At 41.3% G+C, this 70481-nt stretch overlaps 3 protein-coding genes across 4 annotated transcripts in view; all 3 read right to left on the reverse strand.

The window, feature by feature from the left end:
• Positions 1 to 4895, reverse strand: part of GSTA4 (glutathione S-transferase alpha 4) — a 17989-nt gene extending 13094 nt beyond the window's left edge. The window contains exons 1-2 of the mRNA XM_055263726.2: positions 4786 to 4895; positions 3688 to 3792 (exon numbers count right to left, since the gene is read on the reverse strand). Coding sequence (XP_055119701.1) covers positions 3688 to 3774 — 87 coding nt within the window. The 5' untranslated portion in view covers positions 3775 to 3792; positions 4786 to 4895. The remainder of the gene's footprint in view (positions 1 to 3687; positions 3793 to 4785) is intronic.
• Positions 4896 to 10795: 5900 nt separating this feature from the next.
• Positions 10796 to 51824, reverse strand: CILK1 (ciliogenesis associated kinase 1). Of its 2 annotated transcripts, none has more exons than XM_055263003.2 (13): positions 51692 to 51824; positions 48495 to 48549; positions 42436 to 42557; positions 41091 to 41170; positions 28963 to 29095; positions 28067 to 28238; positions 25820 to 25987; positions 23182 to 23502; positions 21543 to 21733; positions 21275 to 21423; positions 18934 to 19062; positions 15818 to 15940; positions 10796 to 14807 (listed from the first exon to the last, which is right to left on the reverse strand). In XM_055263003.2, the coding sequence occupies exons 1-13, from the start codon at positions 51790 to 51792 to the stop codon at positions 14653 to 14655; spliced, it is 1899 nt and encodes a 632-aa protein (XP_055118978.1). In that variant the 5' UTR covers positions 51793 to 51824; the 3' UTR covers positions 10796 to 14652. The 2 variants fall into 2 exon arrangements, with proteins under 2 accessions (XP_055118978.1, XP_055118977.1); XM_055263002.1 differs by having other exon boundaries at positions 23161 to 23502.
• LOC129472959 (uncharacterized) lies at positions 51822 to 51941 on the reverse strand. The gene has a single exon (XM_055263006.1). It carries the CDS (start codon positions 51939 to 51941, stop codon positions 51822 to 51824), a length of 120 nt encoding a protein of 39 aa, XP_055118981.1.
• Positions 51942 to 70481: the final 18540 nt, after the last annotated feature.

Here is a 70481-nt window from a genome sequence, read left to right on the forward strand (position 1 = left end):
CTAGCTTCCTCCAGTCTGGTCTGAGGAGTGAGCTCATTACTCTACCTGATCAGCCTGTTCCTGTGATTGGACTGGGATAGGTGGTTCAGATGACTTATGTTCTTTTTTTTTTTTAACTTATTTAGGGTTGAGTTTTTATTACTGTAACTAAAAATGTTGACTCATAGGTGAGTAGGAGGGGCAGGGTAGAATGAAGAAAGAGAGAAGATTTGACGAAGGGTTATATTGCATACACATACAAGACATCCATTCAAAACCTATGAAATAAATCAAGAATTACAAACTCAGAAGCCTATGGGGGTTAGAAAAATGACAGACACAAGTGAAGTCGAGCAGGTTCAGGGGACCATGAATGTTTTTCACTTTCCTCTTAACAGTTAGCAAATACACCCTGAGACAAGAGGGCGAGGTGGGGCAGTCCTTATTCAGATCCAACAATCGCTGCCCTGTGAAAACGAGCTCAGGATCAGACATCTTCCAGTTTCTACAGACAAGTCAGAAATCAGAATTTGCATACGAAAATGATGTCAACTCATTTAGAAAACTGTAAAACACCATGTGGCAAGTTGTCATAGGCAAAAAATAAAAACAAAAAACAAACACAAAACCCATAACCCAACAACCCACATTTGCATCTTTGGAGCTTGCTAGGGTAACAACGCATTATTGTGAAAATTTATAATCAAGCGCTTACCTTGCCTTTCCTATATGAAGTATATTTTAAAGTAATTAAATAGTTAATGAGTGACAAGTACTCTCTTAGAAGAGAATCACAGTTCATAAACATAGGTGAAATGATGGAAATTAAAAGAATTGCCATTTTGTAATCCCTAACAATGATGATGATCAATAGCTGCTAAAACCACAAGTTGAAAAGAAAATGGGAGAAACTATAATGTGTGGATTGGGGTTGACATCACAGGAACACACCGATGAAGCTCGGCATCACTGAAAACGAGATAACCCCTGATGTGATACAATAGAAGTGTGTTCACAGTATCTCTTCTGACATAGTCTGGCAGGAAAAAAAAAAAGTTAAAGAGAAAGAAAAAAGGAGCCTGAAGTGATCATGCCTCTGGGTCCAGCTAGTAATTTATGAGAAGTACAGAGAATAGAGGAGCATGTTAAAATAAAGATATCCTCACTTTACCATGTTACCTCAAGGCAACACCTGGAGGGCAAGTAAACTAAATCCAGAATAGGGAAAATTCTACAGGGCAGTTTCTTCCACAAATAAATGGCACTAGAAACAAACGTAGACATCTAGCACCCAGATCTTGGCTATTAATACCTTTTTTTTTTTTTTTTTTGAGATGGAGTCTCGTTCTGTTGTCCAGGCTGGAATGCAGTGGCGCGATCTCAGCTCACTGCGACCCCCGCCTCCCAGTTCAAGCAATTCTCCTGCTTCAGCCTCCTGAGTAGCTGGGATGACAGGCACGTGCCACCACACCCAGCTAATTTTTGTATTTTTGGGAGAGATGGGGTTTCACCATGTTGGTCAGGCTGGTCTCGAACTCCTGACCTCGTGATTTGCCCACCTCGGCCTCCCAAAGTACTGGGATTACAGGTGTGAGCCACCGTGCCGGCCTGTTAATACCATTTTCCTACTGAAGAAAATCCTGATTCTAGGGCGAGGGCAGGGAAAATATTAATACAAGATGAGCACAGAGCATTTTATACTGTCAGAAAGTGCTGAGAATAAAAAAGGGGCCAATCTGAAATAAAAAAAGGTAAACCTCAAAGAGCACCAGTGGCTAAAGCTGAAACAATTTAGGCAATTTAGGTCATCAGACTATAATCTAAAGTATAAAATCAATATACTTAGGTCTATAGTGACACAAAGAATCGAATGACTAAAGAAATGAGTGGAGACAAATCTTCCTTATATAAAAATTCCAAATGTAGATACTCCCTCATCCAGGAGGCAGAGCTTAATTCTCATCATTTTGAATGTGGGCTGGACTTCATGATCTGCTTCAGAAGAATACAAGGAAACACAGTAACTTTACAATGCAGTAACCTGGCAGAGACTACCTTAACCATGTGATCCAGGTTAATATTGCCAGTGACAACTCATGTTGATATGTAACCTCTAATATGATGACGTGAACATACTTCACCTCTGTGGCATTCTTTCCCCAAACCCATAACCTCAGTCTAATCATGAAAAAAACAAGATAAACCCAATTTGTAGAGGATTCTACAAAAATATCTGACCAGTGCTTTTCAAAACCGTCAAGATGGTAAAATGACGGAAAAGACTGGGAAATTGTCATGGATTGTTGGCAACTATGGAAACAGGATGAATAAATATAATGTTGGATCCTGGGATAGTAAAAGGACATTAGCAAAGGGCCGGGCATGGTGGTTCACACCTGTAATCCCAGTACTCTGAGAGGCCGAGGTGGGCGGATCACTTGAGGTCTGGAGTTCGAGATCAGCCTGGCCAACATGGAGAAACCCTGTCTCTACTAAAAAAATACGAAAATTAACTGGTCGTGGTGGTGTGCACCTGTAGACCCAGCTACTAGGTAGGCTGAGGCAGGGGAATTGCTTGATCCTGGGAGGCGGAGGTTGCAGTGAGCTGAGATCGCACCACTGCACTCCAGCCTGGGCTACAGAGCCAGACTCCGTCAAAAAAAAACCCAGAACATTAGTAGAAAAAACAGTGAAATCTGAATAAAGTCTGTAGTTTAGTTAGTCATGCACCAATGTTAATTTCGTAATATGACATGGTGATGTAAGATGTTATCATTAAGAGAGACTGAATGAGGGACTGTATTATTTTACAACTTTTCTATAAATCTGAAAATATTCCCAAATATAAACTTGTAAAAAATGAAGAGGAAACTTACAGATTTTTAAAATACCGAAAGAAACATAACCATTTTAAATGTAATGCGTAGACCAATGTTTAGATCCAAACTAAAACAAACTATAAAAACAAACAAACAAAACACCTGTTTGAGACAATCAGACTGAAGGTTAGATGACAAAAAATTGCTAATTTTGTTGGATGTGATAATAATAATGTTACATTTTAAAATCCTCATCTGTTAGACAAAAATGCTGAGGAACTCCCAGATGAAATGTTATGATGTTTGTATTTCGCTTTAAAATACTCCCACAAAACAAGGGGAGGGAGGTGATAGATGAAACAAGATTAGCATAGAGCTGATGATTGCTGAAGTCGGGTGATGAGTACATTGAATTCACGGCAATGTTCTCTCTACATTTATTTGTATTTGAAAATTTCCATAATAAGAAGCTAAAAGAACAGAATAAAAACAAAAACAGACACACACACATATGTAAGCAAGATACCAAGGCTGCCAGTTTGAAGCCACTGAAGAAAACACGAAATTTACCCTAAGAATGCATAATTAATAAGAGCTCAGAGTAACTGACAATTTTCAGGTAAATTTCCTTTCTTCTTATTAATAAATATTCATTGGTGCTAGATCAGAAGCCAGTAATTAAGTAAAACTCAAAAGGAAAATAGAATTCCATCAACTACATTCTAATTATAAAGAAAAATCCCTTCAGGGATGGAATCTGACTCAGTGAAGCGTGCCTGTGATTTTGGTGGACGAGAACTAGAACTGAACGGTGCTTCAAAACGTATTTTTCTTTCAAAGGTCTCAAAAGCTGTATGACAAATCTGTGAAGAAACAGCATATAAGGTACCTCGACTCCGGCGGCAGCTAAAACCCATCTCACGGACTCCATCCGGCCTCTTCCGTTGGGATAGTGGAGCTTGGGCCTTGCTGCCATGATAGCTTTTCAGGCTTTCTGAAAAACAAATGCAGCAGCTCGTGAGCAGACCAACAGTCCCAAATTTCGCGTCTTCAACCCAGTGCTCAGGGGCGAAATGAATATTCAGGATTTTGGCACGGGAAACTGTTCTTTATTTTTGTTGCTGCATTTTCCCTCACTCAAGAAAAAAGATACCACCACTTTAAAACATGGAGGAAAAAAAAACCTTGGCTTTTATATGATTTCTATTTATGACTTCTTATCCTGGATCTTGGAAAGCTGGGGCCGTTTGTTGTAAAAACATATGTGCTAGCAGTACGGGATTTCACAAATTCAGAATATTATATATTTTGACCTCGAGAATCTCAGTTTTTCCAAATTCAGCTTGGGGATAGGGGGTGGCAAGCGTTGAAGAGGGTCGCGAAGGAAAATCGCACAGCCACTGGAACCTCTTCAAGTATTCATGCTTTTAGATACATCATCATATTTTATTATCACGGCAACTGGAAGGTGAACAGGCCGAGTACTACTATTGTCTGCAAAATGTGCGTCCACCGTCACGCATGCGGTGGCTGCCTCCCCGGGTCCCGCGTGTCCACCACCCCTACTGGGAGATGAGCCCCGGGCCTTGTAAAATGAGCCGGGGGCCAGGGCTTGGCCATCTGAGATCGCACTCTCCCATGCTCGTCTTCCCCGCTCAGCCCACGCAGGGGCGTAGCGGCAGCCCAGCCAGGCCCGGGGACGATCCGAGCCCACCTTCCACCAATGCATTCAGACTCTGCAGAAGGGGTTTAAAAAAAAAAAAAAAAAGCACACTGAGCCAAGAAGGACCCCAGCCCCGGCCAAGGGGCTCACCTCTGCCCAGACAGGAGCAGGAGGGCAAAGGACAAGAGGGAGAAAAGACAAGAGAAGGACTGAATTAGGGGGGTGAGGGAAGAATGCCAGAGTGAGACTCAGAGAGTAGAGACGAGGGAAAAAAAAGAAGAGAGAAAGGGCGGGGAAGGGGGCGACCTCAGGAGGGAGACAGACCTGGAGTCCGCTCGGAGACCTGGAGCCGCACAAAGCGCAACGTCAGCCGTCCCGGCTAGGCGAGACCAGCAGGCGGCTCTAGCGCGCGGGAGCTGGGCGAGGCTCCGGGACGACCTCACCAATGGAGACTGCAGTATTTAGCATGCCCCACCCATCTGCAAGGCATTCTGGGTAGTGTCAAAACAGCCCGAATTCAAGTCCGTTTCGCTCAAACTTTAGCATTTTGGGACAAATGACATTTGCTATGCTGGTTAAATATGATTTTAGTTAAAATTTCCTGCTGAAGCTCTGGTACGAGAAGTAACTTGACCTAAGTGTAAAGTTAGAATTTCCTTGAGGTTTATATAGCTTGCGCGCCAGCCGGAATACTCGGATGTGAGGGCGATCTGGCTGCGACATCTGTCACCCCATTGATCGCCAGGGTTGATTCGGCTGATCTGGCTGGCTAGGCGGGTGTCCCCTTCCTCCCTCACCGCTCCATGTGCGTCCCTCCCGAAGCTGCGCGCTCGGTCGAAGAGGACGACCATCCCCGATAGAGGAGGACCGGTCTTCGGTCAAGGGTATACGAGTAGCTGCGCTCCCCTGCTAGAACCTCCAAACAAGCTCTCAAGGTCCATTTGTAGGAGAACGTAGGGTAGTCAAGCTTCCAAGACTCCAGACACATCCAAATGAGGCGCTGCATGTGGCAGTCTGCCTTTCTTTTGACCCATGACCCATCCAAGTTAGATGCTTTTTTTAATGTTTCTTATAATTTTTTATTCTTTTCATTTTTTATTTTTTTTTTTGAGACGGATCTCGGCTCACTGTAACCTCCACCTCCCGGGTTTAAGCGATTCTCCTAACTCAGCCTCCCGAGTAGCTGGGATTACAGGTGTGCGCCACCATGCCCGGCTAATTTTTGTATTTTTAGTAAAGACAGGGTTTCGCCATATTGACCAGGGTCGTCTTGAACTCCTGACGTCAGGTGATCCTCCTGCCTCGTCCTCCCAAAGTGCTGGGATTGCAGGCGTGAGCCACCACTCCTGGCCCTTAGATGCTTTTTAATCAGCAAGTACGCAATGCTTTCCTGACAGGAATGTCAAGTCCGTCAGGAAATCCACATAAGGGTGTTAAGTAGGCAAAGTACCACATACAGATTAAAATCAAAAGCGCTGTCAACTCTTATTTAATTTATACAGTAGACCCTAGCTTTTCTAATTTTGTGTATACATATATATACGTGTACACATACATACATATTTTCTTCTTTCTTCATCTCAGTGGGACATCTTGAGATTTCTCTTCATTTTGTGCACTTTAGAGACAAGTGCTCTATAGTCATGGTCTCAAGTCAGCACCTGTTTGGAGGGGGGTCTTTGGGGTTGGGAGTGGTGCTAAAAAAAATAATTTGGCTGGCAAGTTAGTTAAAACATTAAAAATCTATTAAAACTATCAGGGCTATATTATGGAACAATAGCAAAATTCACATGGATTTCAAAGTTTGAAATATGTGCCTTCGAAAATAAATCTTGTTTTTAGAGGCAGCGTCTGCTATTTTTCAGGCTATAGATGTTGTTATTTTCTTCACCCACGGGGGCGCTCGAGAGTACCTTGCTTGACAAGCCTGGGTGCTGAGCAATTGCAGCCGCTAACATGATCAGATTTTATTTTCAGTTGGTTTCTCTGGCCAAAGTGAGGCGAATGAATTGGGGTAGTAGGGGTAGAGAAAGAAACCTCTTGTGTCTGTGTAAATTAAAGTAGCACCATGAGTTTGAAGAATATGGGTAAGAAAAGGTGAAATATTAAGGAGGTAGGTGGTGAAGGATTTACTAATCAGATCAAAGGGAAGAGAGGAGGAAGAAAAGTCTAGAATGATGCCCTGTCCAACACACACACACACACACACACACACACACACACACACACACACACTTCTTGTCTTTTTTTTATAACATGTATTGTCATCTAACAAGACATTTTTTATTTATTTGTCTGTAGATTCCTATAACGTAAATTCCACGAGATCAAGGATTTTTGCGCTTTTGGTTTTCCTTTTGTACAGCCTGTTTAGTATAGAGTAGGCATTCAGAGAACACTTGTTGAGTGAATGAATGAGCAATGCTTTGGTTTCTAGCTCCATAAAGAGCGGAGAAGGAAGACAAAGTTTGGGGGAAATGGGTTGACTTGTCTTTTGCTGCTGTGAACCATCCAGCTGGAAATGCCCACTAGACAGTTGAAAAAGCCAATGAGGGCTGGGCGCAGTGGCTCACGGCTGTAATCCCAGCACTTTGAGAGGCTGAGGCGGGCGGATCACCTGAGGTCAGGAGTTCAAGACCAGCGTGGCCAACACGGTGAAACCCTGTTTCTACTAAAAATACAGAATTAGCCGGGCATAGTGGCCTGTTCCTGTAGTCCCAGCTATTCAGGAGGCTGAGGCGGGAGAATCGCTTGAACCTGGAAGGTGGAGGTTGCAGTGAGCCGTGATCACGCCCCTGCAGTACAAGCTGGGTGAGAGAGTAAGACTCCCTATCAAAAAAACAACAACAACAACAACAACAACAAAAACAACCCAGTGAGGACTCAGTAGAGAGAACTGAAATCGATTGAACTGGTGGCAAAAGAATGAGCTCATCCAGAGAAGGTATGCAAGGTAAGAAGAGAGGTAAGTCAGGGACCACTGGGCACCCCAAGAGTCAGAAAAGTCGTTTTCAAAAAAGACTTAACGGTGTATATCCAATCATATTTCTAGTTCTGATTTAACAGCAGTTACTCAGTTTAACATGAGTAGGAAGCCATATTTTCCAGCCTTGCTGAAAGTAGTCATTCTTTTTTTTCTTGCTTTTAGTTTATAATTAAGGAAGGTTTATTGAACATCTGTGCCGAGGTCTACTGGATTTATTGAGACATAAAAAATAAATTATAAAATCCAGTTCTTGCCCTCAAGGAGCTTATTTTTTAATTGACAAATAAAATTGTATATTTTATTGTGTGCAACACGATATTTTAAAGTACAGCCATCCCTCAGTATCTGTGGGGGATTGGTTTCAGAATCCCCTCAGCTACCAAAATCAGATCATGCTCCAGTCCCTTATATAAAACAGTGTAGTATTTGCATATAACTTAACACACATCTTTTGGTTTACTTTAAATCATCTCTAGATTTTTTATGTTAACCTAAATAACAAACAGAAAGAGGCTCTTTAAAAATATTTATTTGGAAATTGAATTTTGCAATAGGAATATGCATGCCATAGTAAATTACGTGTGTATTCAGGGAGGTAAAATAAAACAAAGATTTTTAAAAGACAAAAATGATGATGGCATAATTGTTTTAAAATAAGTATCCTTTGCTACAAAGATGAATAACAAGGGCAATAATACCAGTATTTTTTTGTGTAAGACTGCAATGGCCATTGTGGAAGGTTGTGGTTTTTATAGTCTTTTGTGATAGTTAGCTGTTGTTGTTGTTGTTTGTTTGTCTTTTGGAGACAGGGTCTTGCTCTATTGCCCAGGCTGGAATGCAATGGTGCGATCAGAGCTCACTGCAGCTTCGAGGCTCAAGTGATCCTCCCACCTCAGCCTCCTGAGTAGCTGAGACTACAGGCACATGACACTACACTGGCTAATTTTTAGTTTTTGTAGAGAAGGGATCGAACCATGCTGCCCACGCTGGTCTCAAACTCCTAGGCTCAAGTGATCCTCCCACCTCTGCCTCTTAAAGTGCTGTGATTACAGGCATGTGCCTCTGCACCTGGCTCTTGTGATTGCTTTTATTAGATATTTAAGCCAAGCACTTGTCTCCATTTGCTTAGTTCCAGTTGGTTGAATTATACCAAATTGCTAATATCTTACTGTTTTTAACCTTCAAAAATGGCAGTTTCAAATGTCCAGTCTTATCAAATAGAGGCAACATCATCCTACAGTTAGGGAAACAGGAGTGCAGGAGAGCCAGGGTGACAGCATTTTAAAATCAACTCCATCTTACAATGAGAACACATAGACACAGGGAGGGGAACAACACACGCCAGGGCCAGTCGGGGGGTGGCGGGGTGAGGGGAGGGGGAGCATTAGGACAAATATCCAAATATCCAATACATACCGGGCTTAAAACCTAGATGATGGGTTAATAGGTGCGGCAAACCACCATGGCACACTTATGTAACAAACTACACGTTCTGCACTTGTGTTCTGGAACTTAAAATAAGATTAAAAACAAAAAAATCAACTCCATCTCAAGATGTCTACAGCTGAGGAAATAGCTTAATAATACCTGGAAGGACAAATTCCTATGACAGTAGAATGTCCAGATGTTCCAATATTGCATAATGCTAAACACCTTTAAGGTAATTATAGTCATGCTTTCACGTACTTACGCATGAAAATGCCAAGGATACCTTTCTTTAAATTAACAAAGTACTAATTTTTTTCATTCTGTTAGCCCACTCGCACGTAGACATTGCTTAGCTTACCTTTTACATAGATAAGACCCCTATCGAATAAAAACAAAGAGGAGGCATTCCTCCTCTTGCTTTCTGAGGACGCTCCACTCTGTAACTATCTTTCAATAAACTGTTGCTTCTCATGGCACTCTGGGACTCGCCTTACATTCCTTCCTGTGCGAGATCCAAGAACCCTCTTTTAGGATCTGGATCAGGACACCTTTTTCTGGTAACACTCAGCCTTGTTCACCCGAAAGTGTAACTAAGGTAGCAGCATGACTGTTATTACACAGGCCTGGGGAGAAATGAAAAATCCTGTTATAATAGTCTGGCACTCTATGACAGGTACCCCAAAGACATTTTATTCCTTTGAAGCCCCTGACATCATCAACCTGCTTGTTCTTGAAGACCCTTAGAGTTGCCCTCATCCTGAGACAGTCTTACTCATTTTATCTATCTGTTCTACCTACCTACCTACCCACCTACCTACCCGATACCTTTTCAGAGGCCCTGAGAAGTCTTCTTAGCCTCAACCCTTCAATCATCTGCTCAGTAGTAGGTAAAATTGCTTGCACAAAAGTCAAGAGCTTCAAATCTCAGTTTAAGAGCTTTGCATACTCCCAGAAGAGGGAAACATTTGACTTAAATTCAGCCTTAGCTATAAGCGATTGGTGTAAGACCCTATTCTAACAAGTGGGTTTTCTTATCAGGAAAGATGGTTGAGAGCTTGAAATGGCTTCTTCAGGGTTTCTGAAGGGGCAGCATGGGCCCAAAGTGATGCCAAAAAGACAAATGCCCATGATTACACAGTAGAGTCACTGTGTTCTGATGGCAAGAGGCACACTTAGGGGTTCACCAATGCAAGTTTGATTGGTAGATTATGTTCCTAGAAAATCCTGTCAAGGAGTCAAAGAATGTTTAGAAAATGAATTTCCTGTGACATTCTTTATGTAGTTCATGAAGTTATGAACTTCTTTTGAAGGTTTGTATTATATATGAGAATGTGCTGTGAAAAGCTAAAAGACATACAAGGCAGGTTAAAATGATGAAATCAGGAACAAGAAACTGTTTCCACCTGCTTTTGCTTTTTTGAGACAGGACCTCACTCTGTTGCCCAGGCTGGGGTGCAGGGGGGTGACCTGGGCTCACTGTAACCTCTGTCTCCTGGGCTCAAGCGATTCCCCTGCCTCAGCCCCCCAAGTAACTGGGACCACAGGTACACACCACCACACCCGGCTAAATTTTGTAATTTTGGTAGAGACGGGTCTTGCCATGTTGCCCAGGCTGGTCTCGAACTCCTAGGTTCCAGGCATCCTCATGCCTCCACCTCCCAAAGTGCTGGGATTACAGGTATGAGCCACCACTCCCAGAAGCCTAACTTTCTAAAAGCTGAATTTTAAAAAAACCTCCACATTGCAGGATAACTCTTCATTCTGCTGCTCTAAGTGTATGCATCTAATTTCATAGCAGTAACACGATACTAAGCATTCAGAAGTTAGAAAACATCAAAGTTCCAAATGAACTAACAAAGGACAAAAATTAGAAAATACGAATGGAAGAACATGAAAACAAAAACAGAACACTCAAATCAATTTTTCTTAAACTTCAACTTTATTTGGAGCAGGAAATTTTTCCTTACATAAGGTTGACATTTTTAAACACCTTAGGACAAACTATTTAAAAAGCAACATTTTTTATTTCAGAAGGGTCTTCCTTAAGTGGTTTTCTGAATTCTTCTCATTATTATGAATACGTGCTTTATAAATAAATATATTGTCGGTTACTCCATTGTAATCAAATCAGGTGACTAATTGCTATCTGTACTATCTGAGATCAGAAGACTTGATGCAGGTCATTTAAAATTCACATTAGCACAGTGTTTATGAGAAACTGATAATACAGATTAATGTGATATTTACCTCTAGTTTGTCTTCCTAATGGCTTCCATGAGAAGGTCCTCACAATAAATTATGTAACAGTACAGTACATTTGGTTGGAAATCATAAAAATAATTCTAAAAATTAGCTCCATATATTATGTTGCTACAGTATGGTTTAAATGATATAAAATAATTAGTATGTCAAACTTCTTCTTATAAACATATTGCTTTTTGTTCATACACTGAACTGAAATGTACAGCATAAATTCCTTTTTTCCCTCTCCTGAATGGCACAAAACAATGGCTTGATGGTAGGGAAATGCTACTTCATGAGAAAGCATGGTACCCGTCAACTCCAACAGTACCTGTATTTGCACTTAAAAATAAAATAATTCTTATTTTGTGTTGTCTAGATTGTATACAAGTTTTGATAACTCCAGAAGATGACATAGTGTTACTTTATTAGATGTATATAGTCCTTTAGGCAAGAGATACATTTAAAAAATTATTTGAAAATCAAGTTTCTTCCTACATAAATCCTATCACACATGAGCTGGGTGAGGGCTTGGTAATTAATGGAATTTTTTCGTAAAATGAACAATCATGTCAAGAGTAGTTTTATGCAAATGCAGTTTTCCCTGCTCTGCTGGCACTACCTGGGGCACATCAATACCCCCACAATGCACCTTCATCACTGAACTTCTGTCTCATATCGGCATGAAATGAGAACCAACCCTGTATCATTTCCTGACATCCCAGTAAGCTTTCTGACTGTAAATGAGGTATAGTTCTGATAGGTACAGTTACAGGTATACCATTTCTGTTGGTGTCTTACATTACATTTCATAATTCTATAGTAACAAAAAATAGAGGTAACAAGTAGCATTTTGTTTTCATGTAACAAGAAATGGCTGCACAGATTCTCAGTCAGAACAGAAACAGAGAGACAAAAGAAATGGTTACTATTCCCTTCTAGAGTGCATGGTTTTTTACACAATTTGTCCTTTACCCATTTCAGAGAAGGGGAGGAAGAGTACTTCACAGCATTTGCTAGTTAGAATTTGTTTTTTCAGTCCTTTAGTTTTCTCAACTGCACATCAGCTACTTGATTTTTTTTTATGAATATGTGTTTGGCTTCCCCAGGGAAGTTGTTTGCTGGTAAACAAAGGAAAGCGTAAGAAGAAGAAAGCGAAGTATTTTCTGAAGTTGGGCCCTATAAAGTATTAGAAAAACAATTTTATAATGCGTGATAATCAGGTAACTAGGTTTTTCAATTAAAAAATGTAATGACCTTATATAAGCTAGATTACTGAGACTATGGTATTAAACAATCCATTTGTTCCTCTAAGGAATATTTACAATTTAAAACCTGCTTTCCAGCAAGCTGGGCAAGGTTTCACATTAATTTACTTTTCATATATAATACAGAAAATGAAAATAAATATTAATCTTATAGTAAAGGACTCATCTCTGAAAACACATTTTCTGATGCTTTAGATAACGAGTTGAGAATATAATACAGAAATGAATTCAGCTTCAAGTTGTGCTTGCATATATATTTTCTGAAGCTTTGCTGCCAGCTTGTTAACAGGAAAAGACCACCTATCACATCCACATCCATTATGTGCTTTTCTCATGTCCCTAGGGATCATGGTGCTTGGTCAAGTATATTTTTGAGTCAGATTCTCCAAAGCATAAATTACTCTCTGATTTTAGATAAGGGCCCTTTGGAAGCCATAGTAATTTGTTCAGAATACAACATATTATTAATACACCAAGGCAATAATTTACCAAGTCATTAGGCTGAACCATATGAAAGTGTCCATATTCATTTCACCTATCATTTTAACCTATAAAAATGATCACTTGGCTGGGTGCAGTGGCTCATGCCTGTAATCCCAGTACTTTGGGAGGTGGAGTAGGGTGGATCACGAGGTCAGGAGATCGAGGCTGTCCTGGCTAACACGGTGAAACTCCATCTCTAATAAAAATACAAAAATTAGCTGGGCGTGGTGGCAGGCGCTTGTAGTCCCAGTTACTCAGGAGGCTGCAGCAGGAGAATCGCTTGAACCTGGGAGGCAGAGGTTGCAGAGAGCCAAGATCACGCCACTGCACTCCAGCCTGGGCGACAGAGCAAGACTCCGTCTCAAAAAAAAAAAAAAAAAAGATCACTTACATATGGTTCAATTTGTCATTATCCTGGAACCAATAGAGAGTAGTTTGAGCCCTAGGAGAATATGAATCAATACACTGTTGAGATTGCATTGCGTTCACTGATGGTGACCTTCCCTCTTGCCTTTAAGGCAACCATAAGTGAGGCAAATGTACCATATAGAGATGGATGAGACTGGACCTTTCGTCTTTTTCTGTCTCCAAACTGGCTTTGTCATTTTTGAAATTGCTGTAAACATTCCTCTCAACGGAACAGCCTCTGCCCAACAAATAAAGTTCTCACTCTTGAAAGAAACTACACCAGGGTTAGGAGATCAAATGTGGCATGTGACTGTGACTTCGTAGATGAGTGGAACCTCTGCCATAACTCTTTCTGCTCCCCAAATTGTCCTGAGAATTTGGCTAGGACAGAAGATTAGTCATTGACTGCTCCTAGCCAGATCTGGAGAACTGAGCTAGGCGCAAAATTCCATCTCAGTTACTATAATCAAAAACCTTCTGCTGCTTTGATACTTAGTTTTTTGGCCATACATCTTGGCAGGAATGTAAGTTTGATTGACTGTGTTAACCTTCATGTTGAGAGCCTTTTGAAGCAGAAAGCTCTCCTTTTATTGGTACACATACAACTTGATTTCAAAAATGGAATAAATTAGAATATAATGGCATAGTATAATTAAGCTTGGTTTCATCTGAGATCTGCAACCACATTAAAGGGTGTCAGAAAAATTTTTAAAAATGTATTTACTTAGAGTTCTTTCATCTGGGGAACAAAAGTAAAACAAACTGAATTATATAATAGTCCTTTTAGAACAGCAGGGTGGTATCCAAAAATCAAACCAATGACCTATGAAGAAAAGCAGAGGATCACTTTTCTAACAACAGTCCAAGAAGGCCTGAAGTACCTAGTGAGCCGCACTTGAAATTTAACCACTTCCTAAATGTCTGCACACACTGAGTAAATAACCCTCTATCACATAGCCTTAAATTGCACCCCTGTTGCAATACTGCATTAATATTATTACATTTTTCAAAATCTGTAGAAAATATTATCTGGAACCCCAAAGGAAAATCAATTAATCTTTAAAAAGTTCATTACAAAGTTGACTGTATAAAATGCTAAAACATAATCCATATATACAAAATGCTGTTGTTTAAGAAAATAATAGGACCCAGTTTTAGAATAAAATAATTTTATACAAAAAAGCCTACTGCATTCAAATCAATATTTTTAAAAAAAAAACTTTAAAAAAGAATATTGACATGTCTTAGTTCAGAAGAATAACTATAAAGTGTTGATTTGCTTTCATGCCCTCTGCACATCTTGCAGTAGAACACCAGTCAGCTGAGGGAAAGTGTCCCGCTTCTCCCTATGAAGAGATTCATCACCAAGGCAGATAGTCATCGCCGAGATGCGTACTTGGAAGCCCAGTCTGTCCGGCCATGCACTGGCTGGGCGGCTGGAGGCCGTGGTATCAACCCAGGAGTGCTTCTAGGCTGGGTGTGGAAGAATGGTCGCCCAGGATGAGGTCTCATGGCCTTCAGGGAGGAATAACCTGCAATGAAAGAAAAAGGCCGGCATGACTGATATGAGGCCAATGCAAGCAAAGTACAAATAAATGCATTTTGGTGACAAAAACATGAGAAAATAAGGAGTTCAATAGGAGCATCTTGTCTCCTACTTATAATCTTCTCTACTGCAGTTAAAGACAACGTTTTAAAGTTGTCGGGCCAAAAATAATGGCATCATTCTTCACCCCTCTTTTTTTCATATCCCACATATAATTTGTCAGGATATCCTATTAGTTCTACCTTCCAAATATTTACAGAACCTGGTAACTTTTTACCAACTGAACTACTACCACGCTGGCCCAAGCTAGCATCATTTCTTACCTGGATAATTTCAACATCCTCCTGATTGGATTCCCTGCTTCCTACCTTGCCCCTACTTCAGTCTCATGACAACAGCAGCTTGAAGTAGCCCCTGGAGATGGCTGTCAGATCACCTCACTTACGGACTCAAAGCCCTCCAGGGTCTCCACATCACTCAGAATCCATGACAATGTGCTTACAGGCATCAGATCACCCCTGGCCTTATCTTGCTACTCCCCCTGTCACTCCTGTCACTCCCGCACTCTGGCCTCCTTACTGCTCCTTGAATTTGCCAGGCCAGTTCTGCCTCAAAGCTCAAGCACAGAAGAATCTCCTGTCTGGAAAAGCCTCACTCGTACTGCATGCTTGCTCAGTCACCTCCTCCAGGTCTTTACTCAACAGCTCCTTTGCAGTGAGCTCTTCTTAGCTACTCTATCTAAAATTGTAACCTGTACCCCACACTCCAACCCCCACAATCCCTGCCTCCTGTCTGCTGTATTTTTCTCCCTAGCACTAAGTCGGTAAGCATCTGAATTACTATATGTTATATAGCACTTATTTAGCTTACTTATTGTCTGTAGAGTGCAAGTTTCATTTATTGGTGGATCCCAGGCCTAAAACATGCCTGGCACAAAGCAGTTGTTGAGTAACCATTTGTTAAGTAAATTCATGAATAATTTAAAATACAACTCACCAGGGGAAGGGTCTGGAACAGGTGCTAGGTGTACCCTCTGCATAGCAGAACCAATTTCTTTTTTCAGAAAGGAAGGGACATAGTTTCCAGTCAGTCCACTAGAACTTGCAGAGCTGGAACCAACTGATTTGCAAAAGCAAAAAGCTCATTACTATAAAGACATGTACCCAGGACACCAGCAAGGTTAAATGACAGCACTGCAGAGCAATAACAAACTACGTTTTTACTTTTAGGGAAAAGAGCGAATCGTGATAAAAATGAGTTCGGAGCCAAGCATCCCACCATACTACCCCGTCAGAAAGACTGCAGCGGCCAAAGACAGTGCTGCTCCTGTGAGGCGCAACCAAATAGAGGGTGGATTGGTTGTGAAATTTTTTTAAAAAAGGGAAATGTGACATTTGTTCTTTATTTTCTTTTGTAAAAGTAGATTTAGACTGTTCTAAAATTTGCTTTTTTCACTCCATAATATAGAATAGTTATCCTTCCATGTCAGTGCATATAAATTCTAGAGTATGGCTAAATCATAATCCATTTAACCATTTTCTTATTGATTAACACATAGGTTATATTAAATTATTTAGCTGTGACAAGTAATTACACACTAAATATTCTTATCCACATCAGAAAAATTAACCATTTTTAAGAATGTTAAATACCTTAACTTTTTATGTCATTTCCACTTGGGAGTGTTTTAAGAGCAGGGATTGTATGCTACTCATCTTTGTATTGTGGGGAGGTTAACAGAATGCCTTGCATATAGCAGTTAATCAATTAATATTGGATAGGTGAATGAATATAATTCTTATTATTTAGGCTTAAAGGTACACACGGAATAATGAAGACTATTATTATTGCCTGTTATAGAAATGGAAATTCTAACCATTAAGAAAAGTCAGTAAGTAGTAGAGTTGTTCTGTTTTCACAACACAGAGCCTTTTCAGCAATTGTTTAAGGCAGAGTGGAAACACAGTCTAGAATGCCTGTGTGAGGAGTTGTGTTGGTCAGCTGGGGTGTATTTTGCACTTTGGTGAATGAAGAAATATGAAGAAAAATGGGAAGAGAATTTGAACAGGTAAGTCACAAAAGAGAAAACACTTATAGTCAATAAACACAAGAAAACATGATGAACCTCATTAGTAAACAGGACATGCAAGTTTAAACCACAATAGGATACCATTTCTCACTCATCAGATTAGCACAAATTTTAGTCTTGACAGTACCAAGTGGCATCAAGGATGTAGAGCAACTCCCATATCCCGCTGGAGAGCAAGTAGTTTGGCAATATCTGTGAAGTTGAAGATGAGCACACCCTTTAACCTAAAATGTTGACTCTGGCTGGGCATGGTGGCTCACACTTGTAATCCCAGCAGGATGGGAGACCCAGGCGGGTGGATCACCTGAGGTCAGGAGTTTGAGACCAGCCTGGCCAACATGGTGAAACCCTGTTTCTACTAAAAATACAAAAAAAAAAAAAAAAAAAATTAGCTGGGTGTGGTGGCACACGCCTGTAATCCTAGCTACTCGGGAGGCTGAGGCAGGAGAATTGCTTGAACCAGGGAGGCAGACGTTGCAGTGAGCCGAGATCGTGCCACCGCACTCCAGCCTGGGCAACAGAGCAAGACTTCGTCTTAAAATAAATAAATAAATAAAAATAAATAAATTAAATTAAATTAAATTAAATGTTGACTCCTAGTTCTCGTACCCAGAGGAATCCTCACACATGTGCATAACAATTGGGGTACAATCATCATCTCAGCACTCTTTCTAATAGCAAAAATTGCAATCAACTTATGTATTTATCAAGAAGAGAAGGCATACCTAAATTATGGTCTATATAAATAATAAGTTATGGTGTTGTATAGATATATATTGAATATGTTATATAATATATATCTCTATAATTGCTACACATATATTTATTAAAATGCATGAAGCAGTGATCCAAGATTATCTTCAAATAAATTTTAAAACCTGCAAAACCACACTATGAAGTTTATACAAACCTAAATAAACACTCGATTAGGCTGGCATGGGGGGAGGTAAGGGGAAGCAGGGAGGCGGGAAAGGCATAGACACTGGGCTTCATGTGTATTTGTCAAGTTCAACTTTTTTTTTTTTTTTTTGAGACAGAATCTCACTCTGTCACCCAGGTTGGAGTGCAGTGGCGCAATCTTGGCTCACTGCAGCCTCCGCCTCCCAGGTTCAAGTGATATCCTGCCTCAGCCTCCTGAGTAGCTGGGATTACAGGCCTGCTGCCACCACGCCTGGCTAATCTTTATATTTTAGGTAGAGACAGGGTTTTACCATGTTGGCCAGGCTGGTCTCAAACTCCTGACCTCAAGTGATCTGCCTGCCTCAGCCTCAGCCTCCCAAAGTGCTGAGATTACAGGCATAAGCCACCACACCTGGCCAAAGTTTGACTTCTTAAGCTAGGTGATGGCTACACAGGTGTTGCGATATTATCTTTCTTTTTTTGTATTCCTTAAAATAAACAAACACCTAATGGATGAAGGCAGTGCACTTGGCAGTGCAGAGGGGAAGCAGCACATGCCAGGGGCTGCCTGCATCAGGAAAAGATGACGCAGGAAACGTCTCTACTGTGAACAGGGTTGGTCAACCTTGGGACTCAGGAAATTCATTCATCCATTTAACAAAAAAAGTGGGGAGGGTCTTCCAAACTGTCCACTTTCCAACTAGAAGGGATCTTGATACTCCGGGCCTGCAGCTGGGTCATCAGAAGGCAGGCACAGGCTGGAACAAGGCAGACACAGCCAAGGGAGACTTCCACCTCAGGAGGAGGGTGCCTGCTGCAGCCAGGGCCTTAGCCATCAGGCCTAGTAAGAGTCTGTAACAGTATTTTTGTTTTTCCCTTGAGCCAGGGAAGACTATGCTCTACTCCCTAGCTACCCTTGAAGGCAGACTCCCATGGGAGCTGGCTGAGTCCCAAGGGACTGCTGCCGAGAAAGAGGGGAGGATAGGGCTGGAAAAGAGGCCTGAGCTTTCAGACGACAAAGACCCCTATGCCTCCAAAGCTCGTCCCATGGCTCCTTGTACCCACCTTCCTGCATCCAAGGAATTTGCTTTTTGCCATTTAGGGGTTAATGATCATTACTCACCTGAATTTACTTTGCTGATTACTGACACTGTCCCTGAAGATTTTCCAGACAAGCCAGAACTAGACCATGGATTAGGTGGAATAAAGTCCTTGCCTGGATTCGAGAGTATGCCATTTCTTATATTGATGCCTGATAGAGAAGAAATGATTTTAAAATGCAAACTACACAATGAATCTTACACTAGACTACAAAGATAAAATTAATGCAGAACTCAATTTGTCAAAAACTCTCTATGATGCAATAATCAAAGCAAAAACGGACTGTGATGATGTCATCTGACAGATGTCCGAGGAAAGATATCTCACTGGTTGGTGGTCCAAGAGAGGCCTCTTATCCTTCTAAGATCCAATGGATCTGTCCCACGTCTCTTGACCCTCTGGTGCCATCCTGGGCTTCGCTGCTGCTGGACATGCTGTTCTTCCCCTTCACAGACTACTTCCTTTCAGTCACCTTTTCAGTTTCTTCTCCATCCCCCACCCCCAGCCTCCAACTCTGCAGCCCTCTGCTCTCCTCTTTCTGTCTTGTCCCCGGGGTTCCATCTTCTCACCCAACCTGGACCACTACTCCCATTCCCACAGGCACTGCAGCTTTTTTTCAGAACTGAAAGGTTAAATTCCCCCTTTATCCTTCTCCTTCTTCCCCTACAACCAAAAAGAAATAAAATAGCTCTCTGATTCACTCCCTGCTCCTTTTTGCCTGTGGTCACTGTAATTCAAGGCTTGGCCCCTCATACTGGATCCCTCTATACCTGTCATCTGGATCTCTCTTCTTCCAGATCATCCTAGGGCCTGTCAGGCCAATCTTCTAAGATCAAAATGTCAATCCTGATGAAGTCTAGCAATATTTAGAAGCCACATTCCAAATCAGAGGATGAGGAATTTCATGCATCAAGAGGGCCTGCCATTCTCACCCCATTCCTCCCTTCTGACTGCAGCTCAGCCTGTGCCACCATCCCCTTCACCTGGATTACAGCTATGGCTTGCTGCCCCCCACCCACTCAGCACACAGGTGTTGATACAACCACATCACTCCTTCAGTTAAAACCCTTCAGGGACTTCTCATCGCTCATGAAGCAAAATCCACATTTCTTACAAGGCCCCAAAGATGCCTCATACTACACACTACGTCACCTCCTTTCTCACTATGCTCTGGCCACACTGGCCTCTGCCATTCCTCTCACAGGACAAGCCCTCTCTTGCCTCTAGACCTTTGCACTTGCTGTTTCCTCTCTCCCTGGTGTGCTCTGCCCTCAGCTCTCTGCACATTTGGTTCCTTCTCATTCTTTGGGGCCCAGCCAAGTTGCTTATTCAGAGAGGCCTTACCTGATCATTCTTTTACAATCTGTGATTACTATTTGTCTGTTTGTTAAAGTCTCTCTGCCACCACTAGCAGATAAGCTGTGTGAGGGTGAGGATGTTGTTTGCAAGGCTGCTGTATAAAACTGCTGTATAAAGCCACTGTGTAAACTACAGTGTGAAGGAATTCCCCAGGGTTGTGTGACCCAGTGGCCCTGCCTGGCTGTTGTGTTTACAATAATATTCGTAGTGCTTGGCATGCAGTAGATGCTTGATACATATGTACTGAATGAATGATTCACTAATGCTGTAAGTTTGGAATACAGAAAATCAGGAGAGAGGCTTGGATACCCACCAAACTATAGCATTGACATTTAACCCCCATAGTACTGCCAGGATGGTGTGACTAAGCTCCTACCCCGGTTTCCTTATTGGCCATTTCCCCTAAACCTGGTCTGGTAGAGGGGCCTCAGACATGCCGCCCAGCTTTTGCCAGTTCCTCCCTCCCTGGAGGCTGGACCCAGTTCCCTATACCATATTTCTTATCTTGGGTGACTATAAAAGAAAAATGTGAGGCCTGGCCCCAGGCACGGTGGCTCATGCCTGTAATTCCAGCACTTTGGGAGGCCGAGGCGGGTGGATCATTTGAGATCAGGAGTTCAAGACCAGCCTGGCTAACATGGTGAAACCCTGTCCTACTAAAAAATACAAAAATTAGCCGGGCATGGTGGCGGGCACCTGTAGTCCCAGCTACTCAGAAGGCTGAGTCAGGAGAATTGCTTGAACCCGGGAGGTGGAGGCTACAGTGAGCTGAGATGGCGCCATTGCACTCCAGCCTGGGTGACAGAGAGAGACTCCATCTCAAAAAAAAAAAAAAAAAAAAAAGTGAGGCTTGGGCTTCAGCAAATATTTCTACGATGTTCCCCTCAGTTCTGAAGGGAAGCCCCCTATAATCTGCCTTCTAAAACAGACCCTTTGTGAATATGTGATTCCAAGGACAGGGTTTCTTATTAATAATGAAAGTAAAGCCAAGTCATTTATATTACCAGGCAAGTATCGAGAGTGTTTCAAATAGTGCTGCTTGGCTGCAGATCTCAGGGTGGGCGTGTCTCGCCGCTGATACGACGTCTGGGTGGGGGCGCTGTTTCCTGTGCCCACAGGCTCAGAGGGCTTCAGGTCCAAAACACTCTCAAACCTGAATGAAGAGAGCGTGGCTTGGGTCAGCACGAGAGACAGTATATATCCTCGGGTATGTACCCACAATCTCATAAATCCCAGATTCAGTCTGTTTGCAAACGTGAGCAGCACACTTGCCTGCAGAGAGTGTCATCACTCTGTCTTTTCTTGTTTTTCAGGTCAATCCTGCTGAGGGATGGACTGAAATCCAAGTCATCCAAGTCAGCCCAATCATCTGAATCCTTTGTTGACCTGGAAATAAGACCCCACCTTCTCCTACTCTTTGGCTTTATCTCACCATTTTTGTGCTCCAGGCCAGCTGCAATTTTCTGTGTAAACAAATGGGGGTGGGGGGGAAGCAATACTTGGCATTAACAGAACTCATCAATGAGTAATCTCCATTCTGAACTTCCTCTGCTATGCAAAGGAGGCTCCTGGGGCATAACATTGCTTATCTGAAGGGGCAACTGTAGAAAACACATTCCCAATCTTTCTGTCTCACTCATCCTTCATGGATCATATCAGCTGCCATCCATTGAGGATGTTAAAGTTGTATAAAATAAGGATAAAAAAATTTTTTAAATACATCTCACACACCAGGAAGATGGCTAAATTAATACTCAGTCTCATCCTAGATGAGTTAATATGATCTCTACTGTTATAAATATGGATGTAAGAAATTAAGGCTAAGATGTCAGTTAGCCTGTCCTTTTACAGAAATCAATGCAAATAATGCTTTTTTTGCCTTCTCAGTAGATATGGTTACTATCTCTTAGCTATAAAGAATTAGCTACAACAGGACATTTCCATACACATACCACTTCTAAATTGTGTGCTGCAATAAAGTGACTAGGCCAGAGGTATCACCCTTGCCCCTTGCATCTCACATCGTGGTGGTTGGGAGCCAGCAGTCAGCAAATACTAACTGACACAGAAAGTGCCACTTTTTCATAAAGGATAGACAGTTGGCCTCTTCAGACAGCACTGCAAAGCTAATAAAAAACAGAATCCCTTGTCAGGTTATTATTTTATTAAATCTAACACTCATTGTTTTCTTTTGAAAACCAGCCCAAGAGGAGCAGAAAGATCTGGGCTCAGTTAATAGCCCAGCATTAACGTATTGATTAACAGCAATAACGTGGATAACAATCTACAAATATCAATACGGCGCTTTATGCTTTTCAAAACATCTTAAAAACATCATGGCCTTTGATCCTCATGAACAACCCTGTCTAGTAGGTAAGACATGTACTATAATCTTCCTTTTATAAATGAGGACACTGAATCCGTAGGGATTAATAACAATTACTAACCTTTACAGAGTTGTAACTAGGTGCCAGGTATTATTCTAAATTCTTTTCAAGTATTAACTCATAAGTCCTCAAAGCAATTGTATCACGTAAGTACTATTGTTATCTTTATTTTACAGATGAGGAAAATGAGGAGCAGAGAAGCCAGATAACTTGCACAGGTATCAAGCTACTAAACAGCAGAGCTGAGATTTGAGCCCCTGGTAGTCCGGCTGCAGAGGCCAGCTCCCAACCACTACCCTATAGCTGCCTCCATTAGTGACAACGTTTTTAACATGCACAGCCAGAACTTGAATTTAGACCTTTCACTCCAAAGCCAAGGGTCTTTTCACAATTCCATGCTGTTGCAAACATAAATCTACCATGACTGGACCCTGTATACTGAAAAAGAAAATATTTCACACAATAATGGGGTTGGAAGAGGAATAAACAGACACGAAGCTCACTGGTGAATCTGGGCTGCTCACCGACTGGGGATGCTTGTTGTGGAGGGATGGGAAAAGCAATGGGCTTGGCTTGTCCTCCTGGAGATGGCTTGGGTGATCTGTCCTGGAGACCTCTGCTTTGTAGGGGTACGTGAGATGCAGAGGGGGCTGGCTGGCTTGATGTTGTCGTGAAGAAATTCGTGTGTGTGGCTTGGTTGGCGGCTGGGCAGGTGGGACTGGCTTAATATGAGGAGGTGGGCCTGCCTTTTCCAGGATGCCTTTCTGTGGTTTTTCTGAATCCTGAAGGTTTTGTGTGGTGCTGCCTAGTGGATGTCCAACTTGGAAGTAAGGATATCGAAGTGCCTGGAATGACAAATAAGGCTTTAGAAGAAAAGTCTAGCCAGGAAAGTTACCACTGTCTTGATTACTGGGCTATGTTTCATTGTGACCAGTTTACTACTGTTTCTTAGCCCAACTAGAAAACAGTATCTTGAATTTTTTTTTAATATTATTTTCACAAAAGTGAATATTTATTTAGAATACAATATTACAACAAATTATAAATTTTACAAAGTTGACACATGGCCACAAACATTACAACATCAGGAAAAATAATAGTTCATACTGCCTTTTTATATGATGACAATTTTTTAATTACATCCATACAAAAGATAGAAAGATAATTTAATCTTTCTTCTAGAAGTATCCTGAATTTTTAACACCCCTTGTGATTTTTCTTATCTCAGATACCATAAAATATATGTAATGATTGCAACACAAAGTTATTTATATATAGTAGCCAGTTACACTGCTGTTACCCTGGCTACTTCTAAAAAGTATTCTGGATCAACAGAGATCCTGGTTTTGTAACTTATTTGCTATGTGTCTTAAATAGGGTATTTCATCCTTCCAAGCCTATTTCCTCATTCCACAGAAGAAGAAAAAAATAATACAAAACTGAAAGAGCCAAACATAATGATCCTGGAAGACTCTGAAGAATTGAGTACAAAATAAGCAGGCACATATGCTTTTATCCCAAAAGTGCCAAGAGTGTAATACATGATATAGTTAACCCCTCCCTATCAAGAACAAAACCGTGTCAGTTGTTCTGGATAACTGAGTTTTCTGGATAGCCAAGAGATAACTTAAAGTTTAGGGGGTTACAATTCTTTCTGAAATATTCCCTGTATTCTCTTGTCTTTTTGAATTTAAGTTATTAAGCATAACATAATCTTTCTGAGTAGGCCTGGGACAGTTATAAACATCTGTAATGATTATATGCAAGTGTAGATACAGAGGCAATTAATGGGAATAGCCTGGTAGAGGTCCCAGACTCTAGCAGCTATTATAACTTGAAAGCCTTCTCTGTAGTCAGACATTTTTGCAAGTCTTAACTGATTTGGGGGGTATTTTTAGCTTTTCACACTATTCGTAAAAGCATACATTCCTCTCTTGCTTCCTTGTTACAGAATCTTTTTCTTTTCATTTCTTATATGCATCTGTTAAAAAACTGGGTTCATCGAAAAGCTTCTTTTCTGCCCTACAGCCATTTGTGAATTTCACCACCAGAAGTGCATTCCTGAGAGCTTTCCAACCCTTGAGCCATCCAAAGTCTTACCGCACCAAATTGTAGTTCTTTTTTCCTTGAGCTTTCAGAAAATTGCTTTTCTACACTCCTTAATTATTCCTCCAACTATCATCTCCCCAGCTATCACAAATTCTACCACCACATTGGCACTTTTCTTCAAATATCCTCATCACTCTTCTTCTTCTGAACATCTTCTCTGATTAGAATTGGTCACTTATTTGATCCTCTGAGCAATGTAACTGTCAGTGAGACAAGTTGAGAAGGGGCCAGATGTAACTACCACAAAAGGAGGCTTGCAAGATGCCTGTGAGTGATGAGCCCCCAGCGTTACCACACCTCTTTTGGGTATATTTCATTATTTAAGTCTAAGTGGCCCATGGGAGGATGGATTGGGAAAGGAGCTATGAAATCAGTGGACCTGACTTCATGCTTCAGGTCGGTTGGTTGAATTGTAGTTAGTTGCGCTATTTGAACTAATTAGTGGATGAGTGATTACAACAAATTGCTTAAACTTTCCAAGATTGAGTTTTCTCACTCACAGAATTGAAAACAATAATGCCTGTCTCATGGAGTCTTTATCGGATTAAAAATTATATAAAATATATTCAAGAATTTGCACACTGTAAAGTGCTATGAAATACTAAGCGCAGTTACTATCCTAGCTCTATCTCATCTGTCAATCTCTTTAGGTCATGGGTCAGTTGGACTTTACATAATATGAAGTTGCCTTTCAACAACCAGTACCGGCTTATAAACAAACTACTATATAATTGTAACTCATAGAGAATAGATTTGAAAACATTCTCCAAAGACAGATAAATATATGTTTATTTCCATTTCCATATAAATGGTGATATATCATGTGAATTATATGCCAATTTTCAAAGCAACTATATTGTTTACATCGTAACTACTTTATACCCAGTAAGTTTCAAACTATTTTAAGTTCTCATACCTTATATAGTACACCATTAGTGGTATTCTGCACTATTTCTCACCCATAATACTAAATACTAAATATTTCCTGTGCAATTTATAGAAATTATTCAGAGTTAGATATGAACTTCGTAACAGAAGAAAATGGAAGGAAACCTGACTAGCTGTTGGTCGTTTCTTGGGATCCCACTGAAGCATGTCTCTCAGGAGCTGGATTGCTTCACTGCTAGCATTGGGAACCAAGGTCTTTAAGTTATTGGGTACACACTGTGGCCAACGGAAGTTCATTGCACTTGAAAGTTGATAGCCTTCAGGCCAGTCAGTCTGAAAGAAGGAAAGATAGAAAATCTTGCTCAGCCAATTGCTGTGATATAAGTTTGTATTCTGGCATGTGTGCCCCAAATGGAAAGGCAACCATGTCATTACCCACCCACATTCATTAACCACCCACATTCACTACTGTGGCACTGTATGGAATGAGACATATATTTGGATTAATAGAGAGACCACCAAGACCATGAAATCTGGGGGAATAGTGGAAAAGACACTGGATTTGCCAACTTGTTTAATCATCTTTACATAAGAGAGTCTACCTCTTGAGATTTTGGGATTGAAACAAAATATTTCCCCAACTGTGTTCCATGAGACAGAGGTTTTGGAAACTGCCAATGAGATATTCTTTTGGGGAAAACAAAATAAAACAAAACATTCTGTTCCTGGACAAATAAATGTGTGAAACTCTACCTACGGTATCTTCAACTTGATGATTCAAAGTATACGTGTGGAGAAGACCAGCAGCAAAGAAAGATGTTTCACCCAATCTCAAGCTTTCCACTTTTTCATGCATCATTTCTATGGGACACTAAATGCTGGAGGGAATGATGGAAAATGCTAAAGAAATGGTCTTTAAGGTTCCTTCTAGTTCTAACACTACTATTTTATAACATACAGCCTCAGGTAATTGTTCCTTCACTCCTTTTTAAAGCCAAGTGGCAATACATATAGCTTTTATCATTCATTCACTTGACGGTTCTGGAATGCCTGCTATATGCTTAGTGTTGTTGGAGATCCAAAAATGATCCAATATAAATCCTGCGCTTAAGAGTATTACCGTTCTTAAAAGAGAAGGGAGCATTTATTTAAAAACAGTAATAATGCAGAGTAAAAAGTGACAAAAGCTGCAAGAGATGTACAGGTATAGATATGCAGAGGAGAAAGATTCCAGCATTGGACTCAGGAAACTTTCTTGAAGAGGTGGCATTAATAATTCATTCAAATGATTAAAAAATTTTTTTGAGGATCTAATTTGTACCAGCAATGGTGCTGGGACCTGGGAAAATAAACATACAGCAAATCCTTTTCCTGAGTGAGCTTATGGTCTAGGAAACAACTATGCACACAAATAATTATATTAATAACATAGGACACAGCTGAAGATGTGGAGGAGATTAGAGAAACAGCGAGGAGGGGGATTACTGATGGCCATGTGACAGATATCACTCAGGCAGAGGGGGTGTTATGTGCAGAGCACAGAAGCAGGGAAATTTCAGGGCATGCAGCTGTTAGGTGTACAGGTATGAAGTGAGCGATAGGAATAGGAGTTACGAGGCTGGGCAATGGGGAGTCAACCAATACTTTAATGAAGGGAAGTCAGTACCAGAGCTGTTCTTTAGGAGGTTGAATCTGGCCACAGACTGAACAAGAAGCCAGAGTGAAAATACTTCAAGGCAGAAAGATGGGGAAGACACCATTAGACACAGGTGGGTGACTATGGTCCAGTCTGTAATGGCAGCAGTGGACTTGAAGGAACAAGAGCCACGTGGCAATATTCAACAGGATTTACCCACCAACCGCTTGGATGAAGGGAAAGGGGAGTAAGAGAAAGAGAGAAGGTAAAGCTGAAATTCAGCCTCAAGGTGGGGGCTCTGGGATTATGATCAGACCACAAACGAAAATGGAGAATAAAAGAAGGAAGCTAGTAGGGTGTTAAACAAAAGGCAATGATGAGTTTGAGGTGATGGTGAGGGAGTCAGGAGAAAATCCCATAGAGCTGTAAACATGTGAGTGGAGTAATAATGGAGGGAGGTAGGGGCTAAGGATTACATTCAGACTTCTGAACAGGCATAAGAGTTGTAGCAATGAGAAATGAGAAGTTCTGCAAGGGAGGTGAGATGATACAGAGAGGAAGGCAGAAGGAGTCATGACAGATGTCATACTTAAGAACAGGAGGAGGAAGAGAAGCCGACCGTATCTGAGAAGGTGGGCAGTGGAGAATGACTGAGGTCAAGAGAAAGAGTCTAGAATGGGCAGGTGCTCAATCATGCCAGTGCTGAACAGGGCTGAGCGGAGGAAGCATGGGAAGCTGTTGGCTTTGGCCCACCGGCCTTTGTTCTGTATCATTACCTTTTTTGGTGTCCCCAGCACTTGGCAAATTTTGAATATTGTGTCAATTTCACTGGCTCCAGGGAAGAGCGGCCTGAGGGTGTAAACTTCTGCCATGATGCAGCCCACGGCCCAGACGTCAATGGGGGAGCTGTAGTTGGTAGACCTCAGGAGTACTTCTGGAGCCCTGTACCTGGAGGAACAAAGGTTAACTGCTAGCTATTGCTTCCACTGCTCAGACATTAAATTAAATAACAATCCGTTCTCAGTGAGGGGGTGTATATGTTCCTATTTTCTCTCTAGTTCACTGTGGTGTAATGGAATTGTGAGAACTTGGCAACTGCCGTGGGCTGCTGTTGACAAGTAGTGCTTCTCTAGTTCACAGTATTTTCTATTGAGCATTTCTCTACAGGAGACTTCTCTATGGCATCTTTGAGAAACACAGAGAAAGTAAGAATTAGGAAAAAAGAGAGAAAAGAGAAACCGGAAGGGAAAACTAAGAGAGAAAGGGAGAGGGAGGAAAAAACCTACAACTTGTGTGTAGACTACTTGGTCATGGCAAACTGCTTAAATCAAATTCCCAGTGTCTCAAAGTTTTCACAATAGCAATTAGATGGTTCTCAGACAGGTCTTTGCAGAATATTTTACATAATTCTTTTGTTAAGCTGTCCTCAGGAAGGCCTATATATAAAATTTTATTTACATTATAGAAAAGCATAATAGGTTTTCTTTTAACATGATTTAGAACACAAGATTTTTAACCTTATACATTACCAACATATCTATAAATATGTGTTTCAGACTGCACTATTTCTCTTAGTGAAAAGTTAACGTTTGTGACTTTAATATTATCCTTAGCATAATGATATCTTTTTAAAGAAGTGCAATTAAATAATTTTGAGAAAAATAGTATTCACCATCTGGTAGATACATAATCTGTATATGGAGGTTTTGATCGGATTTCTCGGGCCAAACCAAAGTCTGCGATTTTCACAAGTTCTGGTCCCATGCAGAGGAGGTTCTCAGGCTTTAAGTCTCGATGAAAGAAGCCTGTAGAGACAGTAGAGGAGAAGAAACCCAAATGCAAGTTTGCTTCCGTATTATTCTTTGCGATTGTATTGCTCTCTGCAAAATAGTTACAATTTAAAAAGTAGTCTGGCATGGCACCAAAGGCTTTATGCATTCATCCCACAGATAATGCAGAGTCCTTTGAACTTCTCATAGGATTACATTCATTTCCCTTTGCAAATCGTTCAAAGGTGATCTTGATAATTTTTTTTACGAGAGAAAATTTATTTTAAAATATCAAACTGGATTATAGGCTGAGATAACTTTGCAAAAATAAACTGTCACTCAAGGGAAAAATATCACTGATGGCATCTCATTTTATTGCCTAGGTTGGAGTGCAGTGGCACAATCATAGTTCCCTGCAGTCTGGGCTCAAGTGATCCTCCTGTCTCAGCCTTCCAAGTAGCTGAGACTACCAGCACAAACCATGGTGCCCGGCTAGTTTTTTTTTTTTTTTTTTTTTGTCAAGATAGGGTCTTGCTCTGTTGCCCAGGCTTGTCTTGAACTCTTGGCTTCAAGCTATCCTCCTGCCTCAGCCTCCCAAAGTACTGGGATCATAAGTGTGAGCCACCATGCCCGTCCCAGATAACTGTCTGATGGGAGTTGAGAGTTTATACCACAGCAGAAACACAATTATAATTTTTGTTTAAGGAAGAATTTATGAATATGACCTACTCATATCTGAGATTGTGGTGTATGTTGCAACATATGTTTAAATGTTAAGTACTTATTACTTTGCCTAGTGAGGAAGTACAATGGTACATTTGCAGCTCACATGAAAGGCAAAGATAACTCATCACGTGGGAAGCCTGTCTCAACTGTAGCAGAGCTCTGGAGGTAGAGGCAGGAGATAGTCAACATGGCAATCTTCCAAGCTCACTCAAACGCCCAGTGAATTGCAATATATGTCTCTGAAAATCCCAAACCTCCCACTTCCTGAGAGTATCACCAACCTAGACATCATTTAATGTGGCTCCAAATCTCAATGGGACACCAACACTGGAAACACAACTCAGCTGCTGCTGATGCTATTATTTGTTACACGTTATCATTGCTATCATTACAGGCTGAGTATTCCCTACTCTGAAAATCCAAAATCTGAGATGCTCCAAAACCTGAAACTTTTTGAGCACCAACTTGACACATAAAGAAATTGCTTACTGCAGCATTTTGGATTTCGGATTTTTGGGTTAGGGATGTTCAATTGGTAAAATACAATGTAAATATTCCAAAATCTGAAAAAATCCAAATTCAGAAACACTTCTGGACCCAAGCATTTCAAATAAGAGCTACTCAATCTGCATCAATGTTGTGAAAGCTGGATTCTAACTAGCACATTATGGGAGAAATTAATAGGCATCACTGAAGATCTACACGATTCCTTGACAACCTGTATGTTGACAATGCTCAAGTCTACATTTCTAATGTGCCTTCTCTACCCTTCTGAAGACCTAAATCTCTATTTGGATAGCAACTGGATGTCACTATCATCCCTATGTTAACTTATCCAAAACCACTTTTGTCCTCTCCCAAATCATCTCCTCTTCCTAAACTTTGGATAAGATTTCTAGGTACCTTGTAGTTATGTTGGATCCATCCTTACCCAGTTATGAGATTGTGTCGTATTTTGTATTAAAACATCTCATATCAGCTAGGCGCGGTGGCTCACGCCTGTAATCCCAACACTTTGGGAGGCCGAGGCGGGCGGATCACTTAAAGGTCAGGAGTTTGAGACCAGCCTGGCCAATAAGGTGAAACAGCATCTCTACTAAAAATATTTTAAAAATTAGCCGGGCATGGTGGCACATGCCTGTAATTCCAGCTACTTGGGAGGCTGAGGTGGGAGAATTGCTTGAACCTGCGAGGTGGAGGTTGCAGTGAGCTGAGATCACACCACTGCACTCCAGCCTGGGCAACAAAGCAAGACTTTGTTTTGGAGCGGCGCGGGGGGGTGGGGGTGGGGGTGAATCTCATATCTGTCTCTTTCTACTTTCTCACTGCCTATGCCTGCATTGCCACTTTCTTGCAGACCTTCCTTGCTCCAGCTTCTCTCCTATAATCCTGACCACTTAAACACTATCTCTCCCTTGTCATTCTCTCATTCACCCACAAAAACCATCCATGACTCCTTTTTCTATTTAAGAGGGCTGAACTCCTTTCACTCTACCTAAAGAGGGAAACTTATTTTCCAACACTTATCAATACATGTAAAGTGTGCTCCAATCAGGTACAACTCCTTGTTCTTTGTAAGTTCACTGTACAGTCATGCACTGCATAACGAAGTTTCAGTTAATGATGGGCTGCATATATGATGGTGATCTTATAATATTATAATGAAGCTGAAAAATCCTTATCTAGTATTTACTATACTACACTTTTAATAATTATTTTAGAATTGTACTCCTTCTACTTACTAAAAAAAAAAAAAAAGTTAACTGTAAAACGGCCTGAGGCAGGACCTTCAGGAGGTACCTAGAAGGCTTTGTTATCATGGGAGATGACAGCTCCCTGTGTATTATTGCACCTCAAAACCTTCCAGTGAGACAAGATGTGGAGGTGGAAGGCAATGATACTCATGACCCTAACCCTGTGTAGGCCTAGGCTAATGTGTGTATTTGCGTCTTAGTTTTTAGCAAAAAAGTTAAAAAAGTAATAATAATTTAAGAACAGAAAAAGCTTATAGAATAAGGATATAAATACTTTTGTATAGCCGGATAATGTGTTAAGCCAAATGTTATTACAAAAGAGTCAAAAAGTTAAAAAAAGTATAAGTTCATGAAATAAAAAGTTTCAGCAAGCTAAGATTAATTATTGAAGAAAGAAATTTAAAAAATTCAGTGTAACCTCGGTGTACAGTGTTTATAAAGTGTCCTAGGCCTTCATACTCACTCTCTGATTCACCCAGAGCCATTTCCTGTAAGCTCCATTCACGGTAAGTGCCCTATACAGGTGTACCATTTTTTAAAAAATCTTTTATACTATATTTTTACTGTACCTTTTCTATGTTTAGATACACAAATACTTACCATGGTGTTACAATTGCCTATTGTATTCAGTACAGTAACATGCTGTAGAGGCTTACAGTCTAGGAACAATAGGCTATACCATATAGTCTAGCTATGTAGTAGCCTATACCATCTAGGTGTGTCTAAGTAAGTGTACTCTATGATGTTTGCACAACAACAAAATTGTCTACCAACACATTTCTCAGAACATATCCAGTCATCAAGTGATGCATAACTGTACTTATTTCCATTAATAATGTGCCCTTTGCTCCTTTCTGTCTACATCATCCCAACTCTTGACATCCTCCAACACCTGTTTTGAGTTTTGCTTCTTCCATTATGCCATTCTAATATGCTAGCCTTCATTCATTCATTCTACCAACACATTTTCACTGAGCATCTACTCCATGCCAGGCAACAGATTAGGTTCTAAGGATTCAGAAACAATGCAATGGACGTGACTCTTGCCCTCATGGACATAATAGGCCCTCCCCTCTAACTCCAGTTGAGCTCTATCAACTTCAGATATGTTAACCATTTTTTTTTTTTTTTGAGACGGAGTCTTGCTCTGTCACCCAGGCTAGAGTGCAGTGGCACAATCTCAGTTCACTGCCAGCTCCGCCTCCCGGGTTCACGCCATTCTCCTGCCTTAGCCTTCTGAGTAGCTAGGACTGCAGGCGCCTGCCACCACATCCGGCTAATTTTTTGTATTTTTTTTTTTTTGAGACGGAGTCTTTCTCTGTCCCCCAGGCTGGAGTGCAGTGGCGCGATCTCGGCTCACTGGAAGCTCCGCCTCCCGGGTTCATGCCATTCTCCTGCCTCAGCCTCCCGAGTAGCTGGGACTACAGGCGCCCGCCAACACGCCCGGCTAATTTTTTGTATTTTTAGTAGAGACGGGGTTTCACCGTGTTAGCCAGGATGGTCTCGATCTCCTGACCTCGTGATCCGCCCGCCTCGGCCTCCCAAAGTGCTGGGATTACAGGCTTGAGCCACTGCACCCGGCTAATTTTTTGTATTTTTAGTAGAAATGGGGTTTCACCATGTTAGCCAGGGTGGTCTCGATCTCCTGACCTCATGATCCACCCGCCTCAGCCTCCCAAAGTGCTGGGATTACAGGCGTAAGCCACTGCACCTGGCTAACCATTTTTTATGAATTAGATGGAAGCACTTTAAGGGCAGAGGCCACATTTATATTTCTTGTGAATTCCTGGCACAGTGGCAGGAGCACCGTGGTCTCATAATATATTCTTGTTGATTGAACAAAGGACTTTCGTCTGTAGGGAACATTAAACAGCTTAATGTTAACACATCTACCTGAGCCAAGCACCAGGGTCAACTAGAGAGCAAACCAGAGCTGTGAGGAGGATAGGAGGGAGGAAACCCATGAGACAGCACTGAGAACTGAGAGAGAACAATGACCCAGTAGTGCAGGGGACAATGAGGGCTCAGAGCTGGTTGTCCTTGTGACAGAGGGAGTTGTATTAGTTGAATGAATGAATGAAGGCAGGAACTCTAGTAGGACTAAATCTATTGGTCAAGGTTGTTTTCCAAAGACTGTCTCTACCCTAGAGCAAAGGGAGGGTGATTGTGATGTGGTTATATATGAAAATACACTAACTGCCATTATCATGGAAAGGAACAATATTTTAGTGAAAGGACAATCCTCTCTGTTCATCATTCTAAAGACAACAGTACTTAATACTGGGTCAAGTTCCAAATGGATAGTATTATACTATGGCATAATGGCGGATCTGTAAGAGAAGTAGCTGGCATAGATGGACAAAGTGAATGTAATTACAGAACCTAGAACCCAGTAAATACGGAAGAGGTGAAGGTATAGAAGTGATCAGATACATTCAAGATGGCATAAGTGAGAGGAGGAAGTACTTCCTTCCCATCACGGGGTTGCTTTTATTTTCCACAATCCAAGGCATTGACGAGATCAAAAAAGTTTGACATAGGTTAAACCAGAGACAGGCACAGCAAGTTTGCTATTTTATAGCACATGCATACATGGGTTTGTATGTATATTGTGAAATATTTATGAATATATATTCCACTGCTCATTCTTTATCCTGCCATTGTACTGGTACATACCTAATACAATTCCTTGAAATATCCTAGTGAACTTAATAGTAAAATAAATCAAAATTATACATAAGAACCAAACTTGAGGTTGTCAACTCAACAAATGCAAAGAGCATTCAGTACCAGTCAAGAATGGCCTTTAAAACGAAAGAAAAGATTTCTGATATGGACACATTTGGATGCTTATGATCAGCCTAATTAAATAAAGATTTATTCATGCCCACCACAGTGGGTGACATCTCTAAGACTTAGTATAACTGAGTCATTGTGTTTGGACCCTCTGTTCTTCAGAGTACCCTCCAGCTTGCAGAAGGCCTGATTGTGTGTTTCAATTTTGGAATTGGCTTAAGAATGTGTAAGGATACAAGCAGTGATTACAGTGATCTTTTGTCAATGCACCTGCGACCCCTGAAAATAGATGAATTGTGAGACCATGGTTTGTCTTCCTAAAAATTCAGAGCGTTCAAAACATTCCAGTGAAAAAAAGGAATGGCAGGCATCATTTTCTTACTGAACAGATGGGAAAACTGAGTCATGATGGCAGGGGGCGGTAGATGAATTACTCCCAATTCCACCAAGAAATGTGTCATAGCTATTATAGTGTCCAGCTCTACTCTCCCTTTCAATCCATATAGCTAAATCTTTTTTTTTTTGTAAGACAGAGTCTTGCTGGTCACCCAGGCTGGACTGAAGTAGTGCCATCTCAGCTCAATGCAACCTCCACCTCCCGGGTTCAAGCAATTCTCATGCCTCAGGCTCCCAAGTAGTCGGGATTACAGGCCTGCACCACCATGCCCGGCTAATTTTTGTATTTTTAGTAGAGACAGGATTTTGCCATGTTGGTCAGGCTGGTCTCCAACTCCTGGCCTCAAGTGATCCACTCGCCTCGGCCTCCCAAAGTGCTTGGATTACAGGCATGAGCCACTGTGCCCGGCCCATATAGCTAAACCTTGATTTGTTGTTTTGATCCTCTCAAGTTTAGATTAATGCTGTTTCCCCTCATAGACTCCCTTTTTCTCATTAGTTGGGGTAATTATTCTTTCCAAACTTATGTGGCAGTTCCCCTACAATGAGTCCTCTGTTCTGCAGCTCCTACCCACTATGGCAACTCCCTCTGGCATCATCTAGAACACCCACCACAACAAACTTGTGTCTTCTCTCTGCTCGGTTCTTCTTATCACCAATTCATACTCAGATGCAAGTATTGTGCTCACACTCCAGACCTCGTTCTTTGTTTCCACCACAGTCATGCTCCTGTAAACACTGGCCACTCCTCCCATCAGCCAAGCTTTATCCTCTCCCTCACTGCTAACTCCTCTTTAATCATACTTCCACAGAGGACATGCACACTAATGAAATGAGGGGAAGGAAGATTCCGATTGCCCACATATCCCTTTAAGCAGCTTCTCTTTTTATGGGCCCTACTTCGGGCTCAAAACAAGCAAGGGAAAATGGCTGGGAAAGAAAATTAGTTGCTAACAGACTATAAAAATGACTGATGAAAAACTGTATCTGTCAGTTGACATATGCTGTATTTGTTATACTGACTTCAAGTAGAAGCCTTTATAACAAATTTGTGAATATATCTGTAGACTAGCCCTCTGTTAAGTACTGAATAATACAGCAATGGGCTATTATTAGCCTTATACACATGAGATCTGTTCCTGGTAATTAAAAGTATAAGACCCTTATGTCATATACAGGTACTTTTCATGTCTATTTTAACATGACATTACTATTTCCTTATGAGCGGCAATGTCGCATAGTGGGTAGGTGTGCAGACCAGCCAAGTTGCCTGATTTCAAATCATAATTCTGTTACTCACTGGCTGAAAAGTACTTATCCTTCCTGTGCCTTAGTTTTCTTATCTGTAAAATGGGGAAATAATAGCATCTACCTAATAGGGTTGTTCTGCAGGATTAAATGTGTTATATTTATAAAGCTCTTTTTTGTTTGTTTGTTTTTGTTTTTTGTTGTTGTTGTTTTGAGACAGTCTCGCTCTGTCACCCAGGCTGGAGTACAGTGGTGCCTTCTCGGCTCACTGCAAACTTTGCCTCCTGGGTTCAAACTATTATCCTGCCTCAGCCTCCCAAGTAGCTGGGATTATGACCAGTTAATTTTTGTATTTTTAGTAGAGATGGGGTTTCGCCATGTTGGTCAGGCTGGTCTCGAACTCCTGACCTCAGATGATCCGTCCACCTGGGCTTCCCAAAGTGCTGGGATTACAGGCATGAGCCACTGCGCTCAGCCTATAAAGCTTTTTGAGCAGTGCTTGCACATTAATACCTTGCAAGAGCTAGTCATTAACAGCACTACTATTAACACATTCTCTCATTTTACTCTCCCACAACCTGTTAAAGTAGGGAGGCAGACATGGCTCCATTTTTCGCTAATAAGAATTACATCTGACATGCTCCATTGGTGAGGAGGTGGTACTAAAACTCTGATTCGTAGCAGGGTTCCAGTTCTGCTGATGTGTGCAATGTGACCTATAACAATAAGCCTACTTCTTCCTTTGGGCTTCTGATTCACAATGGAAACCCTTTTAGTTGGGGTTATTCAGAGATCACGCAACAGCAAAGTGCTATTATGATAAGAACCTTCCTGTTCAAAACTGTTTGACTTCCAGAAGACAGGAACAGACCTTCAATTTAATTTCACTCCTATATGCCAGCTGAATAACAGAGGGATTTTCTTTCATCCTGGCAGAAAATGTGTGTGCTTACTTTTTCATTAATAACCCTTGGGCAAGGAAAACATCAAGCCACAAAGAAGGCTTTCTCCCCTCTACCACATTTTGTTATTGATGAATTGGATATGAATCTATGGAAATAACCAGACAATCTTCAAACACTATGAATTTATACAGGACACTTTCCTGCTGTGGAAACTTTAATTTCCCAGATATTATTAAATTCAAACCTACAATGTTTTTATCAAGAAGGCTACAAGGACAGCAATGCATAGAAAGGCAATGGACTGTCTCAAGGTCATGCACAGCAAGACGGTGAGGAAACACAGAGGCAGAGAACCATCTCTTGGTGCAAAACATTGTCCTTCAGACTGCCCAGTGCATTTCTATTTCTGGCACGGATAAGTGTGACCTGGATATCTGTAAGGTCAAGTCAGAGTTGAAACAGACCATTTGCATTAATTATTTAATTCCTGCAAAGGACATATGCTTTGGCATTCCTCAATCAGCACCAAGTAGAGCTGTGTTTTCATTCCCTGTAGGAAGGAAATACTCAGTGACACGAAGTATGGCCATAGCAACTACCGACCGCGCTGTTCTCCCCTCTCAGAGGAGTCTACTCCCCAGGGGCAGAATGCACCTCCTCACAGTGAGAATGGGCTACCAGAGAAAAGCCCGAAATTCACATGACTAATCTTTGAAGTGCTTTAAGTGCTTTTTCTCCATTGCTGAAGGAAAGGAATATAGAGGTACACGTGCACTTAACCAAAGTCGATACCATACAAAAACCATTAGACAGTTTCTAAAAATCATTTATCAGTGAAAATGGGATAGGGGCTGGGTGCAGTGGCTCACTCCTGTAATCCTGGCACTTTGGGAGGCCAAGATGGGTGGATCACTTGACAGCAGGAGTTTGAGACCAGGCTGGCCAACATGGTGAAAACCCCATCTCTACCAAAAACACAAAAATTAGCCAGGCGCCAGGCGCAGTGGCTCACGCCTGTAATCTCAGCACTTCGGGAGGCCGAGGCGGGTGGATCACGAGGTCAGGAGATCGAGACCATCCTGGCTAACATGATGAAACCCTGTCTCTACTAAAAAGTACAAAAAATTAGCCGGGTGTGGTGGCACGCGCCTGTGGTCCCAGCTACTCAGGAGGCTGAGGTGGGAGAATGGCGTGAACCCAGGAGGTGCAACTTGCAGTAAGCCGAGATCGCGCCACTGCACTCCAGCCTGGGTGACAGAGCAAGACTCCGTCTCAAAAAAAAAAAAAAAAAAAAAAAAATTAGCTGGCCATGGTGGCATGCACCTGTAGTCCCAGCTACTCAGGTGGCTGAGGCATGAGAATCGCTAGAACCTGGGAGGCGGAGGTTGCAGTGAGCGGAGATTGCATGACTGCACTTCAGCCTGGGTGACAGAGCAAAACTGAAATTAGTCTCTATACCACTTACAATGATTATTATTTTCTTCACCTCTTATTCTCTTGTGCTCGCTGAGCACAGACAGGTTTTTCTAATTAAGCATGGCAAACAGGCATGGGCTATCTGAACTAATCTCCACTCAAGCACTTTATTGCAATGAGACCTTTCACAGGTTTTTGAACCTCTCTGAACCTTAGTTTCCTCTTTTTTGTAAAGACTAGACAACACCTATTCGTTCTACCTGATAAATTGGCAAGGAAATAAGGTAACAGATAAAATGTTAAGCTCAAACTGGAACTGGGCACTTAATTGCTGAGGAAAAGTGTCAACAAGAATCTCTGGTAATGGCAATGGTGTTGAGGTTATAAAAGCCGAAGTCCGACCTGCTCCATAAACTGAGCCTTCCCTGGTACCTTGTGGTCAGTGTGTCTAGTGCATGGAGGGAAACACAGTGCAGAGTTCCAACAGACTGTTTTGACACAGTAATATACGGATGCTAAATTATGTACTACAGATGAGTGTGTGTGTGTGTGTAAGATGAATGTGTATGTAGGTATATATGCATGTGGGTATGTGTACATGTAGATGTTTGCATGTGTATGCATGTGTCTTGGGGTGCTTATGTGTGGTCTATGTGTTGTGTGTGTGTGTGTGTGTGTGTGTGTATGTGTATGTATATATGCATACATTTGATTAGGTAGAGGCCTGGACAGAAGGCTACTTTCTGGCAACAAGTATCTGGGTCTAAAGAATAGCAACAAAAATGAGAAAGAAGAGAAAACCAAAGAACATTAACTTTTGTTTAAGTCTACCACTCAGTTCCCAGTACTGAGAAAATAGCCTGAATAACTGAGACACTATGACTGGTCTCTGTCTGAAAATGTGTTATCTCTTTTGAGAATCCCACTGAATTCTCGTAATTTTTTTTCCCTGAGCTCTTAATCTAATAAGTGACCTTTCTCCTATTTGTCCCTAAGATACCATGCCAGAAGTTTTTAATGTTTTGCAAATTCACACTATCTCTTGTGAATTCTTGTGAATAAAGGCCCAAGTGCTAGTTCTACAAATGTCAGTGGAATCAGAAAAAACTTGTACTAGAAACTTTTGACTAGAACTGGCTCACAATTTGACTCAGTCTTGCATGGTACATGCTGATTACTCAGTATGTGCCTGAGGCAGACTAGGATTTGCAGATAGCCTAGGTTTGTCTATGTTTCATTTAGTCTCTAATTGTAAGGGGCTACCTCGGAAGTAAAGGACAGGCTGGTAATGATCCCAGATGCACTATGCCACCTTCTTTAGCACAAGGTCTTTTCTACTCACTGTTAATTTACATCAAATCTAAACTAGCTACTCAGGAGGCTGAGGCAGGAGGATTGCTAGAGCCCAGGAGTCCAAGGCCAGCCTGGGCAGCATACTGAGACCTTCTCTTAAAAAAAGTTTAAAAATCTGAACTGACTACATTATCAAAGGGCTTCCACCCAGTCTCCTTATTGAGTAATAAAACTTATTTGTTGGTGCAATATTTACAATGGCAACAACATCCTTGGACTGAGAGTAAATGGATTTCTACCTATGCAAAATCAGCTTGGCCCATCTGTCTGTATACTACAATGACCTCAAATGACCTCCTGAGAAGACTTCTGGCCCCACCTGTGGATACGTCCATGTGGTGGCTCTGTGCTCACAAGAAGTATTGATCCAACCCCAGCTGGGTCTGTGTCTAGTTAGTAACAACAAGCAGCAATACTCCAGGTAATTGCTGGAAAACAGAACCTCAAACTCATTGCTGTTTAATACCTTTCAAAAGCTCAGCTAAGAACAGTGATGGGGGATTTCCAGAATGGTATGTGGTCATTGTTCCTTTGGATATTCTAAATTTCTCCCCAGCCTAACCAGACCATCTGTAGAACAACTCAGACTGGCCCCCGTAGAAATGTTTTCTCTGATTAGGTGATGTAATTGGCCTCCATTGAGGGATATGACAAAAAACTGCTCTCTAAAACCCATCACTGTGTTTATGATAAAGTCAAGTTACATACCATCCTCTCTAAAGGGTCCACGAAAAAAGCTTCTCTCTGGTCTTGGTATCAAGAATAGTTCTGCTTTTCTTGGGTAACTGGTCTCTTTTTACCTAAGTGTGTTGTAACTGGTAATATTTCACATTTTGCATGGTCTGACAATGAGCTCACAGTCAAATCTTAGCCTGCTTCTTCTACTGAAATAAAACTTGCTGGCATGCATTTTGAGGACTAACCTCACCTCTGGCTATATCCACACCTTGTTTTGCCTTTGTCTCTTTTTTTAGTTTGCTAATTTTTAATTTATTCTATTTTCCTGTGTCACATACATTTTGTTAGACTACTTTTAAACTTGCTTGAAACAAGTTGAAATATAAATACATTAGAAAAATGAGAAGTAACAGTGAAGCACTGTTAGTGGACCAAACATAACACATGAAACTTCTCAGAATTCTAATTGTAGGTTTCTCATTTAACATACTACTCAATGGTCAGAAATAATATTTAGATCTATAACCAACAAGCTTAATGTTAAAGCCTACAGAAAAAAAACATACAGACACAATAAGTAATGAGGGAAATTCAGAGATCAGGTTATAAAAGTTAATATATTTTAAAATCCATTGTCAGCCTCTCAACTCTTCAACCTTTTCTGGGAGTCAGCTACAAAAAATATTAATGTTTCTACAACTTCTACTTGATAACAACATTTCACTGCTCTTCAAAAGCACAACACTCCGAACCACCTACCGTGTTTGTGAATAAATGCAAGTCCTTGTAATATCTGATACATGATATTCCTTATAGCAGACTCAGGAAACAACTTATTTCTGTATGAGGCAGAGGAAAACAAAGTTATAAATCAAAGGCCAGATCCTTTGATAATAAATACTAAAGAATACCATTTGTCTATACAGGGGAGCTACCTTATAAACACCAAATATATTCACTTGTTACAAAAACAAAAACATTAAACATTTGATAGTAAGCCAAAAAAAAGATTTTCCTCCAACATAGCATATAAATATGAAAAAATCTCCTCTCTCCATGATACGAACTAAAACTTTAAAAAATTTTGGTGAGGAAAATTTGAGGTCTTCCAGATGAAGCCCTTATGCAATGCAATGGCTAACATTTTCCTCCTGGCTGGGCAAAACACACAGTACACCGCTGTCATTGTCAATAAAGATGATATTTGTTCACTCAGATCACTCAGAGGAGTACTGCGAATGGCATTCATTTTGCCACAAAAAATGTGCCCAAGAGGCTCCACACAGTTCACCTTTAAAGTTCAAAATGACCGTCGCAGGTAAATTTCTTATCAGCCTCTTCTTGCCAGCATGTAATTACCTGAGTACTGCAGCAAGAGAGGAACTGAAATAAACCTAGAACTTTTCAACAGAGGTCTCAAAATCCAGGAAGCTGGGTCCACCCTTGACTTCTAGTTGCTCTGCCCATATGTCCTAGTGGGAATGGAAAACTGCAATGTCTATTAAGTCTGAGCTTCTTTGGATGAATAACTCTTCTTTTTTTTGAGATGGAGTTTCACCTTTGTTGACCAGGCTGGAGTACAATGGTGCAATCTCCGCTCACCCCAACCTCCGCCTCCCATGTTCAAGTGATTCTCCTGCCTCGGTATCCCTAGTAACTGGGGTTACAGGCATGCCCCACCATGCCCGGCTAATTTTGTATTTTTAGTAGAGACAGGGTTTCCCCATGTTGGTCAGGCTGGTCGTGAACTCCCGACCTCAGGTGATCCGCCCGCCTCGGCCTCCCAAAGTGCTGGGATTACAGGCGTCAGCCACTGCGCCCAGCCTGGATGAATAACTCTTTAAAATAAGAAAATGACTGCATTGAGAACAGCTTCCCTGAAGCTATCAGAGGGCCTCTAAAGTAGAAATATGGTGGGCCCCACACCTAACTGGCAGCTTTCAACATTAAAGCCCAGTAGCGTGAATGTTAAAGGACTGGAGAAAGAATCAGAATAATGCAATAAGGAAAGAAAAGAGAGAGAAAAAAAACACAAAAGCAGAAAGAAAACACATCTGCTTTGCCTATTTATTTCTATAATAAGATAATGATGACCAAACTGTACCTCTCCTTAATGAGCTGGTAAAGATTTTCCTTCATGTACTCGAAGATAAAATAAAGATGATCATTTTCCCTGATAACTTCTTTTAATTTGACTACATTGGCATGGTTGAGCTTCTTTAAAGACTAAAAGGCAAGGAAGAAACACAAAACAAAACAAATATTAGAGAAAATCTGTTGTTGAAAAAGAAAAGTAACCCTATGTATACTTGGAAAGAAACATCTAATTTTAGAACCACAGAAATGTCTGAAATTGTATTTTATTGACAATTTAATAAACAGTATATCTCTGAAATTGATAGTAACTTTACATAGAAAAACTACTTCAATGAACTGACTAGAAGGTAGGTATTCGACCAGTAACTGGTATTTCTGGCTGCCCCCAGCACCAGGCAATGTACCAGGGCTATTTTGGGCCCACCCCCTCCAGATGATGGAATTCAGGCTGTGGAAGAAGCCAGAGGGGAATCAATAAAAGAAGCTTAGATTTTTCTAGCACTGGAGAATGCAGCTGCATTGGGCTGAGATCACCAGCTAACAGTCTGCAGACACGGTGAATAGGAAATTGTTCAAAACGACGAACGGTTGATGGCCTGCTTCTCTTGACTTTTGTCTGACTCATGTATGTCCAGGAGGCATAGAGCACTCCTTCTTACAATGTGAGTTTGAGTTACAGAGGACCAGAAGGAGACGGAAGGACCCTGAAGTAAGACAAGAGAAATCCCTCTGCTTCCAAGAACAACAAAGGCAAAAAGTCAGGCAGTGGATGAGGAATGAGAGGGTGGCTCAGAAAATGGTGCGTGGCCTTGTATGTGTGAAGATTACTCATCTTCACACATATGTACCTTTCCTCTTCCTGGAACATGTGCATACATGTGAGTATAGCCATGTGCACACTGTTTTCTGTTTGTATCGTTAGTTCTGTTGATAGTGAACCAATCAATTTTGTATTAGTGAGCAGCATCCCTGTTCTTGTACAGCAGACATAGCTAAAACTGTTGGTTTGGATAATCAGAATCTGATGGACTGTCTCCTTCATGAAAGCCTCCAAGTGTCACTTTGGCCAGTGAGATGAGTCCTTTAATTAAAATAGCCCTTTCCTCATACATGGAGAAGGGAGTCCAATATTAAGTTGTTATCTTTGAATTTCACTAAAAAGAACATCCTTTTTATAAAACAAAGAAAACATATGAAGAGGAAAGTGTTAAAACGAATATCCTCAACTCGAAGAAAACTCAGTGATAAAGTACCCAGGGTTCAAAGCTTGGGAATGTGTAATATGATCAGTTACTTCAAGCAACTGGCAAGAGAGAGGAAATATGGTCAGTAAAAGAGAACAAAATAAGACTCTCTGGAGCTTCCTCCCAGAAGAATAGTTCCTGCCAACATACTTCTCTGGCAGGGAATCCTCAGCTGTTTTGGCCAATTGTTTTGCTAGATCCTCCTAGTATGGACCAAAGGGGCTGATTACTTCATTTAGTCGGGCTGGATTCCTGGTTCTCCATGAGTAACAAATATAAACATTGCTTAACTTGTAAGTATTCACTAAACACTCAGTGATCGCAGCTATCTTTTATGCCTGTTTGCTTAAAACGCATCACAAGCAATGGCTGAGGTAGCTAGTGGATGAGCAAGCCTTGGGGAAAATTCATTCAGCAGAAAATGAAGCGGTTTTAAAGCTTTTCTGGGAGAGAATTCTAGGCAAGGAGTGGGGTGCCTCCAGCTCTTAGCCTGAAGTGTGTTTGGAGCCATGAATTACTGGCCCAACTCTACGGCAGCTCACAGCTCTTGTTTCTAGGTGAGGCTCATGAACAAGAAAGTCCATAGTAGTTTAATATAAAAAGAATTAATTTTGTGTGGGGGACATCAAGTGACTGGCTTTATGAAGATGTATTTCCAGAAAGAGGCATCTTATTTTGGCTCAGGAAAGGATTCCAAAGCAGAGACAAAGGCAGGTCAGTTGTGTCAGAGTGGAGAAGCAGAAGTAGCAAAATTAAGCCTGATCAACAGTCCACATGCGGACTGTTTATCCTCATGGATGAAGCTTTCAGTTGGATATTACCAATGTTGTCCACATCAGGGACTGATCAACACTTTCTAACTATTAAAACAGCAAAGTGCTGGGCCCCCAGGGTATCCTGGGGATTAAGATGCAGTGCTTGCTCTTAAGAGGCAAACAACCTAATTGGAAAGTCAGGACATGGATACAAAATACATCTAATAAAATAAAGAAGATCATATTAAGTGTCAAGGGAATGACAGAAACAAGGACCATCAGAGATGTGTCAAGGAGTAATCAGCAAACTCTGAGTGGTCAGTGAGAGTATCACCGAGATGTGACTTGAAGGAAGAGTGACACCTGGATGAGCTTGCTGGGAGGGAGCAGGCATGTCAGGAGGGAAGCCCACTGCAGGTAAAGCATGGAAACTGAGTGGAGGACTCTGTGTCTGGGGGACGAAGGATGAGAATCAACCTAGTTTGGTTCTGAGGGAGACTCATCTGTAAGACTTTGGCTGGAGAAGTGGGCAGGGGCAAACCATTTGGATGCCAGGTATATACCTGCTGAGTTCTTCTGGTTAATCTGCTGCCTTAAGTAGAGTTGCAGAGGGAGATGCCTGACTCGATGGGGTTGAAAAGTAAGTGGGGTGTGGGAAAGCTGCACTGAAGAAAGAAGTTTGGAAGGTAATGTAAGAAAAGGAAAGAGGTAGAAACTCAAGGGGAGAAGGGCTTGGGACTTTTTTGGGTTAGAGTGAATGGTGGGCACATTTATAGACTAAAAAGAATGAGCAGGTGGAAAAAAAGAGCTTAATGATATGGGAAGGAGGGGGAAATTGTTGGAGCAAGAACCTACAGACATAAAAAATTAAGATGGTTAAAAAAAAACCAAAACAGCAAAGGAACACGGTAGGCAGAATATAGGCAGCCTATGGTTTCAAGATGGTGTCTAGAACAGCATAGCGCCATGTAAGACTATGCTTCTAAGAAAAATAGCACCAGGTGCCATTCCCCGCATGACATCATGGCAGCAGGGATTCCCTTCCCTGCCATGGCCGTCAGGTGCAGAATCTCCCTGAAGTCCACAGGGTCTTCATGGGCAGACATGGAAATGTACAGGCAGGTGGCAACAAGGAGAAAGGAAATGAAGAAGAACAGTGGCATGGTAAGTACCCAGGATTTCCCTTCAGTTCCCTTTGCTGCTGGAATGAAGCAGCTGGCAGGACATGAGAAATGACAGTGACAAGAGGCCTTCAGTGACCTTCCTTTCCCTTCCCCTTCTGAGTCAGCAGGCACAAAAGAAGGACCTCAGCAAAGAGGAAGGGATGAGGAATCTTGCAAGGTGCCTCCTTTCTACCCGCTTCTGCTTTCCCTCCCCTCTGTGTTCAGGTTAGGCTGTGGCCCAGGGCTGGTACGTCTGTGTGAGGCTCAACAAGCGCGACGGTGTGGGGGTGGGGAGGATCCCAGTTGGCAGCCGATGTGGCATCTGTGCAGGCAAGGAAAAATAGCAGGAGTTGTCTGGTGGTCATCAGCTAGAGGAGCAGTTTCTTCAACTATCTTGCTGAGGCAGTCACTTGCTTCCTAAGACGCTATGTGCCCACAGTTTTTCTAAACTGTATATATGAGTAATCTCTTTTGCATTAGAACTAATACACAATTAGCTGTATGGAAAAATAAAGGTTTAACATCCAAGCCATGGATACCTCTCAGAACTTCATGTCACAGAGAAAATGTCATTGGATTATCTTTGTTTTTTATCTCTGATGTTTGTTTTTTTATATCTGATGTTTTTGGATCATCTCAAACTTTTATTCTCTAGAACAGAGGTTGGCAAACTATGTCCCATGGGTGAAATCCAGCCCACCACGTGTTTTTGTATGGTCCACAAGCTAAGAATATTTTTGGTTTTGGTTTTTTTAAGACTGAGTCTTGCTCTGTCACCCAGGCTGGAGTGCAGTGGCATAATCTCGGCTCACTGCAACCTCCACTTACCGGGTTCCAGCGATTCTCCTGCTTCAGCTTCCTGAGTAGCTGGGATTACAGGCGCCCACCACAACACCTGGCTACTTTTTGTATTTTTAGTAGAGAAGGGCTTTCACCATGTTGGCCAGGCTGGTCTCGAACTCCTGACCTCAAGTGATCCACTGGCCTCAGCCTCCCAAAGTGCTGGGATTACAGGTGTGAGCCACCACACCCGGCCCAAAAAAGATAAAAAAGAATACTTTTATTATTCTTTATTTATTTATTTATTTATTTTTATTATTATACTTTAGGTTTTAGGTTACATGTGCACAATGTGCAGGTTTGTTACATATGTATCCATGTGCCGTGTTGGTTTGCTGCACCCATTAACTCGTCATTTAGCATTAGGCATATCTCCTAATGCTGTCCCTCCCTCCTCCCCCCAACCCACAACAGTCCCCGGAGTGTGATGTTCCCCTTCCTGTGTCCATGAGTTCTCATTGTTCAATTCCCACCTATGAGTGAGAACATGTGGTGTTTGGTTTTTTGTCCTTGTGATAGTTTACTGAGAATGATGGTTTCCAGTTTCATCCATGTCCCTACAAAGGACACGAACTCATCATTTTTTATGGCTGCATAGTATTCCATGGTGTATATGTGCCACATTTTTTTAATCCAGTCTATCGTTGTTGGACATTTGGGTTGGTTCCAAGTCTTTGCTATTGTGAATAGTGCCACAATAAACATACATGTGCATATGTCTTTATAGCAGCATGATTTATAATCCTTTGGGTATATACCCAGTAATGGGATGGCTGGGTCAAATGGTATTTCTAGTTCTAGATCCCTGAGGAATCGCCACACTGACTTCCACAATGGTTGAACTAGTTTACAGTCCCACCAACAGTGTAAAAGTGTTCCTATTTCTCCACATCCTCTCCAGCACCTGTTTTATAAATGAACGGTTGCAATCAGTTTGATGATAGGGAACACTAACTTTGAACTCCAATTAAGTTAAATATTATGTCCCCTCAAAAAGAATATCATTCTTCTCACTGGAAGACCTCTAATACAGAAAATTATACTAAATTATTATTACATTTTATATTTTATAAATAAAAATTTTATGGAAATTTGTTTTTGCTCTTGTTATAACATCTTCGATGTGACCTTTTAGTCCTAGAAGCATAAAAGACTGACTATCTGGCCCTTTACAGAAAACGTTTGCCGATCCCTGCTTTAGACTTGTAACCCCACTTCCATGTACAGGACTCCTTCGGAGAAAAAGAAAGGGTGTTTTTCAATATTCTATTAGGTGTTTCAAACAGGGCTGGGTGAGAGGACTAAAATTAGATGAAGCACCACTCCACTGCACAAGGAAGAGAATTATGCATGTAAAACTCAATGTGGTCAATCTACTCTGACAGAGAGAAAAATTGGAACAAAATCAATAGAAGAAGGGCCAGGGAGAAAGGAGGAGAATAATGATTCCAGTCAGAAGGCTGAATAAAAGTAAAGATCGATGCTCCACACTGCTTGACGTGGCACAAAAGAAGGACCTCAGCAAGGAGGAAAGGATGAGGAATCATGTAAGGTGCCTCCTTTCTACACGCTTCTGCCTTCCCTCCCCTCTGTGTTCAGGGTTAGGCTGTGGCCCAGGGCTGGTAAGTCTGTGTGAGGCTCAACAAGTGCAAGGGTGTGGGGGTCAATGAATTTCCTCACAGAAAGTGGAGTGCAAATTATTAGAGCAAGAAACTGAAGTAAGTACTGCTATTATGTCTAGGAAAAACACTCAACAAGTAGATTTTCCTTTATGTTAATAATTAAGAAAATAATTAGGCAATAATAATTCACTAAATCAACACATTCAACTTCTTTATATTGAAATATATTGATATAAGCGATCCATTAAAGATGAAAGCTTTCTAATAACAGTATATACAATTATACCATAATCTTCTGCTTCAGCTATAATGTTCTCATTTGCCTCCCTTTCCAGCATTAGTGAAAAAATTCAAATGAAATGACTATATCAACTATAAATCTAAGCATGTACAAAGCTATTTTAATCATCCATAAATTATTCCTTGGTATATTAATATATACCTTAACCTCCCGAAGGTTCATGCATTCCTCCCAGGAATAAAATTTTCTTTTCATTCTAGAAGAGAAGAAAGAAACAAACAGCACACTTATTCTCAGTAATAGGTTAAACTTTGCTTTTAGAAGAATGCTTTCATTCTGAACCTAATTAACAGTACTTAAAGTGGGTTTAAATTTCTACCCAGTATTATACTATCCGAAACCAGCACTTATTTTCAAATGGCAGTGCAATAATCAATCCGAAGTCACAAATTTTGCCAGTAGCAGTGGTGTGGTGCAGTCCAAAGAGGCCTGGACTGCTGTCTTGCTCTACACCAACTAACTAACCTTGCTCTGGAAGGAAATTGCTCAGGCTTATTCTGTGTAGACCAGAGCTGTTCAGTAGAACTTTCTCTATTGGTGAAACTGTTCTATGCTGTCCAGGATGGTAGCCACTAGACACGTGGCTACCGAGCACTTTGGCATGTGGCTAGCGTAATGTGGGAACTCAATTTTAATTTTAATTAAATTTAAATATAAATGCCACATACGGTTACTTGCTATCATACTAGACAGCAGAGTTCTAGACCCTCTAGTGCAGGAGTCAGCAAACTGATCCATGGGCCAAAACCTCCCCACCATCTGTTTCTGTACAGCCCACGAGCTAAGAACGGCATTTACCTTTTTAAATTGGGGGACAAATCAAAAGAAGAATAATATTTCACGATGTGAAAATTTTGTGCAATTCAAATTCCAGTTTCTATAAGTGAAATTTTATTGGAACACAACCATACTCATTCATTTATATACCGCCTGTGGCTGCTTTCAAACTACAACAGCAGAATTGAGTAGTTGCAAGAGACCATATGGCCTGTGAAGCTTAAAATATTTACAGCCTGGCCCTTCATAGAGAAAGTTTGCCAACCCCTGGTCTAGAGCCTCAATGGAGAAAAGAAAACTGCATGAGTTAATCAGAAATCCAAGTTTCAAGGTTATATTTTTCAGTGCATTTCAATCACATTGTCTCATTTGTCTTATAGCAGCCCTGTGAAACACATAGAACAGCCGAGGAAACAGAAACAGAGAACGTACACGACTTTCCCGAGGTCTCACTGCTGGCCAATAACAAACTTCCCATCTCTCCAGCTCACTCTGTCCTTGTCACACTGTCTCCCGGTAGAGTGATCAAATCCTTTATTCATGCCCCAAATATTATTTAGCCCCTGCTATGTGATACAGTAGGTGCCTTGTCAGGCACTGGAGAGACAATGATGAGAAAGATATCCCTCATGAAACTGACGTCATGGCAGGAAGGTAGACAATAATTTTCTGTACCAAGTACTGTGAAGAAAGGAAAAGGGCCTATAAAAGTGAACCTGCCAGGAGCAGTGGCTCAGCCAAATGATGCAGCAATTTGTAGGTCACATTAAACATTTGGGGCTTCATCCTAAAACTGACAGGAAGACATTGGAAGCTGTCTTGGTTTGGATTCCTCCAAAAGCAGGGCCTGGGCAAGAACTTGGGGGCAGGTAGTTTATTCGGGAGGTGATTCCAGGAAGCCAGGGCAAGGAGCAGGAGACTGAGAAAAGAGAGGTAGGGAACCCAATAATGGGTATATGAGTAAGCCAATAACAGGGTTGGCAACTGGCTCAGGCCTGCTGGGGACATTTTAAGGAGCTGGACAGAATGCACCTTCGTTGAAAGTCTCCCACATGCACTTGGGATGGGGTGCTGGCATGGGCATAGAGCTGTGCACTACGGCTGCACTGACATCAGGTGGGAGCAAGGGATGTGTTCATGGGACACAAAGAACATTTGGTCAAGTAGTTTCAGATGACTGAAGTTGTATGTTTAAAATAATCCCTTTGGTCTGATATGAATAGGGGGAAAAAAAGCCAGGAGCCCTAGTGGCGGAGGACCTCATGGTGGAGGTGGCAAATGGTAATGAGTTGAATGGAGGTTAGCAGTGGGAATATACAGAAGTAGGAGGATGAAATAAATATTACGTAGAATTGACAGTACTAGATGACTAAAGGTGAGGCATAATGGGGAGGGAAGACAGGAGGACTCCCAGGTTTTGAGGGTATAGTACTAATTATTGAAACAGGAAACACTGAAGAAGAAACAAATTTGGGGTAAGAGAGAATATGCTAAATATGAGTGTAGTTTTGGGCATGGTGAGTGTGAAATGTCTGCAGGGCATTCAAATATAGATGCTGACAAGGCAACTGGATAGAGATGGTTGTGGCAGTCTCCACTGTGGTTCCCAGAGACTCCCACCTCCTGCTACCCAGGGCCTTTTAGAACCCCCTCTCCTTCAACAACTTGCTTCTAACCAACAGAATATAGCAATTTGACAAGGATGTCACTTCTGTGATTAATTTACAAAAGCAAGATATGACTTCCATCTCAGTACAAGTCTCTTATTGCCTTCTTGACTCCCAAGTCTTGATGAAGCAAATTGCCATGTTGTAAGCTGATTTTAGAGGCCCACATGGCAAGGAACTGAGGGCAGCATCCCACCAACAGCCAGCAGGGAACTGAGGCCCTCAGGCCAACAACCCATGGATCAACCCACAATCACAAAATGAGCTCAGAAGTGGATTCTTCCCCAGTCCAATCTTTGGATGAGACCCCAGCCTTGGCCAACACCTTGACTACAGACTCATGAGAGATATCGAGGCAAAGAACTTAGCTAAGCTGTGTCCAGACTACTGACCCAGGGAAACTGTGAGATAATAAATGTGTGTTGTTTTAAACAACTAAGTCTTGGAGTAAATTGTTACACAACAACAGACAACTAATACAATGTGTGTGGACTCAAGTTGTGAAGGGCAAAGGGCGCAGAGGGAACAAGACAGCAGTCACCTGACCACCATATGCATGTAGATGGCCCAAATGAAGTCACCTAATTTCTTAGAGTTTCAGTTTCCTCTCGTGTAAAATGATGTTTATTAACCTGCTTATTACTACCTTACAATATGAGAAAACACTTTGATAACAAGTACTTTTACTAGGTGCAAAGTAGTAAATCTAAAGTGGAAATGTTTTCAAGACCTCTAACATGAGTGTTACAGAGTCAATAATCATCTAACCCACAGCAATCATTATCTAAGGTTCTTCTCCAGGCATCCTACCCACTCCCCTTTAGAACTGTTTCAAAGACGGGTAATGGTGAGGGTAGAGTTAAAATTATCATGGGAGTGAAGGATCAAACTTACTTTTTAATAGCGATCAGCTCCCCAGACTCAATGCTTCTTCCCAGCAGGACGGAACCGTAGGTTCCATCCCCGAGCTGCCTGATTGTTGTGTATCTATTCATGGTGTGCCTGCTCAGGCCGGACACTCATCTCACGGCCGAAGTGGTTCAGTTCTGCAGTGGTAGCAGTCCTCCCCAGAGTGTAACCAGATTTTTCGATGGCAGCACCAGCACAAGGTATTCAATAGGACGTGACTATCTCCCAAATACATATTTTCAAAAATCAGTCTTCTGCCTGCAGAGAAAAATGAGAGATAAGGATAAATGTTAATATACCTTTTGAGTATATGTATTTTTGTAAGTCTAAATCTGTGTTTTATTGGAACACAGTCATACCCACATACTTGCATACCATTCATGACTACAACGGCAGAGCTAAATAGTTGTGTGACGCTGTATAGCCTGCAAAGCCCAAAGTACAGCAGGTTTTGGAATAATGTTGTTTCGTTATAATGTTGATGAGGGAAAAAAACTTGATTCCCGGCTGGGGCTGCTGTCCATGTGGAGTTTGCACATTCTCCCTGTGTCTGTGTGGGTTTTCTCCAGGTGCTCCAGTTTCCTTCCACATCCCAAAGAGGTGCACACTAGGTGAATTGGCATGTCTATACTGTCCCAGGCTTGAGTGAGTGTAGGGGAGGCGTGTGAATGTGCCCTGCAATTGGCGTCTAGGGTTGGTTCCCACTCTGGGCCCTAAGCTGCTGGGATAGGCTCTGACCACTCACGACCGTAAACTGGAATAAGTAGGTAAATAATTACCTTACCTTTTTTTTTTTATCTTTCTTAAATGTATTTATAGCTCACATTTATTCCAATGTTTAATGTTCAAAGTGTTTTAGTCTTTATTTAGAAGTTTGGTGATGTTTTTATGACCAGAAATATGCTGTAGGAACTTAACTCTTATTTATATCAATTAGCCTATGGCAAAATTGGTTTTGTTATATGTTGTTTGGCATAAAGTCGCAGTTCCAAAGAACCTATTGATAAGTTAAATGAGGACTTAGTGTATTGGCTATGTTGCCCTTTACACAGTTCACTAACCCTTGGTCTAAATAATGCTCTTTTCTAATTTCTTATACAACTAGAGATATTATGCTTGGAAAGTAAATTTGTCACTGACTCAGAAATGAATCAGCTCCAATTCAATGCTTTTCTGCTGACTAACTATTCTGGGCAAACACTGAGGGATAACTGTGGTCGATGAAAATTGCCGAGGTATGAAAATTTATGCTAAATATACTGTGTTCTAGACACTTGAGCTACAATTAACAATGTAAACGTACAAAAGCTAAGAAATGCCAAAGTTCTCCTGACAGAGAACTTAAGTGTGCTCCATGAACTACGTGTGGCTAAGCATCAGTGCTATTATTATCACTACTAGACATTCAGAAGCTAAACAAAGAACTAGGAATTCAAGGCCTAGGTGCAGGGTATGGTCCTTTTAAAGTTATTCAGTTTGTGTCTTAAAAATAATGTCATTGATTTTTCATTTATATTATTCAGTCTGCCTATAATAAAGAAACTGTAGTAATAATGTACTAGTACTAGTACTCCTGCAAAGTGTCCAGATCACAAAAGACAAGGACAGACTAAGGAACTGTCACAGATTGGAGGCAATTAAGCAGACACGCCAACTAAATGCAATGTGGGATCCTTGACAGGACCCTGGAATAGAAAAGGACACTAGTGAAAAAGTTGGTAAAATCTCAATAAGATCTGTTGTTAGTAGTATTGTGCCAATGCTAATTTCCTGGTTTTGATCATTGTTCTATGGTTATGTAAGATATTAACATTAGGGAAAGTGGGGTGAAGGGTTTCTAGGAACTCTGTACTATTTTTGCAAGTTTCTGCAAGTCTAAAATTAGTTCAAGATTAAAAATTTAAAAATAGGCCAGGCGCAGTGGCTCATGACTGTAATCCCAGCACTTTGGGAGGCTGAGGCAAGTGGATCACCTAAAGTCAGGAATTTGAGACCAGCCCGGCCAACATGGTGAAACCCCATCTCTACTAAAAACACAAAAATTAGCTGGGTGTGGTGGCATGTGCCTATAGTCCCAACTACTTGGGAGGCTGGGGCAGGAGAACCGCTTGAACCCGGGAGGCACAGGCTGCAGTGAGCCGAGATCATGCCACTGCACGCCAGCCTGGGTAATAGAGTGAGACTCCATCTCAAAAAAAAAAAAAAAATTAAAAAATTAAATAAATAACTCCAGACTATGTTCTCCTGAAAGCCGTGTGTGAGCTTGAAAAATCTTAAGACATATAAAACTCCTGCCTGATTTCACCACGCTTTATCACAGAATCAAACAAGCTTTTGGAGATCAAGCACTGCTCTACCCACCCTCAGCTCATTCTCTTTCCCTTAGAACCACTGTAAGGCCTCTGGTTGGAGGGGCATTTTCCTTCTTGAAACTCTTCAAGATCAGACTCCCTACAACCTCTTTCAGTAGCTCTTTAGGGTGATGTATTCCATTGATGACTAATAAATATTTATAAAGCACCTTCTGTGTGACAGATCCTATCTTTAAGCTCTAGCGATATAGAGACCAATAAAATATGGTCCCTTCTTTTAAAGAGCTTAGAGTCTCCTGGCAGGGGATGGGGGTGTGGATGGGAGGGGGGAAGCAGATATGTACCACTCATGAATACAAACTAAGATATTTCAAGTATGCTTAGGGCACAGGATGTGGAGGGGAATTAAGGAGAAAGCCCTCTTGGTTTCCAGCTGGGTTAATTCCATCTGGGCTTAGGGAGGGCAGGAAAAATCTTCATAAAAGATTGTCTTAAAAAAGAGAAAAGTAGGTGTTTTGTAGGGCAAATGGGGTTCTAGCATTCCAAGAAGCAGAAACTAAGAGACAGGGCTTGAAATTAGGGGGTGGGAAAGGGGGAGCTTATGGAAAGAGCTGGCAGAGTTTTGTTTATGGAGGAACCCAGATGCCATTTTTTAAAATACAGGTTTTGACTGGATTCTATACTGGAGAAGAAAATGCAATAAAGCAGGGGTCCCCAAACCCAGGGCTGTGAACCAGTCTGTGGCCTGTTAGGAGCTGGGCCACAAAGCAGGAGGAGAGCAGTGGGCAAGTGAGCATTACTGCCTGAGCTCCACCTCCTGTCAGATCAGCAGCCGTGGCATTAGATTCTCACAGAAGCACAAACCCTACTGTGAACTGCCCATGGGAGGGATCTAGGTTGCCTGCTCCTTAGGAGACTAATGCCTGATGATCTGAGGTGGAGCAGTTTCATCCTGAAACCATGGACAGTAGATTAGATAAAAATATTTATCTGTGTTAAAGTTATTACAGTTGTAGTTACTGTCCTGTGATTCAGTAAGAACATAGTTTCATCTTGGGAAATACACTCTGAAGAGTTTACAGGTAAAGGACCATGATGTATGCAATTTATTCTCAAGTGGGTAGAACAAAAATTTTGTGTGCACTGCGGGGAGAACAAATGGGGTAACATGTTAACAACAGGTAAATCTGGGTAAAGGGTATGCTGTGGACGGAATGATATCCCTCCTCCCTCCTCCAAATTCACATGTTAAAGCCCTAACCTCCAATGTATTTGGAGGTTGTATTTGGAGACAGACCTATGGAAAGGTAATTAGGCTACAGAGGTCATAAGGGTAGGGGTCTGATACAATAGGGCTAGTGTCTTGTACCTCTCCCCCACACCCCCTAGCACATGAGGACACAGGAAAAAGGCAGCCATCTAAAAGCCAGGAAGACAGCCCTCACCAGAAACCAAACCATTTGATCTTGGACTCTCCAGCCGCCAGAACTGTGAAAAAAATAAATTTCTGTTAAGACACCCAGTCTCTGTAATTATGTTATGTATGGTAGCCCAGGCAGACTAAGATAGGATCTATGGGTATTCTTTTGGTATTCTTGCAATTTATGTAAATTTAAAATTATTATAGATTAAAAATTTCAATTATCTCTAAAATGGTAGAAGAGGGAAATTTTTTAAAGATACAGGCATCTTAAATGTTTTATCTTAGATCAAAACATACAAATGCAGACTTATTTAATACAACTTGTTGAGAAGACAGAACACTATCATATACCACGGTTCCTCCACTTCATGATTACTGTATTATGGAATAGATTGGATTCAGGCTGTGCCTTAACCCAAAAAGTACATTTGGACCACAGCACAAGCAATTTTGGCTCTGCGTTTGTTTTCCCCTTTTTCTTCTTAATATTTATCTTCAACTATTTTTTTCATATAGCATACACAGTCCTCAACTTACGGTGGTTTGACTTACGATATTTTGACTTTACAATGGCGCCAAAGCTACATGCATTTAGTAGAAATCATATTTTGAGCGCCCATACGACTACTGTTTTTCACTTTCAGTGCAGTATTCATTATACACATGAGATATTCAACACTTTATTATAAAATGGGCTTTGTGTTAGATAATTTGCCCAACTATAGGCCAATGTTAAGTGTTCTGAACATGTTTAAGATAGGCTAGGCTTACAATGATGCTCAGTAGGTTAGGTGTATTAAGTGTATTTTTGACAATGATTTTTTAACTTACAATGGATTTACAGGGACGTAACCCCACTCTAAGTTGAGACACATCTGTGTATGAATCCTCCATCATTCATTATTTCACTTTCCAACAAATTAAGACTCCCAAACCATTGTTGTATGTCATCTACCTAAAAAAAAAAAATCACTGGAAGCTTGATTTGTCAAAAAAAATCAGCCAACTAATAAACAATGTCTTTTTTTAACTTTTATTTTTTAAAGAAGGCTCTGCCCTATAGACAATGGGAAGTCAACTAAAGTTTTGTAACTAGGGACTAACATGATCAGATCTGCATTTTGTAATCCAGTTAGAATATTTTTCTTCATGTCCAACCAAAACTTGCATATTCTAATTTAAGCAAATTTCTCCTGCCTAGTTTTCTGTGGATATAAAGAAGCTATGTCATAAAAATGTCTATGCACATGAAATGAGTAATCAAGCGTGTGTCTCTCAGCTTTCTCCTGCCTTAATTACATGACCTTTTCTCAGAGGAAGCATTTTCCACTCCTTTAATTACCTTTGGCATTCATCTCTGAATCCTCACACATTTCTCCATCTCCTTGATGAACTATGGTGACCAAAACTTAATAGTAACCTATATTACAGTAGCATGTGGGCTTCCCTCATGCTTTCTGCAATGGCATTACACTACTGATTTATATCAGTTATTAATAATAAAGCCTTTTTTGGATAATTAATGTCCCTTCCTCATCCACTTAAATTGTACAATTGGAACAATGGTTCCTAGATTATCACTGAGAAAGCTATCTGTGAAAGAATTAAGAGCTTCATTGAAATCCAGATAGAGTGGGTCATTCATTCAATGCACAGTCACCCCAATAATTCCTCCTTGTTATAGTCTGTCATATTATCAAGGAACAAAATCTAATTACTCTGGCAAGATACGACTGTCACCATACCATGGCAGTTACTTTCTAATGTCTAATGCTACTTCAGGTAATTACCTAACAATTATACAATGGATCAGACTAGTGTCTCTTCAAGCATTGATGGCACGTGGTATAATTTTATTTAAACTTTAATAAGATGTTAAGCATTATGTAAGGCTCTTGGGCACATTATGGATAAGGCTAGGGTCTCTCCTTTAAATCACTCACAACTGACAGATACACAAAAAATGTAGAAACTACTATGAGAATGCAGTAGACAGCAACCAACTCTTGGGAGGAGGAGAGAGATCTGACAGTCCTTCAGAGAAGAGGTAGTATTGAGATATTAAAAAATGAAAAAGGTTTTCTTACACAGAAAAGGAGAGAAAGAAATTATAAGTGGAGGAAACTGTAAAAATGTTGGCGAATACAAGAGCTTGGTGTGTTCACAAGAGGGCAGGCACAGCCTAGTGTTTCTCACCCTGGTTGAATACAGAATCACCTAGAGAACCTTTAACATTTACTCATGCCTAGCCCCAGCCCCAAGAAGCAGGTCGGGATGGGGGCTGAGCTTTGAGAGTTCTGAAAGTTTTCCAGGTCTAACGTGCAACCAGGGCTGGGTACAAGGCTAGGGCGTAAAACCAATTCAATGGAGGGCGATGGGGCAAATTGCAGGAAATAGCTAGAAAGTTAGGGTGGGCCCAATTATGAACGAGCATGTGTGTCATGCAGGAGTTTTTTGTTTCTGCTTTTGTTTTGTTATTTTTTTGAGACAGGGTCTCACTCTGTCACCCAGGCTGGAGTGCAGTGGTGAAAATCACAGCTCACTGCAGCCTCAACCTCCTAGGCCCAAGTAATCCTCCCACCTCAGCCTCCCAAGTAGCTGGGAGTACTTGGTGTACATTACCAGGCATTTTTTTTTTTTTTTTTTAAGAGATGAGGTCTTTATTTTTTTTTTTGCCCAGGTTGGTCTTGAACTTTTGGGCTCAAGCAATCCTCCCACTTTGGCTTCCCAAAGTGGTAGGATTACAGGCGTGAGTGCACCTGGCCTCACGCAGTAGTCTGATTTTTATCCTACAGAAGGGAGTTCCTCAGAGTTTTTAAAGCAGAGAAACAGCATGAATAAAATCCCTCTGGAGACTACACAGATGTTAGAATACAGAGATCAGAGGCAGAGACTAATTAGGAGGTTACTCCAATAGCCCAGGTGAAATATGATGAAGGCCCAAACAAAAGCACTGGACTGGGTCTTAGATACAACAGGAGACTATGGGTTTGAGATATGGAATGTGTGTTTTTGTGTTATTTGGACAATGTACAGACATGTGGGTTCTGTTTTCTCGGGGGCTGAATTTGAGGTATGTACCAAACCTCTCACTGGAGATGCTCAATAAGCAAATAGATCTAAGGTTGTTTTGTTTTTCCCCAAAGATAGAGTATTATTGGAGTTCTTATTGGGAACACAGCATTCAGACAAGGCTGATACACTGTGTAACTCCAGGGTACTCCATTCACATAGAACACAACGTGAAAGGTGCCCACCGGAGTTGTTCAATAAGGCAGCCTGTGTTCAGAACAAGGAATGCAATAGTCCCATCACATCCTTGGTTTACTGCTCCAGAGGCCAAACTTCAAGAGAAATATTAAAGAATATAGTGAGGCATCTAGATGAAAGTACAAGAAGGGTAGATGAAACACCGGATGCTGGAAGCAAAGGAGACTTGGAAAGCCATGATAATTGTTCCAAGTGTACAAAGGGACATCAGAGAGAAGGGTTAGTTACACTAGGTATGGTTCCAGAGAACAGAACCATGACCACTCTTTGAGCTTTCTATTATTCACATTAGTGAATTATTTCCCATACTGAAAAAAAGTGAATGGTATTAGCCAAACTAGCATTAGACAAGAAGCACCAGTCAGCTCATAGTCCAATCTGAGCATATCCTAGCAGGATGTGGTTAAATACATTTCAGAATGGCATTGTTCAGCTATTCATCCTTTTCGCGGTGGCCCAAATATGATGACTCATGTCATAATCTGAAAGTAAAGAACAAAAACTTACTGTTGCTCTGGGAAAATAGGGCGATGGACAATGCACTAGAAAAAAGAAGGGAGCGATGGTAGGCGCCTTCGCTGCTCTACTCCATAGCAATGCTCCTCTTCTTGCTTAGTTTACAGAACCCTGATTTTACTCAGGATTCGACATACTCAGGCACAGCAGCCACCCCAGGGCATGAACTATGATAGATCTAAGCCAAGCAAAGGAATTCTACTTCCTTATTAAAATCTGTTTAGGAGTGGTGCCATGGCTTGGACTTATGAGAATGAAAGGGAAGTGAGCTGGTGAGGAAGGAGAAGAGCTTCTGAGAAGGAATCTACTCCCTAATAAAGACAGTTGACAAAGAAGCTGCATTGAACATGGCTGTGTAAAGCTGTGATATTTAGAGCTGAGGCAGAGACGACTACGAGACATCAGCTCTAAAGATGAGAGTCCCAGCTGCAGAGGATGTATTCATAGAAAGAGGTTGAGTCCTTGATGACATCAGTGAGCTGCTGCTTGAACCCTGAAAATATATGCCTTTGGGTTTATTGTTCTACAACCTAATTGAAGGTCTCTGTTGAAGAAGTCACTGTTAATCTATCCAGTACAGCTGAAGGCATTCCTGATACAGTGGGCTATACTTACTAAGGTGACAAAATACAAAATTCTCTACAGGAGGTGACAGATAGACCTTTATGGTTAGCATAGTTTTGAAGACTGAAAGAGGTGTACAGCTGGAGACAAATTAGAAGTAACTATTAGCCTAATGTTCATTTGCTTTCCATTATCTGCTTCCATTTTGAAAGAAAATAAGATGCAAATAAGATACAAACCTATTATGGTAAAAGAATGTCCAAAAACGGCCCTCAGTATCACTCCAGGTTGCTTGGACAACTAGCTAGCTGAAGCTGTGTGACCTTGTGCAATCCAGTCATGTGCCTGTAACATGGCAGGTGGGAAACATGAAAAGATTCCACTTTGCATGACAAGTGGGGCCCAACATGGGGACCACTCTGCATGCCATCCATAGTGACATTTACTACAGATAGCCACAGAGCTTCATTCAAAGGCAACCAAGGCAAACACAGAACTCTCAAGCTGAGTTCTGTTTTCTTTTTGTGAGACAGGGTCTTGCTCTGTCTCCCAGCTGGAGTGCAGTTGCGTGATCATGGCTCACTGCAGCCTCATGGGCTCAGACAATCCTCCCACCTCAGCCTCCTGATTGGCTGGGACTATAGGCACGCACCACCAGGCCTGGTTAATTTTTGTATTTTTGGTAGAGACGGGGGTCTTGCTATGTTGCCCAGGTCGGTCTTGAACTCCTGAGTTCAAGCACTCTGCCTGCCTCAGCCTCCCACAGTGTTGGGGTTACAGGTGGGAGCCACTGTGCCCAGCCTCAATTGGAGTTCTAACAGGAAAAAAGGTTTCAGCACTCTAATGACTATTTTCAGTGTATTAATGTTAATACGTCCTTCTTTGATACTTAATGGGAGACATCTACATCTACAGAGTCAGTGCTTCAAAGAAAGAAGCAGGCAAGTATCAAAAATTTGATACTTGACAAGACATCACAATTCCAGCCTGAAATCTGTGTATATGACATTAGCATACAAAGATTTCACACTGTGTAGACCAGAGACCACACACTGGCAGCATAATATTTTACCCATAAGTCACTCCATTGAGACTTCAGTCCACAAGTAGAAGACAGTTTCTACTGTTGGGTTCTTTACAATTTGTTTAAAAAAAGCCAACTATTGTCTTTTCTATGGTTGTGAGGTTTACTCGCATTTGTGTGTGTGTGTGTGTGTATACACACATATTTCACATACATATAAATATAATATTCATGTTATAAATATATATAAGTATATATGTAAATATGTGACATAATTTATTTTATAAAATTATATAGGCTGGGCGTGGTCACTCACGCCTGTAATCCTAGCACTTTGGGAGGCCCAGGTGAGCATATTGCTTAAGGCCAGGAGTTCAAGACCAGCTTGGGCAACATGGCAAAACCCCACCTCTACAAGATACAAAAATTAGCTGGGCGTGGTGATGCATTCCTGTAGTTAGTCCTAGCTACTTATGGGGCTGAGGTGGGAGGATTGCTGGAGCCTGGGAGGTGGAGGTTGCAGTGAGCCTAGGTCACACCACTGCACTCCAGCCTGGGCAACACAGTGAGACCCTGTCTCAAAAAAAAATTTTTTTAATTTAAAAAAGCATATAAATATGCATTTTTGATATACAGCAATATCTGAAATATGCTTAAGACACTAAAGTGTCAACAAAGCATCACTCAAGTGAAAAATTAAGTATAAGGCCCTACGTTCAGTACCGAGATATAAGATCCACAGAGCTGTGGGTGGCAGATCTGGCCTCTGGGGACTTCTCACGCAGTTGGAGAGGTGGGAAATACACAAATGACCAGGAGACATGGACACTGGATTAAGTTCCTACATGGAGTGGAGATGAGAGTGCTACCGGTGCACAAGGAAGGAGTCACTTTGTGGATCACTGGCTAGGAATCTCAAGGAAGGCTCTGGGCCACCAATTTCTAAACTACAGCTAATTTTTCCTGTTAAGGACATGTCACTTATCCATATTCTGATCCAGGTATAAATAACAAAAAAAATTTTTTAAACTATACAAAGTTTTCCTTGTCAGTTATATTAATTAATTTCCCACAGCTGCTCCAACAAATTTTCACAAAGTTGGTGGCTGAAAATAGCAGAAATTTATTCCCTCAGGTTTCTGGAGGTCAGAAGTCCAAAACCAATATTCCTGAGTTGAACTAAAGGTGCTGGCACTTCCTCCAGAGGCTCTAGAGGGAATCCATGCTTTGTCTCTTCCAGCTTCTGGTGGTTGCAAGCACTTCTTGGCTTGTGACCACATCACTCCAATCTCTGCTTCTAGGATCAGATTTTCTTGTCTTCTGTTTTTAAATCTTCCTCTGTCTCTCGCTTATAAGGACTTGTGTTTTCATTTAGGGCCTACCAAGAGACTGCAGGATAATCTCTCCATTTCCGATTCTTTGATTCAATCACATCTGCAAAGTCCATTGTGTCATATAAAGTAACACTCACAGGTTCCAAGGATTAGAACCTGGTCTCTTTGCAGGCTATTATTTAGCCTATCACTCCCCAGCAAAACATCCCAAAGACTTATACAATCATCTAAATTACACAGCAGCGGTGTTCATTCATTCAAACTTGGGTGTTTTAGAAATGAAATCAGAAATCTGTGCTTACCCAGTGAACAAGGACATTCTGTTTTAAAATACAGAATGTACTCATCTCTTTTATTTTACTTTAAGTTCCGGGATTCATGTGCAGAACGTGCAGGTTTCTTACATAGGTATACGTATGCCATGGAGGTTGGCTGCACCTATTGACCCGTCCTCTAAGTTCCCTCCCCTCGCCCCACCTACCCCACAACAGGCCCTGGTGTGTGTTGTTCCCCTCCCTGTGTCCATGTGTTCTCATTGTTCAACTTCTGCTTATGAGTGAGAACATGCAGTGTTTGGTTTTCTGTTCCTGTGTTAGTTTGCTGAGGATGATGGCTTCCAGCTTCATCCATGTCCCTGCAAAGGACATGATCTCATACTTTTTTATAGCGGCGAAATATTCCATGGTGTATATGTACATTTTCTTTGTCCAAGCATACTTTTCTTTAACTTTGCACAGTGAATAAGACTTGACAATTCTAGCCTGAAATCTCTGAGTATACGACATTAGCATATGGAGATTCCATGCTGTGTGGACCAGAGATGGCACACTGGCACTCTGGGGGCTGAATCCCAGATTTAAAAATAGGGAATTTCGGCTGGGCACAGTGGCTCACACCTGTAATCCCAACACTTTGGGAGGCCAAGGGCGGCAGATCACGAGGTCAGGAGTTCGAGATCAGCCTGGCCAACATGGTGAAACCCTGTCTCTACTAAAAATACAAAAATTAGCCGGGCATGGTGGTGTATGCCTGTAATCCCAGTTACTCGGAAGGCTGAGGCAGGAGAATTGCTTGAACCCGGGAGGCAGAGGTTGCAGTGAGCAGAGATCGCACCACTGTCCTCCAGCCTGGGACAGAGTGAGATTCTGTCTCAAAAAAAAAAAAAAAAAAAAAACAGAGAATTTCCTATATAAATCCCTATTTGGAGCTTCTCTGGAAACACTGAAGGGCTAACCACCTGGGGTCCTTAGCCCTTCATGGTAATAAGAAGTGGAAGAAATGTCCCTACCTCTTCAGGCTGGGCGTGTGCTCTGCAGCTCACCACAGTCCCCATTTTTCCCTGTTGCCACTTGCCATTTTTTTTTTTAGCTGTCCTTTTTTTGTGTGCCTTCATAGCCACTTGTTTTACTGGATGAAAAATATTTCTCTGTTCCTATGCCTATAACAAAAGTGACAAAGTAAAAGCCAGAAAAAAAAAAAAAAAACCTTATACTTAAAGAAAAATTGGAAGAGAAGAAAAATTGTTCTTTTTTAGAAGAGAAGAGCAATTTCTTACTGTTTGACAAGCACACACCCAGCTTCCTTGAGTCTTTTATTTTCCTTCTCTGCCCTGACAGCATTTAAATTCAGCTTCTGGTATAGACAGTTAACACTGCTTGAGAAGTGAATGGAATGTAGCAGCCTGTCCATTACCTTGAGAATTAGCGTGTATTTCTAACTCACAGTATTTCTAAATTCTGCTTTGACTCCAAGAATTAACTTGGATAAATCATTCACTATAACTTATCTACACTTAGCACCCTCATATATCAAATATGCCCAAAACATGATAATTTTAGTACTTAGTATGTGCATAGTACTATTATAAGTGCTTATGCATATATTAGACATTTAATCCTCATAATTCTACCAGGCAGGTACTATTACAATTATCCCTATTTTACAGAGAAGGAAACTGAGACACAAGTTACATGTCTAGATTATATGACTAATGTGGCAGAACTGAGACAGGAACCCAGGCTGACTGCACCAAACTTAAGGGAAAGGTTTCAAAAGATCATGAAATCTTTGGAGGATCTGAAAATGAGAGGAACAGAAGTAATACTTTGTATCTCAAAGCCCAAATATGGAAATGAATGATATGGCTATGTTCTAGTTGGCTTCATTCTGCAATCAAACATCAGCGAATCCACTGGAGCCATCGGCAGCACCAACATGCCCACAGTGGAGGCTAAGTGAGGGACTGGTTCCAGTTTCCAATCAGCACTGATCTGCTGTGCCTCGGGGCGTCTCTTGGTCCTTGAGTTTACTTTCGGTGGAATTAGGGCATTGGATTTGCTCTAAGGTGCCTTCTTCCTCTAAAACTGTGTGATTCTGTGACTCTGTATCACGAATCGAGCTAGCATTTGTCTAAGAAAAAAAAACGGATAAATGTTTCTGCTTTTTGCATCACATGAACAAAGGTTAGCAGAGAAGACAGTGCCACCGAAGGACCCTGTATGCTACACATCTTTCTTTCAAGAGACGCACAAGTGCCCCAGTGCCTCAGCCAGGCCCCAATAAACATTAAACATCGATTCCTTCTCTTTCGAGCTCACACATCACCTCTTCCAAGCCTCCTGCCCCAACCTACACATATAGACCCGAGAATGGCCATCTCCCTTGATGCCGTAGTGCCTTGTCCTCACCTCACTGCCAGCCCCTTCCCCGTGGCAGTGACCTGCAGGTGTACCCTCTGCTTCAGCCTCGACACTCTCCAAGATGGCTTCATCTTTGTGTTCTCACTCCACTTGCAGTAGCAAGTCCTCAAAGATTGTTTGAAGGGCCCAAATGTGAGTTTTAGTCTTTGCTATTTATTTTCTGTACCACCTTGGCTAAGTACCTCAAAATTCTCAGTGCTTCTATTTTGTCATACGCAAAATAGTTGGGCCCAACTAAAAGTTCTGAAGTTCTGAAGTGGAAGAACAGTGAATACCACAGAATAGCTGGGGCAGGCAGGCAGCCTGGGCCCTCCCACAACAATGCCAGGACGACTGAGTCTCAGAGAATCACAGAAAGTCCCCCTCCGTGCGGTCAGATCAGGCCTTTGGCCTTTGGATAAGGCTGTACTCAACTAACAAAGAAAGACAGCTTTATCTCTCTTTCAAAGAGTTTCAGCAAACCTTTGAAGTCAATGTTATGATGTTCCTGGCTAGGTGACATTGGGGAAAAGCTTCCTGTGATTTGCCCCAATTCCCTCCCCTCAGCGTCAACCCTCGGTGGAGGCAAAGAGCATCTGCTCATGGCCAGCAGCTCGCATCAGGTGCCTTGCTCATTCACAGCCTAAAACACGGAGGCAAGGGGCAGGGAAAATTGTAGTTCATTCTTTATTTTGAAACCTTAATCAATGAATTAATGCCATCATTACACATTTTCTAAGACAGAAGACAAAAAATTACAGCAAACTTGGGGTTCTCTGGGAGTTGTGGTTTACCAGGCCCACTGACAACATTCAGTTCCTTAGAAGGAGCTTGTCTCCCTTTGCATTAATTATCTTACATTGAAAAGATTCTGTTACTTTCATTTATCCTCCTAGGAAAAGTGGATTATATGCAAAATCATTAGATGACCCTTCTCATGGTACTTCTGAGTTCCATTTTACCTTTACAGGTTTATAATTACACTTCGTATTCTAGGTTTGAATGTGTCCTAACTTTACAAAAGTCAGTGAATACTGTTAATTTCTTTCAAAAAGATACTAGAAATAGTATATCTGGGTTTATATTTTTCTCCTGGACCTAATTCTTCTGCCTCTGTACATTTTAGGAAGCAAATCTTTTATGCATTTTGCCTCTTGGACTACTGCTTTTTTTCTGCATAAGGAATAGCAGTTACAAAGCCAAAAGGACCTTCTTTACATGGATCTTGCTTTGTCTTTACCTTGACAGAGGAGTGAATTAAAGATGCATTCAGCTATTGCATCAACTGGATGTTAACAAGAGAAGATAATCCGTTACATGATGTGCCTTCTTCTGTGCCCCAGAAACTGCTTCATACCTTTACCATCCCTCTCCTCTTTCAATCCCAGCTTCTGAAAAAAGAACTCGTCCTGCACTAGGTCCTTAATCCCATGAGAAGCTTCCACAACTCCCTGTCGCTTCTCTTACAATATCAAAGGTGCTCACACCTTGAACCTTAAAAAAGTTCTGCCATCAATTCCAGATGATTTTTAAACTAGGACACATAGTTGGCTTTGGTGGACTGTAAAGAACTGAAGTAAAGGCGAAATGTTAAAAATAATAATAATAAAAAAACAGCCAGAAAAACACACCTTTACCCTGCCATGTGTGAAACTGTAGATGAGCTAGAATGAGAGTCCCCAGCTTAATGAAAACTGCCGAGGGTGGTAATAGTCCTGCTTGCCTGTGTTTCAGGGGTGGGCAAGATAAGGGATAGTGAAGATAGGGGAGTGACTAAGAGCATATCACAAGTTCATGTAGATAGTAACTTTCATGATATTGGCTAATAAGTAGCTGGACATTACACAATAATACTTTACCTTTCTGGTTCTAACGCATTATCTTTTACGGTAGTCACAAGGACAACCACATGTTATCAGTATCTGTATACTATAACAACACATTTGACTAAGGAGCTGATCTCAGTGTAAGATGCTTTGCTAGCCTGTATACAAAAAATCAAAATGAATTAAAGTAAAGGAAGTAAAGGCTTAATGTAAAAATAAAATAGGGCAGAGATCAGCACATTTTTTCTGTGAAGGGTCAGTAAACAGGATAGGCTTTGCAGGCTCTCCATCTCCATCACAACTCCATTCTGCCATTGTAGCACGAAAGCAAAGACAATATGTAATGAAAGCAGTCAAAGACAATATGTAAATACATGGGCATGGCTGTGTTCCAGTACCAATTTATTTACAAAAACAGGCAGCAGGAAGGACTGGCACACAAGCCATAGTTTGTCAAGCCCTGAAAATGAGGAAATCCCCCAGATAAGCAGAAGCACTTTAGTACTCTCCATAGAGCCCTCATTTACTCCAGGTTACAGGGCTACATACAAGCTGTGTTTAACCTTAGAATATAAGCTCTGTGAGGGCAGAAACGTTGTTATGTTCACAACCGTATTCCCAGTACTCAGTTCCCAGAGAACTGGCATAGTTGGCACAAGTATGGACTCACAATAAAGACATGCTGAATGAATTAACTAATGAATGAACTTACGGAGCTTTAAAAGGCAATCCTGACCATAGGTGATTTTTCTATACTACCACGCCCACCCTCACTGCCATCCCGTCACGCCCCACTTCTTTGCAAACTGGACAACTGTATTGGGACTAGGGTACCAAAATTATGACTCCTTCTAAAAACTTTTACACTAATTTAGGAAAAAACCTGCTTTTCAACAGCTAAGATCACATGAAGGCATGTATATCTTATATTTTCCTCACTCCCCTCTGTCTCAGTTAGATCATTCTCTAGTAAATTCTCTTTCAAAGCAAAGGCAATGTCCAAGAGGGCAAAACCATTAATAACCATCTTCTGGGAACCACAAGTTCATGCAGATAGTAACTTTCATGATATTGCCAAATGTGTATTTGGGCATTATACAATAGTACTTTCCTTTCGGTTAGCAGGCATTATCTTTTATGGTAGTCACAAGGGCAGTCACATGTTATCAATACTTTATCACAGGTCATGCTTCACCTATAGAAAGGTAAAAAATAACTCACACTGATCTCTCCTAAAAAAAAAGTGTGGTTCTCATAAGCTCTGGGCCATCATTATACATTTATCAAGTGGCTACTAAGGGTTCTTGACATGGTGGGAAAAGCACCAAATGAAAAGCAAGGCACTGTTGTGGCCCTTTCATTTCAAAAAAAGTGAGTTAGGATGACAATCATCTACTAGGAACTACAAGTTCATGCAGATAGTTACTTTCATGATATTGTCAAATATAGTTGGACATCACACTTATAATACTTTATCTTTTGGTTCAGAGGCATTATCTTTTATAGCAGCCATGATGAGCTTATTTAAAGATAAAATATAGGCTGGGCGTGGTGGCTCACGCTTGTAATCCCAGCACTTTGGGAGGCCGAGGCGGGCGGATCACGAGGTCAGGAGATCGAGACCATCTTGGCTAACACAGTGAAACCCCGTCTCTACTAAAAATACAAAAAATTAGCCGGGCGTGGTGGCTGGCGCCTGTAGTCCCAGCTACTCAGAGAGGCTGAGGCAGGAGAATGGCGTGAACCCGGGAGGCGGAGCTTGCAGTGAGCCAAGATTGCGCCACTGCACTCCAGCCTGGGCGACAGCAAGACTCCGTCTCAAAAAAAAAAAAAAAAAAAAAAAAAAAAAAAAAAAAAAAAAAAAAGATAAAATATAACTAAATGCTAATTAACATAGATTTGAATGCTAAATTCATTAGGACCTATGTTCAAAGCCTAATGTTGAAGAAACTTCAGACAATAGAGTTAGAATTTTTTTTTTCTGTAAAGGACCTTAATGATTACTTGACATTCTCACTCTACAGATGAGATCCAACTAAGAAGAACAGAATCCTTGTTATCTTCAGAGTAGCATATTTTTTTAAATGTGTGAATATAATACATGTTTTATAGCCAACTAAAGATGTATCAAATGTTCCCCACGTGCCCCTTAGTAAAAAGCGTATGAATATTTTGCTAATCCTGAGCCCATATAGTTTAAAAAAAGGGGGAGCAGATGTTTGAAGACGTGCTAACCTCAAACTCAAACATGACTTCACATGTCAACATATGTTGGATTTGATTTCAGCCTGCTCAGGTAGGTCCCACGACAAGACACTCTTCCTACCCAGGAAGATTTCAACTTTCAAAGCACAGAGAGTCAGGTACTTAATGTGCAAGGATAGTTCAGTTTCCTTGAAAGAAAATCAGGAATAGAAGCCTTCCGTTTGGGTTGAGTGTTTCCCTAAAACCTGTTGAGTAGTAGTTTTTCCTAATATTGGACAGCAGTTAACTAGGAGCAGACAGATTGAGGATGCCCACATCAACCTTGGTTACCACCTTGAGGTAGACCTGAGCTGCTGCTTTTACTTCTTTGGCTGCAATCAAAGGCATCTCTGATTTTCTTCCTGCCACATTTCCTTAGCATTTTAATGCAATTTGCCCCAGAAAATGATTTGTTTCACCAAATTCTTTTTACTAGGTAATTTTCTAGAATACATGTGTTTTTATAAGGAAGTTAAAACTGTATTTCAAAGGTAAGCACAACCACGAACTAAGACACAATTACACTATAATCCCAAAACATGTGTATAAGTCATCCCGCACACACCTCTGTTTGCGCATTCTCCCTGTCAACCACATCAATCATAAACACTGAGGTTCACAGATAGGAGATTTCTAACACTCTAAACATAGGCCCTTCTCAGAAAGCCACAGTCATCAAAGACCACAGGTGAAAGACAACAGTTAAATGAGATACTATTCACAGGCTTTCAGATCAACATACACAGAGAGGTCATTATACCCAGAATTCTCCCAAGGAACCACCAGGCAAATACACACACTCACATAGATCCCACAAGCAGAAAAATGCATTTTATAAGGGCAGACATCAACAGAACGGTTAGGTACCACTCCAACTCTGCAAGATCCTACAAAATGAAACGGAGGAGACTGCTGCAAGAGGAGCAGTATTAAAAAAAAATTTTTTTTTAAGCAGTAGTGTTCCTGGCAAGGTTCAGATGGAAAAACAGCAACAGATCCCAGCAGCAGAGCTGCAGCCAGGAATAACCTAAGCTCAAGCCATTTTAAGTAAGGGCAGGATAATACTCACTAAGGATTCACTGCATGGTTATCCTGGTTCTCTAGGCCTCCACGCTGAGTGTTCAGGAATTGGACTCTGTTAAGTTACTGTCAAGGGATAAGCAGACCTTTATCATGTATATGCCAGTTATGGGTAGGCACTACAGACCATCTTCACACCACAACTTGGGGGTGAAACTGGGGGGGAGCATTTTCCCTATTTTGCACATGAGATTAATAGTAGGAGAATTACAGAAGGCCACACAACTAATAAGTGGAGTCAGGCCCTTGCCCCAATTCTGCTGTACTTCAAAGCCCACAATACCACATGACCATGCATAAAAAGTGGCTCCGGCCCTAAAGAGGCTTAAACTAACCTAAACCAATTGGAGATCAGTACAGCCAGTATAATGAAGGGCTAACAAGCAAGTATCTTGAGAACTAGAAAGAGAAAATATTACAAGAGAAGTAGAGTTAGGCTCCTCTGAGGACAGGTAGGAGTCGCACAGGAGAGTGAAGAGAAGGGAGGTGGTTTCTAGGGAAAGC

This window comes from Symphalangus syndactylus, chromosome 23 (assembly GCF_028878055.3).
Source record: "Symphalangus syndactylus isolate Jambi chromosome 23, NHGRI_mSymSyn1-v2.1_pri, whole genome shotgun sequence".
NCBI lineage: Eukaryota > Metazoa > Chordata > Mammalia > Primates > Hylobatidae > Symphalangus > Symphalangus syndactylus.

Coding starts and splice junctions, on each gene's coding strand:
- CILK1 (XM_055263002.1), bottom strand. CDS start 51,792: ATGAATAGATACACAACAATCAGGCAGCTCGGGGATGGAACCTACGGT. Junction 42,558..48,494: donor TGAACCTTCGGGAGGTTAAG/GTATATATTAAT, acceptor CTTGCCTTTTAG/TCTTTAAAGAAGCTCAACCA. Junction 25,988..28,066: donor TGCTGGGGACACCAAAAAAG/GTAATGATACAG, acceptor TCCTTCTTTCAG/ACTGACTGGCCTGAAGGCTA.
- LOC129472959 (XM_055263006.1), bottom strand. CDS start 51,941: ATGTATTTGGGAGATAGTCACGTCCTATTGAATACCTTGTGCTGGTGC.